The sequence below is a fragment of the Phocoena sinus genome, chromosome 1 (genome assembly GCF_008692025.1).
Source record: "Phocoena sinus isolate mPhoSin1 chromosome 1, mPhoSin1.pri, whole genome shotgun sequence".
In the NCBI taxonomy this organism is placed as follows: domain Eukaryota; kingdom Metazoa; phylum Chordata; class Mammalia; order Artiodactyla; family Phocoenidae; genus Phocoena; species Phocoena sinus.
The window spans coordinates 145,496,168-145,567,760 of record NC_045763.1 but is presented as its reverse complement, the minus strand read 5'-3'; the positions used below and the strand labels follow the sequence as shown (position 1 = coordinate 145,567,760).

Here is a 71,593-nt window from a genome sequence, read left to right as displayed (position 1 = left end):
GCTTATTTCAGGTGAGCAGAAACAATATTCCACTTTTAATATTCACTGAAAAGACTGAAATACAAGCTAGCAAGTGAAAATGTCTTAAGGATTTAGGCACATCAGGATATTTGGGGAGATGGACATAGAGTGAAGAAAAGTAAACATACATCAGGTTGATGGACTAAAACACAATAAAATCAATCCTTTATGTTTTGTTTGTAACACTTCTACCCAATCATTTTAGAGTAATATATTCAAAATCTTAGGTTTGTTTCCATTACATTTTCCTTCCCACTAAAGTTATCATCCAGCTTACAATAATGGCCCCCAAACCAGTGTACCAGCTATGTTTTTTAAAGTCTTATTTCATTCATTTAATTTTAAATTCTATTTTCAGGAAAAGGATTGACTAGAACAGGCACAAGTCAGCTTTCTGGGGTGGCGGAAATGTTCTGCCTTTATTGTGGAAATGATTATATGACTGTGTTTGTCAAAATTCACAGGTTTTATACCTAAAATGATGAATTTTACTACATGTAAATTACCTCAGTACACACCTGACTTAAAAAAAAAAAAAAAAAAAAAAAGCCTGAACTCTTAACTACCCAGCTAAAAATAAAACAAAATTTAAAACACAATTTACAATTTAGGTACAAGACCAATTTTATTTTTATAAGTGAAGGAGGTCTAGTGATTTTTTGTATTTATTTATAATGCTAATAATCCAATGTTATATAATTCAATAAATATATCAATATTTTAAAATAGGATATTAAAATGTTATATTTTTTAAAAATAAGGATTTGGATTGCAAAACATTTATTATAACCATAATGTTGTTAAAGCAATGCTATTTTTTTAAAAATCTCAGAAAATAACAATCTAAGTCTGTTAAAAATTTCAAAGATTTAAACTTCCAGAATACTACCATAAATCCTGCTTACATAGTATGCTGAAAACTCCTCATTTAATACTTAAGGACAAAAAATTACCAGCTAGCTTCATTACTTGATAGATTCAACTGCATTCTAAAACATAATTGTAGCTCAGCTTCCAAAAAAGGCAAAGAAAAAGAAATGATTGTTTTCAACAAAACTGGGTTTAAAAAGAACACTATTAAGAACACAGGAAAGGGTAATTAAGTGATGTCTCTTCTTTATTAAGGCTTCAAGAGAAGCAAATACACCCAAGAAACTATTTACAAAGGACCCAGCCTCAAAATTGTTTGAGACCAAAGTCATTTCCCTGCCACTGGAATTTGGCTTGTAAAAATAGTACCAAATTACACATCAAACTTCTCAGATTTTTATGATTCCTACTTTAATACCCTCTGTATTTATTCTCCCAGACATACCAAAGGCCACCAAGTCAATTTAAATTAGGAGAGGTAATGTAATTCCAAGCCCTGGAAAACCTAGAAGAAATATACTGTTTAACAAGAAGAGTTCTCTTGCCTTGATTAAAGTAATACATCTGTGGCAGATGTCAATTGTCAATCAAAAAATACATACCTGATTTTTTTCTAATATGGGAGAGGAATGTGTTTTTATTTGTGGCTTTGATAAAAAATACCCTTTTAAGTGTGTTGTGCTTGGTAAATTAACTTTTGGAAGAATGAACTATCCCTTAAGTGATAATATGTGACAATTCTCTGTAACAACTGCCCTCTCTCAAAGCAGCTCATCTTCCAAAATCTATCTTAAAATTTTCAGTTTTAAAAGCTTGTCAGGCTTGACTGTATCTCTTGAATGTCAATAAAAATCTGATTTTGTCCATGTGTTTTTTTGAATGTTTCCTAATGTTTTTATCTTTAATAATATGTAACAATGAAAAACAGCCTAAATATCTATGAGACAGAAAGTATGCAAAGCATTACTTTGTTAGGAATGACTATCTGGATATTAAAGGACAATTAACTTGCTAAAAACAAATGCTCTGAAACTGTTCAGGAAAAAATGCTGAAGGACGGGCATAATGATATCCACGATAACTGTATAAGGTGTCCTAGGATGCAGGAGAACAGTGCCAATTAGGCAAAAATTACTCTAAGAATTTTTATTCTTTCTAAAATGGTAACCAAGTAAATAAATTTAATAAACAGTATTTATTAAAAGTGCATAGATCATGGAAGTACTTTTAAATAAGCAATCTCTGGGATGTGGGTTCACAAGACTCAACCAAGTGAAATCCCTGCAGTGAGTTCCTTCTTTTGGGGGGAGGGGTAGAGAGGTTAGAGTTCTAAAATGACAGTGACAATGATGGCAGGAGTCAAGAGTAAACGATAAGAAAGGTTGGTGCTAAGGAGGGAGCTGAGAGAAGGGAAGCTCATGGGCCCGCTGGGCTGTACCATCAGGGCTTGGTGTCTTCAAAGATGTCAAGGAAGAGGATGAAGAAGGAGTCAGGTAAGACTTGCTAGTGTGGTGGGAATTAGTTCAGAGTTGCATGCATAGAAAATCAGAATGCTTGGAGTATAATCAGGAGGCTGGGAAGTTATTGTAAGGAAGAAAATGGCTGTGTTGTGTGTGCTATTGGGAATGGGAAAAGGATTCTGAGTTGGTTACTGATATTCAAACACCTGCACTAATTAGGTGTTCATCTGGTATGAGTGGGGTGAACTTTGATAGACATTCCAGGTGAGAGGGGAAAAGATCCAGGGTTAAAGCTACTTTGCGAAACCTAGAGTGGGAGGGAGACATTGTGAAATAACATTAAAAGCATGAGCTTTGGAAATCAAATGGATCTGAATGATAATTTATTTATTAACCAGATATTTGGTCAAATATTATTCTGGGCGTTTCTGTGAGGTGGGTTTTCAATGAGATTAACGCTTAAATTGGTAGACGACTAAAGTAGATTGCCCTGTATAACGTAGGTGGCCCTCAGTCAGGCCTGAAGAGACAAAAAGGCTGACTCTCCTCGAGTAAGAGGGAATTCTTCCTGCCTCACGGCCTTCAAACTGGAACATTGGCTTTTTCCCGCCTTTTGGACCCAGAATGGAATGATACCTTTGGCACTCCTGGGTCTCCAGATTGCAATTCACCCTGCAGATTTTGGGACTTGCCAACCTCCATAAGCAAATGAGCCAATTCCTTATATCCTTATAATAAATCTCTCTATATATGTATATATTATATATACACACACATATATCCACATCCTATTGGTTCTGTTTCTTTGGAGAACCCTAACACAACCTGGGTTCAAATCATGGCTGTTTCTTAATAACTATGTGACCTTAAGCAAGCCCTTTAACCTCCCTGAGCCTATAAAATGGAAATAATTAAAAATCCATTTAGCACAGGATTGTAGCAAGGATTAACTGAAATAATTTCACAAAGCATTGAGCACAGTATCTGACACATAGTGATCAATAAATAGAACTTGTTGTCGACATTATTTTTATTATTATTATAGAAGGCTCTCTTTTGAGGAAAAAATGCAGGTAAAACAGGAACTAAAGATGTATTTTTGGTGAGGGTGGTAGGAACATGTGTAGGAATTGTCAAAGCTTTACCTAGTCAACAGCAAAGAGTCCCTTGTTCTTTCCTTCTAGTGTTCTCCCCTATTTTCACGAAAGCTACTTCTGTTTCATCTCTCTCATGTTAACTCTTTGTATGGGAAAATTCAGCTGAACCACTTTCTAAAACCCTAATTAAAATCTTGTTAAAAGGGCTTCCCTGGTGACGCAGTGGTTGAGAGTCCGCCTGCCGATGCAGGGGACGCGGGTTCGTGCCCCGGTCCGGGAAGATCCCACATGCCGCGGAGCGGCTGGGCCCGTGAGCCATGGCCGCTGAGCCTGTGCGTCCGGAGCCTGTGCTCCGCAACAGGAGAGGCCACACAGTGAGAGGCCCGCGTACAGCAAAAAAAAAAAAAAAATCTTGTTAAAAAATCTTCCATATATACATCATTTTTTCTTGACTTAAACACAGTGGACGTAAAAATGTGGCCCTTCTGATTTAGGATGTCGCAGTGGTACTGAGTTTTTACAGAAAATACTAGTAATCACTGTAATGCATGATGTATTTTCAAAACTAAATCTCTCATAGCAATTTATTTTGCTGTCAGCCTTTCATAAAATTAAGTGTGGCATCAATTCCAGTTCACTAAGAGTTTTGGCTAGTAACGCTTTACTGTAAAAATCCCCTCCTTTTGACAATTTTAAGGAAAAGAATAGTATCTTCATTTTATATTCTTAAATCTTTTCTCAGGATAAGCATGAAATATCATTGTGCAGAAACTGATTCCATTTCAAATGTAAACATTTCATTTAGCAACCAGTCTTAACTATCCACAGATGCAGTGGAGGTTCTGAAATTCCCATTTTTTAAAAGAGTAAAGACTGGCCAATTCCTCTGTGAAAAGAACCTGACTAATGCCAGCGTGTGGATTAGTTCTGGCCTGGAGAGCAGACAAAGTTCTATCATCTTGCATCTAAAACTACAGCACACTACTGAGATCCCAAAATAACTTAAGAGTCTGGTCGTTGGTTTTATTTGCCTTGGCTCCTTCCTCATGGGTGGTGGTGGTGGGACTGGGGGAGAGGTTAAGGTGGGCCTGGAAAAGAAGGGAACTATATCCCCTACAGCAGCAATATAGGTCCACTGCCCAGTCCTCTCAACTATAAAAAAAACTCTCCCTTCCCCAAATGGGCAATCTGGTTTGGAAAACTCACATTTACTCAATGAAACAAAACTACAAAAACTGTAGCTCTTACTACATGCTAGCCCTATTCTAGATGCTAGAGATACAAAGATAGATACTAGTTCATAGCCCCAAGAGTTTAGTCTAGTGGGAGAAACATGTAAGTGAACAATCACAGCACAGTGAACAACCGAATAACAGATGTGACTCAAAGAAAGCAGGGACAACCTGGGGAAAGGGAAGACTTCACAGAAACGCTAACAGGCTGTCTTCAGGATGCAGGTGGTCCATTCCAAGGTTAGTATTTTTAAAGCAAGAACTAATTTCTGAATGTGAAAACTGTACGTTCAGGTTCTTATAATCTATTATATACACACACAACAATAACCCACACCAAGGGAAATTAGCTCAGTTTGAGAACATGATTCATCATCATTCACACCTGCTCAATTTAAGTCCCTCCCCAAATACGCATTACACTGAGGAACATGTGGTAGCAACTCCCCAAAAGTAGGACAGAGAGACTTTTGTTGCTATAGAACAATATAAAACACTACACATACCTCTGGATGTATTCAGTTGTTGGATTGTAAACTGTTAGTCCTTTTTAAACTGTTAAGATGGATACCGAATAAGGAATAATGCCCTAAATTCTTGCAGTTTCCATATTTATATCTGAAAATTCTCCAACTTACCAAGGCCAATGTGGTATTTCTGGAAAAAAAAATGAAAACTACACATTTGATTTATGGATTTCTGTCATTCATTCATGTCATAATGCTAAAAGCTACCTTTATTCCACAACTTTCCACCATTTCTTTCTAAGAAAAGGGCATATGAAAAGGTTTTTTTTTTAAGGTTATAGCCTTCAAAAACTTGCATTACAAATTTGAATGATCCAACAATTAGAAAATGTTCCCCTACTACCATCTGACATTCCCAGTTTATCATTCTATTTAATATTCTTTTGTAACATCTAACACCCTTCACCTAATAAGGTCAAAGGTTCCTTGAACACTTTTATAAGCTGCCTACACAGACAATCCCTGTGAAACTTGAGGATGCCACACCAACAGAATGCAGGTCACTGTGATACGTCAGACCGCTCTGCAAAGTCAAAATTGTAGTTCACTTTACGCTGACAGCTTCTTTCCATAACTCCCTCCCCGCCTCCGGCCTCCCCCCGCCCCAAAGAACGGGAAAGTGTCGATTTTATAAGACGTCTGGCCCTGCTTCCTTTAAAACGAAGCTTTTATCTGATTCCTGGAAGGTCACCTCGGTACTTCCAGGGCTCAGGATGCAGCGCCTGTTTTGGGCGCTGTCTCCTCAACCGGTGACCTTCAGGCCTCTGTGCTTAGCCCGAACCCCTGGACATCCTTCACACCACCGAAGGCACCATCCCTACCACTGCCACTGATTCAGACACGGCGGCTCAGTGGGGGCCCGGCCGCCCCCCCCAAACCACTGTTGGCGACGCCGGCCAAGCCCGGGGCCCCGCTCAGAAAGGCTGAGCGACCGCCCCACCGAGGTCACCTAGGACCGACGCCCCGATGGGCTCTGTCCACACCGCCTGCCCGAGCCCTCACCGAGCCCCGCTCCTGTTCTGACTTCAGTCCACACCGCACCCCATCCACCAGGGAACTTTCCAGAACCCTAGCCCTCTCTGGGAAGTCCCGAGTCGCATTTAGGAGGGAACCCCAATTCGTTTATTGAACGCCTACGCTGAGCTCAGGGCTGGGCTGGCACGCGGAGGAGACCCTTCGCCCTAGCCTAAGGAAGCGCCGGCGTTCCAGCGGCTCGGGCCGGGAGCCGTCCTCCAGGAGGACCAACAGCGGGGCAGCAAGAGACCGGGAGAACCGCGCCCCCAGCCCCCATGTCCCCTCTGCCCGCCTTTACCTCGCCGGACCCCACCAGGGCCGCCGGAGCTAAAATTAGAAACGAGCGCGACGCGCGCTCACGTGCACTCTGCGCAGCCGGGCCAGGGCCGCTGGCCGGGTGAGTCATGGCTCCGCCCCCACCCGCCGAGGACGCGCTGACGTCAGCCGCTTCCCCGAAAGGTGACGTAAGCGCGCCTCGGGAAGGCCGCTAGGCCGGCCGTAGAACTTTCACTGAGTTTCGATGCCTTAAAGGGACCAGTCCTCAGATCGTGAAAAACGTGGGGAGATGACCCCAATCACCCATCCGTAGAGTCGGAGCCCGTTTTATATCCCTTTGTACTGAGAAAAGTTGATTGTTGAGATAGGGATGAAAGAACGAGAGCAACTGAGCCTCATTGGAGGCTCCCAGAAGCCCCAGAACCTCCTCCTGGAAGCCCTCCTTGATTAACCAGAATCTGATCTTGACCCAAAAGTCAGGAAGTTTTCCGTGGCCCTTGACTTCCTACCCCTTCACTTATAGCCCCTGCCCATAGGCTTACACCTCTACTGATGAGAAAGGCTGTGGTTTGAATGTTTATTGAGGTAATTCACCAACTTGGGCCAGCTTGGCCCTTTTGTCACTGTTTTTGACTCTATCCAAACTCTCTCATTAGTTGTGTGACCTGAAACAAGAAACTCTAGATGTGAAATTTGTGAACTGGTATCCAATCCTCCTTTTATGCCTATGTTGCCTGTGGAAGATCCCAGAGGTAGGAACCCTATCCAGTGCTTCATCATTCAGCACTATCGCATCCTCACAGGGCGCTAACAATTCACTGAGGTTTACTATGTGGCAGATATGTTCGTTATCCTCCCTCCCCTATCTCCTCTCTGAGGTGGATGTTATTGTTCCCATTTTACGGATGAGGAAGGAAATCAAGGCACAGCAGGGTTAAGTATGCTTCCCTAGGTTACACAGCTAAAGACTAGCAAACTGAAAGTCACTTCCAAGTCAGCTGTACTCCAAGTCAATGTTTCTGGTGATAAAGGTGAGCTGTGAAATGTATGTTTTGTTCTGGGTGTATTGAGTCCCATAGAACAGCTTTCACCCATTAGTGCAATCCCAGTGCTTCTGAACAAGTAACTCACAAGTAACCCCTGCCTGAAGATGCCCAGAGCAGGAGGGCTGGGCCTCAAGGCCTGGCAGACAGTCAGGTGAGTGAGAAGGCGCTCCCTCTCAAGTGCCTGTCCTGTACTTGCAGGACCCTGAGAGCAAGTGCCTCCTTCTTGAGGTTTCGCCCTAGGCACCTCACTCACCACACCCTAGTCCCAGCCCTGCCACACCTACCCTTGACTCTTTTTTCTCTCTTGAAACTAGAGAGGACATCCTGCTTACTGCTCCCTGGCCTGGCACACTAGTGGCCAGTTCTACCCAAGTGCAGAAGAAACACCTTGTTTCTCCACCATCATAATCCCCTCTCTATAAAGCAACAGAAAATTTCCTATTGGAACAGTATAGTCATGCCAAGAACAAATGAGATGACAACAGCTTCTTAAAGTTTTGAGCAAAATAATGCTGCCTGTGTACTGGAAATGAAGCCACTGTTACTTTCTGACAGTAATTATTGGTCCTTGGCTGAGTGTCACAAGCCCATCCTCAGGCCACACCTGCCAGATCTACCAGGAGTACCTTCCTCCCCCCAGCTCACCCCTCAGTGACATTTAGAAGTGACCCCTCTCCCCGCATCCCAGGGCTCCAGCCACCACCAAGCTCTCTTCTCTTTGTGTCCCCTGTGCCTTTCCCCTTGATCATGCTGTTGAAGTCACTGCCCACTGCTCTTCCTGTTCTCCAGGTTTCCTGGAGCCTGTGACCAAACACCTTGTGTGTGTTCCCATCGCAGCCTTGGCAGGAGATGGAAAAAACCACAGGCAGCCTCAGCTGTGGGCAGTGGCTTCTCCCTCTGTATTGGGTCTGGACGCACAGATAAGGAAGCTTAGAGCAGTATGGGACCTTCAGGCCAACCAGGCCAGCCCTTGTTTTACAACTAGGGGACTAAGGTCCAGGTGAGGTGATGTGCCTGCGGTCACATGACCTGTTATGTAGAGTCCTAATCACTTGACTTCCAGCTCGCTGCTCTTCTCATGGATCACACCTCTGTTATGAGCCTCAGGTGGAATAGTGAGCATATATGTGTGTGAGAAACTGTAATACATCATATACATGATGGGAGGGAAGACAAATAGTGACTTGAAATAAATAGAGATAAAATTGTAGGGCAGAATTGGAGAATACAATTTCTGAGGACCTCTGACTACTTCCTCTTCTCCTTTCCTCTCCTTCCCATCCAGCCTCAAGATAGGTGAGGGGTTTATTCCTCCTCAAACCTAGGAACGCTTCCCAATGGAACGACATGATGAGTTGGACTGCCATTTTTAAACCTTCCATAATCAAGATCTTGTGTGTCATTTCAGGTTTTGATTTTTTATCTCCCAGCCTTTACTTCCCGTCATTTTCCTATCCCCAAAGCCCCATTAAATGTTGTTAAGAGCCGTAAATGTAATTGGCCACTAATGTGGAAGGATTGTGATCTCCAGCAAACAGCCCTAGCAAAGAAAGGAGCAGGAATCCTGGGTCTGTTCCCAACCGTGCAAGTGACTCACTGGATGACACAAAGTAAAGCGCTTCTTTTGTGGGGGGAGAAACAAGGAACAACACACACATCTTCTTGCCTGACGGAGGTGGAGGGGGTGTGGTAGGGAGCCATTGGGCAGGCTCCCAGGGTAGTGGAAGTTCAGGGGTCCCTGGGTAGACCCAAGTCCATAGTGACTGCTTAGCAATGGCTGCGGGGTTAGTCCTGAGCTCTGTCCCACTTGAGCACCAGCCTCCAGTGGAGCCACTAAGATGGCTGGGCCAGATTATGGCACTTACCCTTCGTGATATCATCCTCATTGGTTAGGAATGCACCCTGGTTATTCCTAACTCCACTTTAATAACGTGTTACAGATCTGCCCTCCAAGAATTTATCTGAAAATTTCTTTAATCTATTTTTATTTCAGCCTGTACAGCCTTTTCAGGCAACAAGTAGGTTTACCATCTATGTAAAAGCACCAAAACACAGAAAGTGCTATATAAGGGTTTTTATCGTAATAATAATTTTATAATTATAATGTTATATGTAATAAATATATTATAATTTGATGATGCTAATTCAGATCGTCTCACAGGCTTATTTTTATTCACTTACTATGTTTGTCTTTGTTTTTACCTCCACACTCACACACACAAACACGCCCCATCAAACATCTTTATTAATGGAGTGGGGTGCTGTGATGGGTGTGACTCTGCATACAAACTCACATAATGACATTCAATGTCCTCTAAAGACTTACTATCTAGGACCAACATATAGTAGGTGCTCAGTAAATACTTGTGGGTGGTTGGATGGCTGGAATTAAAAAAAGAAAAGAAAACCCATATGGTAACTGGTGAGACATATTAGGAATGACTGTATTGGGGGCCCTAGGGCAAACACGAGAGTATGACTGGCATGGAGGGAAAAGGGAATGTGTGATTTTTTTGGCAGATGTGCATGTGTGAGCTCTCCTTAGATTGCCCTAGAGCTTGTCCTGGAGGAATAGTTGGTTCCCAGGCTGCCGAAATGATGCATAGACAAGGGATGCCAAAGTGGCACCCCCTGACAGGCGCTGTGTGGGTGGCAGTAGTGAGGAAGCAGGTATGAGGTCCAGAAGAGAAAGACCAGGCCCTGCGGCTATCCCTATTTTTAATATGAACCACTGTAGAATGAAGTTTTAACCACAGGTGATCCAGCAGGTGAATGGACAAATAAACTGTGGTACATCCAGACAATGGAATATTATTCAGTACCAAAAATAAATAAATAGAGACAAGGAGACAAAAGACAAAAGACATGGAGGAACATTAAATGCATATCACTAAGTCAAAGGAGCCAACCTGAAAAGGCTACGTACTGTATGATTCCAACTACAAGACATTCTGGAAAAGACAAAGCTTTGAAGACAGTAAAAATGTGAGTGCTTGCAAAGGGTTAGAGAGGAGGGAGGCATGAATGGGGGAGCACGGGGGATTTTTAGGGCAGTGAAACTACTCCGTATGATATCCAATGAGGGAAATGTGTCTTTGTACATTTGTCCAAACCCACAGCATGTACAATCCCAAGAGTGAACTGTAATGTAAACTATGGATTTGGGGGATCGTGATGTGTCAGTGTAGGTTTGTCAGTTGTAACAAATGTACCACTCTGGTACATCTAGCTGGGGAGAGTGTGGGTAAGGGCGGATAAGGGGCATATGGGAACTCTCTGTACTTCTGCCCAATTTTTCTATAAATCTATAACTGCTCTATAAAATAAAGTCTTTTTTTTTTTTTTTAAATCCAGTTGAGGTGATAACACACTTCTGTAAGTAGAGTTCAGTCCACACTGGAGTCACAGAGACTTGGGCTGGAATCTGAGCCCCACCGTGACCAGCTCTGTAACTGTGGGAAAGTTTCTTAATCCCTCTGACCTCAGTTTCTCTAACTCCACAGGATTGTACTGCCTTCCACAGAGCATTTTGAAAATTAAATGAAAAACTATACGTAAAGTGTCTAAGCCAGTACTTGGGATATACAAGTAAATATAGACAACCCCTCCCCAATTCCTCCCTTGATGGTTATGATTATTAAACATTCTGATGGTTACTAATTTCAAAGTCAGGCCAGTGGAGGAAAGCTGTCTTGAGTGAAAGTGACCTTCTGCTAGGAAGGGGATCTGTGTGTGGGAGTGGGCATGTGTGTTCTCACATGCTCAGTCACAGATGCTGGCCACAGAATGCCAGACGTGGCCTTGAGCCCAGGGATACAGCATTAAGCCCCTCACTCAGCTTTCTCCCGTGAAAAGGTCAGGATGATGGAAGGCTGTCATATTTAGATGATGGCTCGTAGGGAAGCCTCGATGGGTTAGTCACCTATGATATGACATCATATTGCCACTCAATATAGAAGCAGCTGTTGGTTGCTTTGGGGAGCAGCGGGTAGGGTCAGCTTTTCTTGACCAACCATGCCTCAAGGATAAATTGGATGGGACCAGACAGGGAGACATGACAAGAGGAGAAATCCTCCCCTAAATAGGGTGTTCCACAGCTTCCTAAGGATTTTCGGCACCCATCTCAAAATGTGAGTCTTGACTTTTCTTTGTTTTGGGTGACTAAGCAGGGGAAATGCCATGGGAAAAAGGTATTTGGTCAGGAAGCCTCTAGCTGGAGGGATACCCAATACGGCCAGGGTCAGCCCCACCCTGGAGAGGAGTGGGAAAGTGAGTTCCGCGCACCATCAGATGGTATCTATATGCCACCCAAAGAAGTGGTCCGAGGGTAGGGGATTAAAAGGCCTGGAATTAGGGTGCTGCAGAATCTCTAGGTTGGATTAGGCATTTTACCCTCCCAGGTTACATAACTACACTGGGGCCAAATCAGCAGCCCACTGAGGCAGTGATGTTGTCTCAGCCTTTGAAATGAGCCTGGATGAAGCCATGGTTTGACAGTACCACTGATCAGTGCTGTAGTTAATCTGGGGTACTGATCAGTTATACCATAATGGAAAGCCACTGGATGTGGTTAACCCCTTCCTTCCAGTGAATTCTCCTCCTTGATGTCTCTGCCTCTTGTGCAGCCTTGTGCTTTGGGAATAGAATGCTTTGTATCAGCAGCGTAGATGTCTAGGTTCACTGCGGAGAGCGGACTCTTCCTGTGTGTCTAAACTGGAATAAGTACAGAGTGAGGAAATAATGAGGCTGGAGAGAAAAAGCCCTGGACCAGAGGTCAGTAGACCCTGTTTGGCAGCTGCTTCTGTCACATTCTGAGCCTGTGACCTTGAGCAAGTCACTGCCTCTCTGTAGATTTTGGTTACTCTTCTTGTCTGTAAAGATATGTACTCTGGGGGGTCCTTTAACCCTAGCTGGCATTCTCCAGTCCTCTAGGTGTGGATTCCCTGCTCTGTTGTTGGTGGAGTAGAAAGGGCCCCACTGTCTGAGTGTGTAGCTCTGCCACTCGCTGTGCGACCTTGCACAAGGACACCCCTTCTCTGAACCTCAGTTTCCCCACTTATAAAATAGGGGTATTTATGAGACATGGGTGAGATAATGAACCTGGAAGCCTCCTCGGGAGGCACCATGTAAATGTATTTAAATGATTTCCTGAGTTCCCAGGGGTAAGGCAGGCCGAGAAGGGGTCGGTTGGGGTTACTGGCAGGTTGGACTGTGACTGTGACTGGGAACAGGGGCAGGTGGTGGTGTGGTTATCCAGGCCCTGAAACCTCCAACCCTGTCCTACTCGGTTCCTCTTCACTTCCCAGCAGCTCGGGGATGGGGAAACAATTGAGAGGTCGTAAGTGATGCTGAGGACAGCCCAAGAGAGTGGCTGCAAACTCTTCTCTAAGGGGTCGTGCTGATGGGGTGGGCACAGCGCCAAAGCAAAGAGGCCGAGGGGACCCGGGCCAGGGTCTGGAATCCGCGTACGAATGAGCCCCCTCCCATTTCCTATGGATGCCCCAGCGTAATAGTCCTGCGCCGCGCACCTCCTGGGTTGCCCGGCATTACCTCCTATGGGTGTGAAAACAGCTCCAAGGGGAACCCTGGAAATAACATCACGGCTGTATATTCACCAGAGTGACCTGTCTCAACTCATCCCTGCGGGAAAATCACAGCTCTTCTAGAGAAACTCTCCAAATTCCTGTTTATTCTTCACGTAAACGGATTAACCTAGGGTTGGCGATTTTACTTCGACTCTCTCTTTCATGTTGCAGCGAAGATGAAATCGACGACTCCTTTGAAGCCGTTCTTTGAGCCATATTCATAATTTCTCTTCTCTCCCACCAAAAGGGCGTTTCTCTCTTTTTGAAATTTTTGTTTTTGAAGCCTCAGGCGCTGAGAGGCTGGGAGGAGGCGCGGCTGCCATAGGAGCAGCGTGCTGTCCCCCTGCTGACTCATCTGACATTAACATAATTATGTTTCAGGAGTCAAAGTGATTTTCAAACTATGAGTAATGCACGGTATTAGAGAGAATGTTTACAAGGCAGCGGGCATTTCAGCACACTGAGGGAACCAGCTGCTACTAACAGCTGAAAGGAGTGAAAGAATAAGAAAATGCTCTCAGGAAAAGAACCTTTCTTTCTGGGTTCCTCTTCCTTGGAAAGGATTCAGATTTCTTGAAAGGCAGGTGAACTCAGAGCTCCCTGAGAAAGGATCCAGATCTGGCATTTTTTAATCTGAATACCTGGATGTCTGATCATTTTATATGAAAGCAAACTTTTGCATAGTCTTAGTTTTTATATACCCAACTCTAGGGAAAGATGGATTTAAAGATTTCAGCAAATTATTTCTTAAAGCCGATTTATTGCCAGTATTAATCATCATAATAATAATCGTCTAAAGTTGTGTGAAGAAATGGGCTACTTCTTCCAAGACAGGAATGGGGATACAAATCATTTCCTGAATTTTAAAGATGGGGAGCAAAAGCCCATGGTGGGTGGTGAATACCTTCTTAAAGCTCCGTTGTCTAATTAGTAAGAGAAAAGTTTGAGAGCCATTGAGTACCGTTAGCCAACTATTTAGACCTCAGGAGAGAAAAGCTGAGCTCCATTCCTGTTCCAAAGCTGTGTCTGTCCTTTGCCTCTGTTTCCTGGTCTCATAATGGGAATACTAATAACACTTGTTTTGCCTACCAGAGAGGATGAGCCTTGAGCTCTGGGAGGGTAGGAGAACAGTATCTGCCCACCACTGTACCCCCAGTGTCTAACCTGGAGCTTGTGCATAGTAAGTGCTCAGTAAGTATCTGCAGAATTAATAAATGAGACAAAAGCTTTGGATATCAGAACTCTGTTCTTCTGTTTATTTGGTCTTCTTGGCTTTATCTTCTTGCCTTTAGTTCCTTCTGCCCAGGGCTGGGGGGCTCAGCAAGTGGGGCCACGCTTAGAGACTCATCTACTGAGGCACCAGCACTAATAAGGAAAAATAACTGCTCACATCCTTGGGACTAACTGCTAAAATCAGATGGAAGTAGAATGCTCAAGTCAGAAACCCCTTTAGAAAAGGCTCACTCAAAAACATGGCAGTAAATTTAATTTGTTTATATGTTGGAGGTACATCAGGAGAACTGTCAGGCTTAATTTCACCTGCTGAACCTTGAACTGAAATCATCACTGCAGGTATAATAACAATAAAGTCAACCTAGTTTGAGACATTGTGATGGCAGGTGAAAGATAAGTAGATGGACTGGATAAACCCTTGAAAAATAAAAGTTCCACTCAGATACATGCTTAAAGGTACAAAAGAAAAGGAGAAATCAGGAAAGGTTAATTTTTTTAAAATGGGAAAAACACTCACTTGATTTTACATGCGAGAACAGATTTCCAAATTCTGATAAGGACTTCAAGGATAGCTCTGTTCTCTTGTTCTTTCTGTTCCTGCTTCAGCTTCTAGGGCTTTTGTCTCCTTTTCCCTCTTCCCTCCATCCCTAAGTTAACTCCTTCCTTCTGTTCTGGTTCCCATGTTGCTTCCCCCCCGCCAGGCATTCCTTCTCATCTCATAAACTGTCTTACGGTTTCTAACCAACTGTCATTCTCAGCGTGAATGGTCAATACTGTAAGGGTTTTTGTTTTTGTTTTTTTTTAATGTAAAAAGAACATGTCTTAGACTAATTATAAGCTCACTTATAAATAAATTGTTTGCAAATAAATTGTTAATTATTTTTAAGCTACCAAGCTTGATCACACACAGAAATATTTCTGTTCACTTAGGAATGAATGTCTTTGATGAAGCAGTAAAAATTAATTTTATCAAATCTCATCCCTTGACTACACTACCTTTGAATGTTCTACATTTGCATCATGGAAAAAAAGGGGGTGGCCCCCAGGGAGAGACACACACTAAGAATCCTAACCTGCCCTCAACTGAGAAGCCCAGATGTGTTTTTGGTGGACTATCTGGATTGACTGATTTCTCCTCTCCCCACCCATTGAAATAATATTGTTAGGCTTACTTCAAGCAGTAAATATAAACCAATACATTCATGTCTAATCAATCCAAAATGGTTGTAAAAGAGAGTCAGGATATGTGGTCCTATACCTAACATATGAAGATGATGCCAGGAAAGAAAACATGTGGGCTCCCAGTGGCTGTCATTTGGTGCTTCTGCCCTAGACACGCTCTCCAGTTGGGGTAAATCTAGGCTGGGAGCGCTTCTAAGGTTCTGAACTTCCATTGCTCTTTCTATCAGAGCTGCAAGTCCAGGACAGTCTTGATTTCACATGCTCTACTCCACTGTTCCTGTACACTAATGCTTGCCAGGCTAGGAACCCTAATTTGGGTTTGGATGACACAGTCACTGTTCATTAAGGCATCTCAAGTAAAAAGGCTCTTCACTTTTGATCTTGATTTATTTTATAAATATTTGTAAATAATTTAATATTCATGTAATAGTGTTATTAAGTTAGTAGCAGGTTGCTGAACATTTGAGATCCAAATGTTTAACGTATATTCTAAAATAAACTTCAGCTGTTTAGACCCCTCATAGAATAAACTCATTCTAATTTTTCCCCATATTCCCCCTTTATATCCTTTCCCCTTCCTTCCCTCTATTTTTCTCTCTCTCCCTCTATTTTTCCTTCCCTCCCTTCCTTCTTTTCTCTTTCTTGTGTTTTGTTTGTTCCTTTTCGTAGATATCTTTCTTAAAAAATATATCTAGAAGAAGATAAGAAAAACTAACTAAGGCACCTAGGACTGGATAGGGACTTTTCATCATATGCATTTTTTGACTGTTTCAGTTTCTAATCATGTACACGTATACTTTTTCCCAATTAAAAAAAAATGGTCAACCAAAACAGTGTTTTATACTCTTTCTCTTTTCATTTTTTAAAATGTTTTTTTCCCTCAATCCTGATACCAGCCTATTTCTTCTTCCCAGAACAGCCTCCAAAGGGAAATGGGGAAGAAGAGAAGGGTGGAGGTTGACAGGAGCTAAATGCCTGTGTGTCCACAGCACAGATATTAAGGGAATGGGTTAGCTTAACAGGATCAAGGAAGTTTGGGCCTTTTTTCTTTTTTTTTAAACTCAAGATGTTTAAAATATGTTTAAACATATTTCCACATCATTAAGTGTTTTACAACATCATTTTAAATAGTTGTACAGGACTGCTGAGTTAATTTATTATCTTTGTACTATAATTTATTTAATTAGTACTCTATATTAAACATTTGGGTAATATCAGGTTTGTCAATATTACAAATGGTGCTGTAATAAATTAAATTTATTAAATAAATAAATATTCTTGTAGCTAAATCTTTGTGCATAACCATTCTTATTCACTTTAAATATCTCTTTTCAAAGGAGAATATATTTCTCAAAGGAAAATAAATCAAAGAGTATACAAATTCTAGGCCCTTTGATATATATATATTGCTCTTGATATAATTTTAATTTTAATCTTAATTTCTGTAAACATGAAATTTCCACCTGTTTGTTAGGTTTTATTTCCTATTTATAAACTTTCTGTTAAGAGCCTTCACCCACATATTTGTTGGTATCTTAATATTTGCAATGATTAGAATGTTTTATGCATGTATCAAATATATGGACAAAACCCTCCTTTTCTAATATTTAAAAAAAATAATCATCATCCTCTGGCTTGATATTTGTATTTTTTTTTTTTTGATATTTGTATTTTAATGTTGGCTATATTTATATACGTTTTGACACACAAAGGTTTTTAGTTTTAAAGTAATCAAATCTATCAATATTTTCTTTTCTGAAGAATGACCCTTTCCACATAGAACTTTGAAAATTGTATCCTATTTCCTTTTTCTAAAAAAGTTTTAAAGGTAAAGTTTACGTATATTACATATTTACAGTGAGATGCACAAATCTTAAGTGGATCGTTCAGTGAGTCTTGACAAATGACAGAGGCATAAACCTACCAAGATTTAGAAATTCAAAGGGTACAGGGTTTTTTTGAGCTGATGGGTGCATATATTGATGAATATATATTAATCATTAATATTAATATATTAACATAATATTAATCATGGATTGTATACTTTAAGTGGGTGAATAGTATGGCATGCGAATTATATCTAAATAAAGCCATTAAACTATATATAGAGAGAGAAATTAGCATCATGCCAGAAAGTTCCCCAGTGTCCTTTCCCAATAAATCCTCACTCCCACTCTACACCAGAGGCAACCACAGTGTTTAGTTTCTTCATTGTCAATTAGTTTTGCCTGTTTTAGAAGTTTATATAAATGGAATCATACAGCATGAACTCTTTGGTGTAAAATTTCTTTCACTCAATATAATATTTAAAAAATTCATCTGTGTTGGTGTGTTTCAAGTTTCTTTTGGTTGTCAAGAGTAATACTTCATTATGTGCCTATATTACAGTTTGTTTATCAATCCTCTATTTATGGACATCTGGACAATTTCCAGTTTGGGGCCATTATGAGCATTCTTGTACATGTACTTTTATGGACGTATGCTTTCTGTTCCTTCGCGCAAATACCTAGAGGTGGAATTGCTGAGTCATAGTGTGGACATATGCTTTCATTTCTTTGGGGGAAATACCTAGGAGTGGAATTGCTGAGTCATAGAATACACATATACTTAGTTTTATAAGAAACTGACTGACTTTTTTCCAAAGTGGTTGTATCATTTTTTACTCCCACCAACAATGCAAGAGAGCTTAAGTTGCCCTGTATTCTCACCAACTTTTTCTTTTTTTTAATAAATTTATTTATTTATTTATTTTTGCCTGCATTGGGTCTTCGTTGCTGCGCACGGGCTTTCTCTAGTTGTGGTGAGTTGCTCCGCGGCATGTGGGATCTTCCCGGAGCAGGGCTCAAACCTGTGTCTCCTGCATTGGCAGGTGCATTCTTAACCACTGCGCCACCAGGGAAGTCCCTGTGTTCTCTTCAACTTTTGATGTTGTCAACCTTTTTTATTTTAGTCTGTCTGTTGGGTGTGCAGTGGTAGCTTATTACAGTTTTAATTTACATTTCCTTGATGACTAAAATTACTGAACATTTTTTCATGTGCTTCTAGTCTTTTTAATAGTTTTGTATTTATATCTAATTACACCTATTAATCCATCTAAAGTTATTTTTATTATAGTTTGAGGTAAATCTCTAAATTTATTTTTTCTAAATAACCAATTAACCCAGGATAGTTTATTAAGTAATAATTTTTTTCCCTACTGATTTGTGATGCTTTCTTTATCATAGACTAAGTTCTTGTGTATAATATTGTTTCAGAATATCTATTCTGTGCAATTGATTTGAACATTTATACATTTGTCAGTTCCACACAGTTTTATTGATACTTGCTTCTTAAAATTGTTTAATACCTGGCAGGGCCACTGTCCCATCATTCCTTTTCATGTTCAACATTTTCTTTGCTGTTTATACCTAATTATTCTTTCAGTAAACATTAGAATGATAATGTCAAATTCTAAAAGAATCTTATTGAGATTTTTGTTGAAAGTATATTGAGATACAAACTAATTTGAAAAATACTGACATTGTTGCCACAGAACAATATTCAAATTTTCTTCTGTATTTGTCAGTAACATTTTGTAGTTTTTGTTATATGGATCCTTCACATTCTCATTAAAGCTATTCCAAGGCATTTAATAGAGGTTTTCAGTGTCATTACTGTTAATTTTTACTATTGTAGTTTGATTTTTTTCCATTATACTTTCTAACTAGATAGTATTTCTATACAGAAAAGCTACTGACTTTTGTTTCTCCTTTGTATATTTAGCAGTTTTCTGCCAGTATGTATCCTATTTAATTGGTCAGAACTTCCAGTTAAAAATCAAATAAAATTGGCAATAAACTGTATCCCTGCTTTATTCCTGATTTTAATAATACTGCCTTAGTATTTCATTCTCACAGGTGGTTTTGACTTTGAAATAAATATTTTGTTACTGTTAAGGAGGAGTTCTTAAATTTATGATCATTTTTTAATAAGGACTAGCTCATTGGATCTCATTTGGATTGAGGGAGAATCTCATTTGGATTTTCTTTTTAAACTGGTGGATGTGATATATTATACTATTGGATGTTTTCAAATATTAAGATGTAAAACCTTTTCATTCTAGGTTAAATCCTTTTGGGGTTATTTTTTTGATACTCTGTTATCTGTTTGGATTTCTTCTCTATGTTCATAATTTAGATAGGTTTATTATTTTCTTTTTTTGAGCTGTCTTTTTCAGGTTTTGACATCAGGGTTATCTCTGTGAAGTAAATTAGATGGACTTTCAAAGTTTTTCAATGTTTTGAAGTAATTATTGAAGCATAGTAATTATCTATTCATTAAGAGTTGAAAGATTTTCCCTATAGAGTTTTCTAGGCCTAGGCATATTTTCTCTGGAGGGATTTCTTTCGCTCTTTTCTTCCCTTAGTTTCTTCAGCTGTGATTACTGTATTTAAGTTTAATACTTCTAATTTTTGTAATGTGTGTATTTCCAGAAGATCATTTCATCTATGTTTTCAAACTTACAACTTAACAATTTTGCTAAGTGTTCTCTTATTTTAAACTATATCCTCCTCAGCTGATGTTGAATCCCTTTTTTATATTTCTAATTTTATTATTCACAGGTTTTTTTCTTTCTTTACTTTCTCTAAAATTTGTCTATTTTATTGTTTTTTTAAATAAGCTCTTGAATTAATTTTATAAACTTTCCTATATTCTAATTCATTTAGTTTTGTTTTTGCCTTTATTTTTTTTCTTTCTCTTGATTTTTAAGGGATTTTATTGTTGTTATAAATCCTTGGGTTGAAGACTTTCATTTTTCCTTTCCTTGAAAATAATGAAAACATGAAGACTGTAATTTCCCCTTTCAGTATACTTTAATAACATTTCATAACTTTTAATATGGGGTGTTCTTATGTTAGTTACCTTCTAACTGCCATGTTCTTATACTTTAATTGTTATTTTGTTTTAATTTCTATTTATTAATAGTGTTATTGCCCTGTGATGAAAGAATTAAGCTTGTGTAATTACTGCGTCTTAAATTATCTCCTATTTATGGTTATATGCATTGCAAATACCTTCTCCTGTTCTATAGTTCCTTTCCATTTTGTTTACATGTCTTTTTTCTTGTGCATAAGCTTTTGTCTTAATGTAATTAAATATATACCCCTTATTTGGTTGTTTGTATATTATACAAGAAATCTTTCCCTACTTGGTAATGATAAATGCACTTTCCTATATTTTCTTCTCAAAGTTGCAAGCTTGCTTTCACATATAGGTCTTTAGTCTTTATGGTTGGGTGAGTAGGAGTCTGATTTCTCTTTCTTCCCACATGGATAACCAGTTGTCTCAGTCCTACTAATTCCCCCCGTTGCATTGTGATGCTACCTTCGTTATACAGAGAGTTTCTTCATGTGTATAGGTTATTTCTGGGATCTTGTTCTGTTCCATTCATCTATATATCTGTCCCCTAGGTCAATACCAGCATGGTCTTTAAAAATACATAAATATCTAATAAGACAAGTCTCCCTACCCTCTTCTTCTTCAAAATTATCTTGACTCTTCTTGTCCTTTTCACATGAATTTCAGAATTATTAAGAATCACACACAAATAAACACACATTTTGAGGATTTTTAAAATTAAAATTGCAGTAAGCCCATAGATCTATATGGAGAAAATTGACATTTTCATGTTACTGAATACTCTAAACAATGGACATGATATTCCTCTAAATTTATTTTGGTCTTTCTTTATATAGTTCAATAATACTTTTTATAGTTTTCTTCATAGAGGTCTTATACTCATTTCAATAAATTTAATGCTAGGTGCCACATAATTTCTACTACGGTGAATAGAATTCTTTTTTTTCCTATTATATTTTCGAATTTGTGACTACTACTAGGAGTGCTATTGATTTTTGTGTGTTTTTTTTTTATGTAGCATCCTAGCTGAATGCTTTTTAATGCTAAGAGTTTCTCTGTGAATTTTCTTGAATTCTTTATGTAGACAGTCACACTTGCTGCAAACAAGAATAGTTTTCTTTCTCTTTCCAGTCCCTGTCTCTCTCCTTTCTTCGCTATTTCAAAGAAGATCAGTCAAGACCCTCAGCACTATGCTGAATACAGACTTATAACTGGCATCCTTATGTTATTCCTGACTTTAATGGAAATGCCTCTAAAATATAACCAGTATTTGTTTGTAGAATTTTGGTATGTGGCCTTTGTCAGGTAAAGAAAGTTGCCTTCTATACCTAGTTTGCAAAGATTTTTCTTTAACCATTAATAAATTCTGCATTCCATGGAATGTCTTTTCTGCATTTATCAAAACGACACTAAAATTTTTTTTAAAAAAGGAGAAACTTTTTTCTCTTTTAGTCTTTAGTAGGTTTTCTAATTTCGAATTATACTTTCAATTTGAGATTAAGTCCTATTTGGTCATGATGTTTTCCTTAAGATTTTGTATTTACATTAAAAGTGAGATTAAATTATAATTTTCTTTACTTGTCTGACTTCAGTATCTCAAAAAATAAGTTAGATAATCCTCTTCCTTTTTTCCCTCATTCTGTGGAACAGTTTATTTCTTTGTTTCTCAACAGTGTTTATCTATTTTTTGAAGAGCTGGTAAAATCATTTGGGCCTTGTGCCTTTGGAAGAAGGAAACCTTTTGATTAACAGTTTAATCTCTTTAATGGTTAAGGCTTTATTCTGATTTCATCTGAATAAATTACCAAAATTTTATTTTTTCTTAAAAATTATCCATTTCTTCCACATTTCCATATTTATTGCCAAGAAGTTTTTAATAGCATCCTTTTATGTATATTTACATCTCCATTGAATCTATTTCTAACCACTTTTTATTCCAATTTTCTGTTTGTGGGGTTTTGTTGCTGTTGTTGTTTCTGTTTTCTTGATAAATTTTGCTCAGGGTTTGTCTATTTCTGTAAGTTGTTTCAAAAAATCAACTTTGGGTTTTATTCAACTTCCCTAAACACTGTATCTTTAATTTTTTTCTCATATTTATTATTTTCTTATTTCTAGTTTATATTTTTCTACTGTTGCTAGTTTCTTAAGTTAATCGCTTTATTTATTTATTGAATATATTTTTAAGGTATTTAGTACCCATTGTTCTCTTGACCACAACAAAGCCTTCAGCACTTTTTAGTGACCTGTTGAACCCTGCTTCTTATCAGGTTATTTTTGTTTCAGAGTTGTACTTTCACTCTTTTTAAATTTTTTTTTAAGCTTTTCTTTTTTTTTTTACAATCAATAGTTAGCTATATTTGCTAAAATATAATTTAGTGGTTCTTTTAGTGATAGTCTATGACTGGTAAATTCTTGGTTTTGGCATGTCTGAAATGTCTTTATTTGTCAGGGTATTGAATTCTGGACTGACAGTTACTTTCCCTCTGCACTTTGAACATATTATCCTCACTGTCTTCTAGAATCTATTGTTGTCACGAGAAGGCTGCCATCAAACTAATTTTCATTCCTTTGTAGGGAATCCATCTTTTATCTCTGTTAACTTTGGATTATCTTTCTCCTTAATGTTCCGCAATTTTGCTACCATCTGTTTAGGTATGGATTTATTCTTATTTCCATGCTTGGTACCCAAATGTACTTTTGATCTGAAGTCTTCAATTCTGAAGACGTCTCAGCAATGACCTCTTTAAATATTGCTTGACTGTCCTTCCCACCTTTCTCTTCCTTCAGAATTCCCCTTAGATAACGGTCAGTCGGTGTCTCTAAATCAATCCTCCACATCTCTGAATACTTTCTCTTCTCTGCCTGGACTCTGGGCATGTTCCTAGCACCCCTTTCCACCTTACTACTGTGCTCTTCAACTTTATTCACCCCAGAAATTTTCTCATCCAGGGCATCTTAAATTTCAGTGATTGTATTATTCATTTCTGAGATTTCTAGTTGACTCTTTAAAAAAAATAATAGGGACTTCCCTGGTGGTCCAGTGGCTAAGACTCCATGCTCCCAATGCAGGGGACCCAGGTTCGATCCCTGGTCAGGGAACTAGATCTCACATGGCACAACTAAAAGATCCTGCATGCCGCAACTAAAGAGCCTGTGTGTTGCAATGAAGATGCTGTGTGCTGCAACTAAGACCCGACACAGCCAAATAAATAAATATTTTTAAAAATAATAAACCTGGTATTGTTTTCACCTAGTTTGTTTTATAATTTCTAATATTTTTTATCCCTCTCTCTTGACACCTTAGATGTACTTATTCTAAAGTCTTTGTTAGGCTGATCTATAAAATTAGTTTCAACGTGGAGTAAAATCTTGTCCTGATTATCAACTTTGCTGGCCGTCTTTCTAAGCATTAGATTTCTCCATGTATTTTGGAATTTGGTTTGCCGGCTCATTTCAGATGGAAATCATGCTTGTTTTGTTGCTGTTTTCTTTCTCTCTCTTCCTCACTCATACTTCCCTTTTCTTCCACTAGTGTATTATAGTTGTCCCACCTAGCTCTCCAGCTCCCCAACGCCAAACCAGAGTTTCTGGTGGCATTTCAGGGTTGCTGCCACATGGTGATGATAGGGACACAGCAGATACAATCACTGACTCACTCCCAATCAGCCTCCTATACCCCTAGGCCTGCAACTTCTAGCAATTAAAGTCCAGGCAACTCTCTGCAACCTCAGCCTCTCTTCCCAAGCCTGGGAAACTCAATTCCATGTACCTCCCCATCATAAAATCATAAGCTCCATTAGGAGAGGGACTGTATGTATTTTGATTACCACTGTATACCCATTGTGTAAGATAATGCCAACATACAGTAAGCTGAATGAATGAATGGCGACTAATATGTCGCAAACATGATTAAACCTTTGGAGTTGAATCTGGAGCTTTGTGTACTCCCACTCCCGCTGGAGCATGGTCATCTAATTCAGAGGATAACTTGTATCTATACAAGAGAAGGACCACTGGTGTAAGAGTTAAAAGATCTTGGTTTCAGTTTAGCTCTGCTCCTTGCCAAGCTAAATTACCCAATCATCTTAAACCCAGAGTTCTGCTTCTATAAAATAAACATCCATGGTTGGATGGCAACGCTCTATCCAGATGGTGTCTTGCTATACCAGCCTAGATTCCAGAGTGAGAATAACAGAGCAAATCCCCAGCCTACGGATATGTAGTGTGAATGAGAAACAAAGTCATTGTTTTTAAGGCATTGAGATTTTTAGAGTTGTTTGTTACCTAAGTAACCTTGGTTATCCTGATGATACAATTACTTACCTGTATCCCTCCCCTCCACAGTTTTTGAGCTCTGTTGAGGGGAGGATCCCCTTTTTTGCACTACTATTTCCCAATTTCCAGTTTAGTATGTAAATATGATAATTGTATTTTATTTTCACTACTAAGGACAAACACATTAAAAGCCAGTAATTATCCCACATTTGCAGTCTTCCAATTTTCTGAGAAAACTGTGACATTTGTCTAGAATCCTCAAAACTATAATACTATTTTTAGAAGTGTCATGGTGCTCTTTCTGAAGATGGGAAGACAAAACTTTTGACCTGAACATAATTTAATTTTTGCATGATGACATGCAACATTATCATAAGCCTCAGTGACTCAGTGATGGCAGCAGGGGTCGACACAATGTGTTGGGTCTACTGGCCCCAACAGGAAATGCCCTCTGACTGTGATACTCTTTGAGTTCTTGGTCGTGGGTTTCCGTGGGGCTTCTGCTCTTCCTCATGCTGCTGGTGGCGTGCGGCCTCCAGTGGAAAGCCCAACCACCTTCCTAGTTTGCTTCCCACTGTTGCCTCAAGGTGGAAAACATGAAAACCAAGAACGCAGAAAGACAATGACTACAAAATTCAGTTTTGAGTAGATATCTACAAAAAGTTCAGCAGTGCCCTGAAAAACAGTGCATAAAGGCCACGGCATCTCTTCTGGGTATCGTGGAGGTTTGTTTTGTTGCTGTTGTTATTGTTGCTGTTTTTTGATTCATTACTTTTAAAAGGCAAAAAATACTGTGATTCCACAGATGTTTGTCCTGCTATAAATATTAAACTTTATGGTATAATTATTAATGACTTAAGGGAAATAAACAGCGTAAACAAAATATGACCTATGCTATGAAAATACAAACCATAAGAATTAAAGCGTAAAACAATTAGTATCCCGAGGAATACTTAATACATGGATGTGAACTATCTTACACATATATACAATGAAAGCTTGGCAGTGTTTTAATATTTGAAGTTGCTAGATGCATGGCCTCTAGATAAGGAATATATTGTGGTTACATATTCCTAAGGCAATACAGTTTTATTATTTTCAAGAACACAGACACTAGAATTCAGCTAATAGAATGTTATATAGAGTCATCTTTTAATGCAGCAATTTAAAAAAAGCACAGTGGTTTCTGAGTAAAAGAGAGCTTCTAAAACGTGTGTGAGGAGCCAGAAGACAATGTTTTCCTAGGCCGGTGAAACATCTCTCTTCCCCCCACCTAGAGGGCTTCCCGATTTAGCAAATAAAAATACATGATGCCCAAGTAAATGAGAATTTGAGATAAAGATGAAGAATTTTTAGTATAAGTATATCCCACATATTGCATGGGACATACTTATACTAAAATTTATTTGTTGTTTGTCTGAAATAAAATTAACCTGGGCATCTTGTACTTTATCTGGCAGTCCTTACCCACCTCACCTCACTTTTTTAACCCTCATTTTGCACCATCTCTGGGATTCTGTACTAGTGAGCTTGCAATAATGTGTTTTCAATTACACATTGTGAGGTTTATTAAGAGACAAAGATCACCAACCAATGGATCTCAAACCCACTGCACCCTTGTAAAGCAGTGCAACCTCTAGAAATTCTCCAAGAGGAGGGCTCTGTGGGCTGGCCCCATAACGCCCTACTTTAGTTACAGTCAGCGCTGGAGAAAAAACACACTGGTCATGAGATTCACCATGGGCCATGTCACGAGAGAGTCAAAACTAAATGCCTGGGGCTTCCCTAGTGGCGCAGTGGTTGAGAATCTGCCTGCCAATGCAGGGGACACGGGTGTGAGCCCCGGTCCGGGAACATCCCACATGCCGCGAAGCAACTAAGCCCGTGCGCCACAACTACTGAGCCTGTGCTCTAGAGCCCACGAGCCACAACTACTGAGCCCGTGTACCACACCTACGGAAGCCCACGCGCCTAGAGCCCGTGCTCCGCAACAAGAGAAGCCACCGCAATGAGAAGCCCGTGCACCGCAGCGAAGAGTAGCCCCCGCTCACCGCAACTAGAGAAAGCCCGCACACAGCAACAAAGACCCAACACAGCCAAAAATAAAATAAATTAAAAATTAAAGAAAAAAATCTTTATAAACAAAACAAAACTAAACTAAATGCTGAAAGAAAGCTTGGGAGAAAAGATCTGTCTCCTGAGCTGAGGACGCTGGAAGCATCCTTCTGAAACATGCCCACATTTTTTTAGCAGTCAGAACCCCTGACAGCTCTCCCTGCACAGAGATTGAGCAGCAGTTTTTTTTAACCCAAAAAAAGAGACTGAGTGATTTCAGGGAGGTATTCAGGCGCTGCCACAAGACCCGACTGAGGAGGGACGAGAGACACCAACTTTACCAATCTCATGATATAAATACACTGATTTATTTACTTCTCATTCCTGCATGCTGTGGTATGGACCCACTTTGCAAACCAGGAAACAGAGGCTCAGAGAAGTCAAGCCCCTTGCTCAGAGTCACATAGCTCCTAGCAGAGCTTGGATTCAAATTCGGGTCTCTGGGGCCACAGAAGGCCAAGCCCTATTTCCATGCCACCAGTCTTCCTCTCTGGGAGGAGGGATGGCTAAAGAATGCCAGGCTTGTAGAATGTTCTAGAAGAGATCATAGGATGTCATGGAGCAGGTTTATTTCTAACCAACTCCTGAGAGAAGAGGAAAGGTCGTGAAGTATAACAAAATGAAAACAGGCTTCAAACCTAGACGCACCTGGGTTCAAATACTGCCTCTACCACCTTTTAGCTGTGTGATTTTGTTATCTAGTTTCTCTTCATCAGTTAGGATCCCAGCAGGAAAATGACGGCAGAGACAAGGGGTTTAACTGAGGAGAGTTTAATAGAGGGAATTTTAACTGAGGCTTTGACAGCATTAAGGCAACCAACAGGGGAGGATGAAATACAGAGAGACAGTTATAGCAGGAAGCCATTACCACCCCAGGCCTGAAGGGAAAGAGGAGGGAATATTTTATTGGATCCTGTTGAAAGCTGGAACCATAAAACAGGGCCCACCTAAAAGGAGCTGTGGCTCTGGAGGACGCAGCCACTGTCGGAACCATACCCTGGAACAGAGGTCCTAACTTTGGCCTCTCCTTCCCTGTCCAGGAGCCCAGGTTATCTGTCTGTAGAGGTCAGCCTCCCAGGGCCCGGAGCAGGGCGGACATGGATGGAAGGGGTGGGGCTGGGGCACTGTAATCAGAGGGCAACAGCGCTCAAGCTGAGCATCAGTTTGCTTTTTTAAAAATGGAAATCACAGTACCGAGCACGTGGCATGGTTGTGAAGATGAGAAATAAATCGACGGACACACTCAGAAAGTATTTACCAAGCACCTACTGTGTACCAGGCTCTCTCCCACAGGTACAGTGTTGACTGAAACAGACAGGATCTCTGCCCTCATGGAGATTATACTTAAAAGAAAGCCAGGGCTACTCTGGTGGCGCAGTGGTTGAGAGTCCGCCTGCCGATGCAGGGGACACGGGTTCGTGCCCCGGTCCGGGAAGATCCCACATGCCGCGGAGCGGCTGGGCCCGTGAGTCATGGCCGCTGAGCCTGCGCGTCCGGAGCCTGTGCTCCGCAGCAGGAGAGGCCACAACAGTGAGAGGCCCGCGTACCGGAAAAAAAAAACAAAAAAACAGACGTTACATAAGTATTTAAAAGGGGGAGGAGATAAAACACCACGAGAGGGTATTCATAAATAGTAGCTACAATTATTTTTTAAAGTCTCCCAAAGAACCCATCTCACATAGCACTTCTCAATTTCTCATAACAATATTTATTAACAACCTTTACCATCAGGCATTGTTTTCCCCCCTGTACTACAAAGTTCTGACCATACTGAAAAGAGAAAACAGCTGTTACTACCTGTATTAGTTGGGGTTCTCAAGAGAAACAGAACCAACAGGAGATAGATAGATAGATGATAGATAGACAGATAAATAGATAACAGATAGATAGATAAATCGATAGATTTATTATAAGGAATTGGCTCACACAATTATGGAGGCTTGCCAGTCCTCAGATCAGCAGTCAGCAAGCTGGAGACCCAGGAGAGCTGGTGGTATAGTTCCAGTCTGAAGGCCAGCAGGCTTGAAACCCAGGAAGAGCTGATGTGTCAGTTCAAGTCTTAGCTCAAAGGCCTTCAACTGATTGGATACGGCCCACCCACATTAATAGGGCAATTAGTCTATTAATTAAAACGTTAAACTAATCCAAAAACATCCAGAATAATGTTTGACAAAATATCTGGGCACCCTGTGGCCCAGTCAAGTTGACAAACAAAATTAAACATCACATTGCCCTAGGGTCAAAAATTAAGTTGCCCCTCTCTGTCTCCTTCCTGCCTAAATCTGACTCCTCTCTTTCACCTGGAGTTTCTCCAGGTGTGGCTCCCAGGCCACCTGCATCAAACTCTTGTGAGAGCCTGTTAATTGTGCAGATTGCAGGGCCCCAGCCAGGCCTCCTACATGAGAGTGCCTGGGAGGGAGACTGAGGAATCTGCCCATTTTTAATCCTTCTGACCACCTAATGGTGCCCCCTCTCCAACCTGCTGGAAACCAACAGGAGGAGCTGAAGAGAACTCCACAAGGGAAGGTGTGTTCTGAGGTCCAGGGAGGCCTCCAAAGGCACAGGGGAGATGGGCCTCCGCAGTGAGGCAGAACCACAAGCATAGTGGGGAAAGAGGGAGGCTTATTAATGAAACCAGGGGTTGAAGAAGGACTTTTTCTGTTTGTGGTGGCTTTGGGGCTGCTAAGTACAGAAGGACCCAAAGGCCCTGCTGGATCCACCTGCCTATCCACCACCCCAAACTCGTCTTTGCTCCCTCCCTTGCTCACTATACTTGTCACACTGAACTTCCTGTAGTTCCTCAAACAGAAGAGCTCTTTCCTGCCTCAGGACCTTGGCTCACGCTGTTCCTTCTGCCTCTTATACCTCTTTGTGTGGCTGGCTCCTTCTCATCCTTCAGGCTTCAGCTTACCAAGAGCCCTCTTTAAAGGGCCCTCCTGGGCTTCCCTGGTGGTGCAGTGGGCTTCCCTGGTGGCTCAGTGGTTGAGAGTCCGCCTGCCGATACAGGGGACATGGGTTCGTGCCCCGGTCCGGGAGGATACCACATGCCACAGAGCGGCTGGGCCCATGAGTCATGGCCGCTGAGCCTGCGTGTCCAGAGCCTGTGGTCCACAACGGGAGAGGCCACAACAGTGAGAGGCCCACGTACTGCAAAAAAAAAAAAAAAAAGGGCCCTCCTCACACCACCCATCCAACATAGATCCTCCCTCTCAGCCTCTCTTTTACCACCTGTTTGTTTCCCCCAGAGAATTTATAAAGATGTGTGATTTTTCAATTTACTTGTTTGTGAAGCAGGAGCAAATTTCATACTCTTATGCATAAAATGTAATCAATTATATTTTGTAATTATTAATCTGTCACAGGAATCATAATCTAGTCTTCTTGGGATGAACTCGGCCAGATTAATGATTATGGAATCATTTCAGGTTATCCATTCAGTCAAATTCAGCATTCTGCCCTTGGGTCCCTTTCTCAAAATAATGGTTTTGCTAAGGTGTAGGGTCCCCTTAGCCTTTGATCATTGGCATTTGTCCCCCTGACTTCCTCCTAAATGACCCAGGTATTGTTGTGGCTTCCCATGCCCTCTGCATCTTCCTTTTCCCCAAACTTGTTGGGTTCTCCAGCCTCTCTCGACTCTCCTGGGTCCCGCCTGTGGGCAGCGGGGGTCTTGGCTACTCTTTGTGCACCATGCCATGAGGCTGTTCTGGGTCCATCTACCTGGATGTGTCACTCAGCCATGCCTCTTTACCCTCACACACAGGCTTCTCTGGGAAGTTACTTGTGGTAGGAGATACAAGTCTCCTCTGTTCTGAGGTTACTCAAACTTTCATGGGGCTTCTATGATCTTCTGAGCCCGGAGCCACACTGGAGATGGAGGGAGACCCACACAGGCAGCTCCCCCCATTTCTCCCTGTCCTGATTCTCCCTTCTCTCCCAAGCTGGTAGAGCTTTATCTGGGGTGGGAGGGAGGTCAGTGGGAAGGAACACTATTCTTGGGACATGGTACAGAGTCGATGGTGCAGAGTTGATGGTGCGGAGGTTAGATCCAGGAGGGCATCCGCAGCCCTGAGCACGGTGCCTGGCACATAGTAAGCCTTCAGTGAGTATTTGGTGAGTGAAAGAACACATGAACAAATGACTGTATCAGTATGTTTTCTATCTTGGATGGTACTCCTGCCCAGAATAACCTTGGAGGAAGTGCCAAAGAACTTAGTTTGGTGAGAGATTCAAATGTCCCCTGCGGAATAGTTTGTGCCCTCTCCTCTTGAGTGAGGGCATTGCTCTCTGCAAGCCAGGGGTGAATCGGAGTACAAGAAAATAAACATATGAAGTGCTGCACTGTCAACATGCTCCAATCACCTCGGAATTTTATGAGAAAGCAAAAAGTAACCAACAGTTATCGGCGATAAGCCTTAAAAAGTGATTTTTTGTTCATGTCAGTGCTACAGACTTAGAAACCCCAAAGACAGTTGATGAAGAGCTAATTCCCAGTTTCGCCCAAGTCACTGCAGTGCCCTGGAGAAAGCATTATGATTACTTTCGAGGAGGGCCCTTCCCTGGGTAGAGGAGCCCTCTGGGTGCAGCGAGCATCAGTGGGCATTTTCCGTCTCTGACAAATGAACACTTACACTGACTCTGACACGGGCTTCGCTTTTTTCTCTGAAGGTGGGGTGGGTGAGTCAGGGGAAGGAGAGATGAAGAGCGTTACGTTTAGAAAAGGTATGACCATTTGGAAGTTAAAATCAGTGGAGGCTAATAATTGAGCAAAGTGATGTATTTAAACGATTGTGTTTGATAGGCTCCTATAATAATATAAAGCTCAAATCACACGTAACTGGTATTCTCACACGTAACTGGTGTTCAATAAATTTATGACATGAGTACATTAATAAATAAAGAATAGTCATAACTATGAGCTTAAAAAAGACTCTTGAAAGCTGGCCTGGGTACTAAAATATTCCTTTATTATATTGTTTCTATAGAAAAATATGTTTTGCATTCCAAACAACTGACTTCAACTGGCCTTTTACAGAAGTTAGGGTTTCTTCCATAAGGGTGGGTTACATGACACAAACCAGTCTCTAGCCTGGCCTCTTGTGACCAACCCACATGTTTAGTAGCCTACAGGCTCAGCTCAGGGAAGTAGGCTGAGGGACAGAGTATTGCTAACAGGGTAATACCCCAGAATGTGAACTCACAACGGAGAGCAAAAAATGGTAAATAAAATCCAGCCTCGCTGTTTTAAAATCAATTGCAACTTCAGTTAAAATGGAGCATTAACCATTCGTTCATTCACACACTCATTAAAAAAAAAAGACACATGAAAGTGAGCCCCACTCAGGGACTCCAACCCAACCCAGACAGCCAATCTTCAACTGTCTGCATATATGTGAGTTGGACTAGAACTTCCCTTCCTTGTCTTATCTAGTTCTACCAACCCTGAAAACTTGCAAGAGATAATAACTGATTGTTGTTAGAAACCAAAAAAAAAAAAAAAAAAAAACCCAAAACCATGGGTATCTCCATGTATCTCTCTCTCCACAAGCCCCTTGAAAATAACACCAAAGAGATAAAAAAAGAAAAATTGTATTAACTTATAAGAACAGAAAGGACAGGAGGATAGATAACAACAGACGAGAGATATCAGCAGAATTGTAGAAGATGGAAAGCAGGCATGGGTTGGGGCACATGTAATTAATTTAGCAAAGCAGAAGGAGCCCAACTGAGGTGCCTGTTGCCCGGGGATGGAGCTCTCTCTACAGACCCCTGTGGGGCTCAGGATCTGGGGGCACCAGTAACTGCAGGAGGTGAGGGGTGAGGCTGAAACCAGGGAGACTACTTGTAAATCTGAATCAAGGGGTGGGACAGGGAGGGTGGGAGGGAGACGCAAGAGGGAGGAGATATGGGGATATATGTATATGTATAGCCGATTCACTTTGTTATAAAGCAGAAACTAACACACAATTGTAAAGCAATTATACTCTGATAAAGATGTTTAAAAAAAAATCTAAATCAAGAGAGTGACCCCCTAAGTAGCTTACCCTACCCTCTGCAGCCAGATGACTACATTCCCACCCTGAGACGCTTCTCTTGAAGGAAAACTGAAACTGGAGAGGCTCAGGACATGAAGATTCCAGGCAGGGTGTGGACTTGGATGAAAATGAGGGGCTTAAATGAGATTCTGCACATTCTGAACTCTGGGACGCTCGGCACACTTCCTACCCTGCTCACAGACAGCCCCCAACCAGGCAGGTTTCCATCAGTCCCCATCAAAGGGAAGTTAGAGAAAAGATAGGGTTTATAACATTGAGGTCTTCCAATGAAGAATCCCATCGCATCACCCTGGGGCATTACCACCAGATCATGAGGCTCACCCACACACAAAGAGCCCCCATCCTCTTTTTAACGTCTCAGTCTCAGCTGTTAGATTGGGCCAGCAGTGATTATCTTGGGAGTGGGATGAAAGGGATAGTTACTCTCTTTTTAAATTTAATTGTAATTCTTATCAAAGTAATACATGTACAAAGTTTTAAAAGTCCAGGAACACTACAAGGCTCCAAAATGTAAAACGCAGCAGTCTTCCAGACCAGGTAGCTCCACCCCTGATTTCCACTCCTTGAAGGCAATTGTTTTCCATTCTTTTAGCCATTTCTTCTCTGTATTTATAAATAATACGCTTATTCTGCTAACTTCCTGATTTTTCCATTTTTGGACGTTATCTATCGATTCCAACTCTGGACATTTTGGATTTAGTTCTCTTCTTCCACCATCTGCATAATCTCTTCTTCAAATGCTCAATACAATGCCACATTTTAGTAGTCTTCATAGGTGGTCAAAGCTTCCTTTTCAAAAATATGCAGACATAGTTATATTTTTAAAAAGAAAATGATTGTCCCAATTTGAAGCCAACTAAAACATAGCATCATTTTGAGCAAAAGAGAAAATCCAGGCGACTGGTTCTGCTAAGCATGTTCTACTTTTAATGGCAGAGAGGTGGTGATTTTGACCTGGCAGAGAAGGAAATATAATCCTAGCCTGACCCTGGGCATCACGGTACAGACGGTCCCGACTTTCGTTGGTTCCACTTAACAACGTTTCAACTTTATGATGATTTGAAAGTGATACGCATTCCATAGAAACCGTACTTCAAATTTTGAATTGTGATCTTTTCTCAGGTTAGTGATACTCAGTATGATACTCTCTCCAGATGCTGGGCCCTGGCAGTGAGCCGCAGCACCTCCTCAACCACATGACCACAAGGGTAAACAACTGATACATTTACAGCCATTCTGTTTTTCACTTTCAGTACAGTGTTCAATAAATTACATGAGATATTCAATACTTTATTATAAAATGAGCTTTGTGTTAGATGATTTTGCCCAACTGTAGGCTAATGTAAGTATTCTGAGCACATTTCAGGGAGGTGAGGCTAAGCTATGATGTTTGGTATGTTAGGTGTATTAAATGCATTTTTGACTTAACGATATTCTCAACTTATGATGGGTTTATTGAGATGTAACCCCATCGTAAGTTGAGGAAGATCTGTAACCCCAATTTACATAGTCATAATAATGCAAACCCTGTCTATTAGCTTTTCACTCTCGAAATCAAACTACCCACAAAGCAAGGATGACAATGATGGTGACAGAGCTGATTGTAGATGCTTTCCTTCCTGATTTAAAGGTACAGGCACAAAAGGCAGATAATGGGAAGTAGAAGGGAGAGATGAAAAGAAGGGAACTGTGCTAATATCCTCAGCTCACATAGTGGGGAGTTAAAAGGTACTGCATAGATGGAAAAGAAACAGGATATATCATGTAAGTGTACAGAGGGAACCAGTAGAACTAAATTATAAATCAGAAAGCTGGGGGCAGGGAAGTAGGAAGCTAACATCCTCATATTTTATGGAGATGAGTCAATAGACAATGTCTTAAACTGACCAAGAAATTGGGGTTTTTTTTAATCTAAATAATTTTTTAAAATAATTTTTAAAACAGGCAGGTGAAAGTAGTGGTCTCTGAAAAATGGCATGAGTGTGGGGTGAACAACGTTGGTTTTCTTAGACTCCCAAACTATTGGAAAATTGTTAATCTTGTGCACACATTTTTTTTTTTTTTTTTTTTTTGCAGTACGCGGGCCTCTCACTGTTGTGGTCTCTCCCGTTGCGGAGCACAGGCTGCAGACGCGCAGGCCCAGCGGCCATGGTTCATGGGCCCAGCCGCTCCGCGGCATGTGGGATCTTCCCGGACCAGGGCACGAACTCGTGTCCCCTGCATCGGCAGGCAGACTCTCTACCACTGCGCCACCAGGGAAGCCCTGTAAAAATTTTTAATGTGCTATTTTACATTCTTTCTTTTTTTTTGTCCTAAGTCTTCGAAACCCAGTTGTATTTTACACTTCCAGCACATCTCTCTTTGGATTAGCCACGTTCAAGTGCTCGATGGCCATAGGCGGCAGGTAGCTATCGTATTGGACAGCGATGTTCTTGACAAAACTGCTCAGACTCTTCTCTCAACTTCCATTCTCTAAAGCAGAGAAAACTCTCCCTGCCCTGATCCCGTCTCGGGGTGTATGGGATACACTGGAGCTAATGAGTGTACATGTGCTTTGTAGGCCCCTCACAGGCTCCCCGCTTAGGAGAAAGAAGAGAGTGTGGCCAGCTCCTGTGAGCAGAATTTACCTACCAACCTATCACCTGCTCATCTGGACTTGGCATGTACTGAACTGAATGAAAATGTGGCAGGGGCCCACAGATATCTTGATGTTAAAGACCAGTTATTGCACAACAAAAATTGGGGTAATGGAGATAAAGTTACCAACTGTTGTTTTTCCATCCACTACCACAATCATTCCATTTATTTTAAAACTGAAAGGATATTTTAACACTATCCCAAAGACCCAGGGATGGTAAGATGAAAAAAACAAGCTTCTTGCCCCCAAGGAACTCATAGAACAGTGAGGGAACACATACAAAAATGTATAAGGACCAGATAGGTGTGTATCCCCTAGGATTCTTGTTTGCAAGTGTCAGAAAACCCATTTCCAAATGGCTTAAGCAAAAAGGGGTGATTTACTAGCTCAGATAACTGAAAAGTGGTTGCAGGCCCCCCCTGCGGCAGAGCCTCTCATGTCTTGGCTCTGCCCTTTATTTCCTGCTCCATGTGACTCCCCCAGCAACCTCTGGCTCACAGCCCACCCCCCACTCCCACCCCCCCCATTCACACATTCGAGTCCAGCAGGAAAGGGAGTGAGTCTCCAGCAGCCCCAGCCAAATGCTCCCAGCAGCTCCTTGGCTTCGACTGGATACCAAGCCCTTTCCTGGACCAATCACCCTGGGCCCTGGCATGGTTTGCGAACTGATCCCTCAAAGCACATGGACCAGGAGTGTGAGGGGAATGGCTTTCCCAGTGGAAAACTGGGAAACCAGTACCTAAATTGGGGTGGATAGATGTTGAATGGCCAAGATACAATATCGACTAAGAATTATGGGAACACAGAAAAGGTGTGACCAGGGCTGGCTCCACGAGCATGTGATCTGCAGTCCCACTCTTTAAAGGTCCCACGCTTGTTTAATGTGCTGCTGTCAACAGCTTGAAATTCTTAATCATTTTTGAACAAAGGGATCCATGTTTTCATTTACATTACAAATGACATAGCTAATCCTGGTTGTGACTAAAATTACATAGATGAGAAAGTGACTTTGGAACTGAATTTTGAAAGATAAAATAAAATTGCAATTTTCCAGGCGGAGAGGGCTGGGTTGTGGGGAAGAGGAGGAAATTCCAGGCAGAAGGATCAGCACAGGCAACAATGTAGCAATGTGAAAGGCTCAGTGAGAAACTGAAAGTATTAGCGCCTCAAGCGGCTGAGGCTTGTAGTGCTGGTGGGGAGCGGCTCCCGCTGAGCTGGAAAGAGGGGCAGAGAAGGACCCGGTGTGTCAAGCCAGGAGGCTGGCACTCAGTAAATACTCCTTAAATGAATTAATAAATACAAGTGAATTACAACATTAGAAAAGAGTATTTATTTTTTAAAACCTGTATTATTCCAACTGAGCATTACAAAATAACTGCCCGATTTTCCACCTTATTTTTCTGCTCCAGACTAAGGCTAACCTTTCACTGTGTAATATTAGCGTCTACTGATCCTTATCATCAGCATGTTAGCAAGGTTAGCATTCCACCTCTGTGACTTCACCATCCAAATATTTATGAATCAGAAACATGTTTCTAAGAACGTGTTTTCCAGTTGTTTACTTTATAGCAATAATAGTGTGCTTTAATTACAAAGATGACGTTTTAAAACCTAAATAGAACAAGCCTCAATTGTGTGGGAGTACATTGCTTTGGTGATAAAGGAGAAACACAGTGACTCAGGTGGAACATTGTTTCATTTTCATTTTGTGTTTCCTTTTAGTTCTACATGTCAGTACATGAAGTGGAGCCAGTGCAGAAGTGTGCTGTGGGGAATGTGAAAATTAAAACTAAAGCTTTATATGTAAAAATGAAAGTACATGGTCCCCATTCTCCCAGGCTCTCCCCTTTCAAGGCCAGAATGAAAGGGAAAAGAAGATGTTGGCTTCCCTCTACACATGGACGATGAACTGGTAAAGGTCAATATTTTTTCCCTAATTCTTTAAAAGGGTGCGAAAGCAACAACACTGGTCCTTCTGAATTGAGAATCTTTTTGGGTTTCCACACCAGCCTTACTTTAATTTAATTTAAATTAAATGTAAGAGGATAAATTAATGTTCGGGTATCTGCTAAGTGCCCAGTGTGGAGCCTTTGTTGGCCTTGCTCATTTCTGTCTTCCTAGCACCTTGAACAATGCCTGGCATGTAGCAGGCACTCAATAAATATTTGATGAATAAGTGAATGACTTTATTCCCCACAGTGATCCAACGTGGCTATGGCAACTTTTCAGATCAGGAAACAGAGGCCAAGACTATGTGCTGGAAATTGAGGGAAAGAGATAGTCTATCCAGGCAGGTGTGTCCCAGGCTGACGAAGGTAACGTGGGGCTTCCTCCATGATTAACTTTTATGCAACCAGGTACACGCCTCTTCTGTAGAACCCTTGGTCAACAGGGAATGACAACAGGAGAAAAGGGGCTTTTAAAGTGTAACATCCCCATCGTGATCATCATCTTCATCATCATCGATTGCAGACACAGAGCTTAAGATCAGAGAATTGAAGAGCTGTGAAAAACGTTCACATTTATAATAACACCACACACACACACACATATATACATACACATATATGAGGTAAAGTGAGGCACAGCCCCTCAAATGGGAGAAGCTTGACTTTAGAAAAGGAATCTTGAACTTTGCAATGAAAAGATCAAGGGGACAAACAGCTCCTTTACTTTCAGCACACATAAGAGCATTACGTTTCACGGATAATTTTTACTTGGAATAAACAACATATGAGAGTGGGGTACCAACATCTCCTCAGTTCATGTGGTTTTGATCGCCTCCCCTGACCAGTGCTGCAGCCTCCTGACGCCTCCTCCCACATCCTCCTCTCCCATCCAGTCCCCCCTTCAACCCTGCACCAGCAATTTTCCTAAACAACATCTGCTGTGTCCATCCGTTGCCAAAAGACCCTGTGGCCCACCTCTCCCCTGTGTCCTGGGACACAATTCAAACTGATTATCACAACCTTCAAGGCCTATCACAGTCTGATCCTCGCCCACTTGCTCCCCAATCCCCTTCCCCTCCATACATATACCTGCTCAACAGCTGCTTCACCATTCTCCAGACCTGCTACGGGTTTTCACAATTCTCTATTTTCACTCATTGCATGCACATTCACATTGCATGCACATTTACATGCACAAGCATGTGTCTGGAACAGTGCAAGGAGCTGGGGATGAATGTAGAGATGAGCAGGGCACAGTCCTTGACTTTCTGGCACCCATTGCCTCTGCATGTGCTTCTCTCTATGCCTGGAATGCCTGCCCTCCTCCCCTGCCCAGAAAATGCTCAGCTTCCACATCCAGCTCAAAAGTCACTTTGTCTATCAGCCTTTGCCAGCTCTCCTGGGTAGAGCTTTCCTGCACCACTTTAGCCCTTATTACATCAGCCTACCTGTTATCAAAAGTCTATCTCTCTATGAGCTAGTCTATTTCCCTGTGAGCATCTTCCAGGCAGGGAAGCATCACTGTGTATCTGCAACTCCCAACATACCACTCAGCACATACCAGCACAGAGTAGGTGTCCATTAAATGCTTGCTGAAATATATATATATATATATATATATATATAGCGACTGCAATGTGCTGGATACTGTTTCATGCATCTTAGTTTGCCACCCAAACAAGATTTTAAACTCCTCAAGGGCAAAGGATGCTCTTATGTTGCCCTTGTAACCCCAAGATGTCTAAACGTACTGCTGAGCACAGGATCTGGCAACAGGACAGAATTTGAAGGATTGACTGGTAGGTATAAACTCACCGGAGTGACTCACTCCACCCTCAGCCACTCCAGTTTCAAGTACAAGTTCATCATCAGATGATTTCAGTTCATCATATTTTGGGAAACAGAATAAAAGTCCAAAAAGCCCAACTCGGTTTATTCAGTCAATAGCAGGGCTTATGTTTGTGGTTAAAGCAAAGCATGGAATAATTGCAAATTTGGCAGACAGGATAGTATCACGAGGGTACAGGGATCTGGAATTTGTCACTTGGGAGTCTTCCGAGACTTTAGGAGTATGGTAAGGTGCATACTAGAAGGTTCCATGCATTCAACAAGACTTTGGTAAAGGGAAGGGGGAGTGCCCCTTTTCAAGAAGAAGGCAAAGCTAAAGGAAAGTAAGCATGTGTAAAGCTCTCTAAGATTTGGGGGATAGTAGAGCTTAACGGAAGTTTTGAAGGAAATCAGACCTGTGTTTGAATCAAGTGCCTAAGAGCAATTTTCTTAACCTTTCTGAACTTTGGTTTCCTCATCAGTAAAACTGAAATGATAATACCTACCTCACTGGGTTATTACAAGGATGAAATAAGATACTGGGTATTTTTAAAAGTGCTTACCATTGTGCCTGGCATGTAGCATGTGCTCAGTAAATAGTAATTACTAAATATGACCTAGCCTTGCATTGATTTTTTTGTTTGTTTTAAAATCAGTCATTAAGTCGGCCTGACAGATGGCGCTTTCCATTGGTCTCTAGACATTTCTGATGTATCAGGGTTCTTTATGATGTGTCAGCTTCAAGGGTAAGGCATGGGGAAGGACAAAAGTGCAGATCTAAGGTTCTTTCCGCCATCCCTGGCTCCCACCCCTCTGCCACTCACCCTTTCAGCTCCAGGGATGTTGTACGTGGTCAGCCATGAGCACAGGACACCCCTGAAACGTGGTCCATCCCTCTCACAAGCACCTGTTCTTTACCTTGGCCCCATCTTAGCAAATGGAGCATCTTCTGGAGCAAAGGGCAAACAGGGGGCTCAGAAGTCTGCTGCTAAGCTTCCTTTCGGTGTAAGAATTTATTTTGTTTATTTTTTTTTTTTTAAGATTTATTTATTTTGGCTGTGCCGGGTCTTAGCTGTGGTACGCGGGATCTTTGTTGCGGCATGAGGGACCTTTTAGTTGCAGCATTTGGGCTTCTTATTTGCGGCATGCATGCGGGATCTAGTTCCCCCACCAGGGATCGAACCCGGGCCCCCTGCACTGGGAGCATGCAGTCTTACCCACTGGACCACCAGGGAAGTCCCTTGGTATAAGAATTTATGATTCTGCATACTAAGTGAAGTAATTCAGAAAGAGAAAGACAAATACCACATGATATCACTTATATGTGGAATCTAAAATATGACACAAATGAACATATCTACGAGACAGAAAGAGACTCACAGAGGGAACAGACTTGTGGTTGCAAAGGAGGAGTGGGGAATGGGGGAAGGAAGGACTGGGAGTTTGGGATTAGCAGATGCAAACTATTATGTATAGGATGGATAAACAACAAGGTCCTACTGTATACCGCAGGGAACTATATTCAAAATCCCATGATAAACCATAATGGAAAAGAACATGAAAAAGAATATACATACATGTATAACTAAATCACTTTGCTGTACAGCAGAAATTAACACAACATTGTAAATCAACTAAACTTCAATAAAATAAAAAGAAATTATGATTCTGGCGAACTGTAAGAGAGCCACTTTTCCTCTGTGAGCTCAACTTCCCCACCTATCCAGTGAGCACACTGAACTGTGTCAGAACTCCCCAAGTTTTCCTGTGAGCATTTGTTGAGAGACAGTAGGTGTCGTGGCCAAACACCCTGACTTGGGAGCCAGACTGCTTGAGCTCAAGTCCTGCTCTGCCACTCACTAGCTGTGTAACTTCTGGCAATCATTTACCCTCTCTGTGCCTCAGTTTCCTCGTCTACAAAATGGAGATGTCCACAGTAATTACCTAATAGGATTGTTATGACGATTACAGGTATTAACTCTACGTAAAGGGCTTAGCTTACAGTCTGGAACGCTGTGAGTGCTACACAATGGCGTTTGCTCACATTATTTTACACTTAAAGGCAGAAGAGAGGGAACTAATCCCCCCAGGGTCCTAGGAGTATAAGTTTTGGTAGCCCATCCCAAGCCCAAAATGTATTTGATGTCTTCTTCCTTTCCTTAAAAATTCTTGTCTGACATATTTAAATTCAACATATCCATATCTGTTTAATATAAAACAATATTCGAAGCACGTATTAATTAAGACAAACACTCCAGCAAGACGTCCTGTATTTATCTCCTGGCTCTGGTGCACAACAGCGTACCCGTATACGTGCTTATGCCCATTTTGATGGAAGTAGATGATCTCCAGGGTCCTCTTGCCTCTGGCTTTTTGTAGTTCGGAGAATCAGTACCACCAGACTCCAGGAACCTGCTCCAGTGGCCACCAACCTGGCATCATCCACGCCACCGAGTGGGCACAGAGATGCCAGAGCCGAGCTGCTACCTGAACCACAGTGAACAATTGCCTGGAGGGCACAGGCAGAAGCGTTGCTCCAGCTGTTCTGCCTCTGTACTACTCACCCCTGCCACAGACTAGATTGTCTGTTCTAAGGTGGACAAACAGAAAATGAAGGGGGATGGGAAAATAGAGAGAGGAAGGATTAAAGGAGATGCTTCATGGGAAAATTGCCTGCAGGGGTTTTTTGTTTGGATGTTAGGAAACAAGGAAAATGCACTGGTAGTCATGATCATTCGAGATCCTTCCATCTTCCACTGTGACCCGTGCAGCACTTGAAGATAGATATCAAGACCCTTTCTCTAACTCCATGTAAACAACCTGGGCAATGATGGAATTTGATGCCTCTCCCCAAAATAAAGATTTAAATTTGCACAGCACTCTAGCACCACTCTGCTAAAAGTAGGGGAATGACTAAGTAAATCATATCACGACCATAGCCCATTAAAAATTACGGTAATAAAAGTCAAGACAGTGGTGACCTCTGGTTGGTAGAGAGAGGCAGGTGTGATCAGAAACGGTCGCATGTGGGCTTCTAAGTACTTGAGGTGGTGGTCTACTCATTCACTTGAATGGTAGGTTCCTGAAGTTTGTTTTACTAGTATCCATTTTTTTTTTTTTTTTTGCGGTACGCGGGGCCCCACTATCGCGGCCTCCCCCATCGCGGAGCACAGGCTCCGGACGCGCAGGCCCAGGGGCCACGGCTCACGGGCCCAGCCGCTCCGCGGCCCAGCCGCTCCGCGGCACGTGGGATCTTCCCGGACCGGGGCACGAACCCGTGTCCCCTGCATCGGCAGGCGGACTCCCAACCACTGCGCCACCAGGGAAGCCCTTCCCGGTCCGGGAAGATCCCACGTGCCGCGGAGCGGCTGGGCCCGTGAGCCGTGGCCGCTGAGCCTGCGCGTCCGGAGCCTGTGCTCCGCAACAGGAGAGGCCACAACAGTGAGAGGCCCGTGTACTGCAAAAAAAAAAAAAAAAAAGAATATATATGTTCTATAATCATCTGTATGTATGCTACATTTCACAATAAAATGAACATTTTTTAGAAGAAAAAATTATGATAATAAGGACCACATATAATTCAGAAATAAGCAAAAGAGCAAATTTCAAAGCTGCTTGCAATGTCGATCACAACTCTGTTTTTAAAAATCATATGCATAAAAAAAAGATCAGAGGGAAACACACCAGATTTCTAACAGTGTTGAGATTACAGGTAATCTTTTTCTGTTGTCCATTTCCCAAATTTTCATAATGATAAAAAAAAACATTATACTGAATCCCCCAAAGGAATCTTTAAAAGTATGAGTCTTTTAATTATTTTCAAATGACTCTCACACCTGTTATCTCATTGCTTCTTACAACAATGCTTTGGGGGGAGTCAGTATTAAATAGTCGATATTAAATATGAAATAAAGTTTATGGACTGGAACACAGATGAAGGGTTTATGACTTGCACCAAGTCACTCCGTTGCCTGGAGGGGAAACTTCGAGTGGCTCCCAGGTCTCCTGAGCCCTGCTCATCCCTTGGCTGTGGGGAATTGGATGTCCCAGGGCTCTAGGATCTCCACTCTTAAATGGGAAAAGCTGCTACCTGGGCTTTTGTCCTATAGTCCAAAGTGGGTTTCTATGGCATAGAAGATGGACTACACACCAGAAGGTCCCCAAAGATGCATTCTCTGCCTGGGGTGCTCCTCTCACAGCCCCTCCTGCCTAGCAAGCCACCAAGTCCATGGGTAAAATTCCCTAGAGATGTTCAGAGAGAAGAAGGGGAAGAAGAAGAAGGAGGAGGGGGTGGGGGGAAAGGAAGGTTGTCAGGACCACAGGCTGTGTTTGAGAGTAAAGTTGGACAACTTTTCTTGACTCTAGTTTTTGGAGGGGAAGAGAGATGATTGAAATGAGTCTGTTCCTCGTGCTCTCCAATGCCTTCCTCCTGACGCCTTCTCTCCCTCCAGCTCTCTTAGGAGGGGTTGCCAGGGACTTGTAGGATGGCTTCTGCAGAAGGTCTCCATTCAAGACCCTTAGAGCTCAGCCCAGGGCTCCTCACTTCAGAAAAGATGGGGCCTTAGAGAGGGGAAGATCCTTTGCTCAGGAATACCAAAGGTAGAACCAGACCAGAACCCAGCTTCCCTCACCCCTCCCAGCCCACCCTGCACTCCCAGATCCTAGCCTGGGGCACTTAGCACTGGTCCGTCCTGCACTGAGGAGAGCCCCAGATGTGTGCCAGAGTTGTGTGGAAGGAAAATGGGGATTGCTTTCATTGTTTTCTTTGTGGAGTCCTATCCCCACTCCCGTGAAGATGGTCATTCCTGAACGAAGCTCAGCTTCATCCACAACTCTTTGCCACTGACTAGGGGGACAGAATGGGCTCTGGGAGAGATTTCAGGGGTATCCCCAGCATGCCTCCTTTGATTCATAATTCATGATACCACTACTGAGGACTGGCTGTGTGCCTTACCCTCAGTGAATCCTTATGTGTTAGATGCTCTTACAAGGGCCATTATTCAGCTGAGGAAACTTAGGCACAGAGAGTGAAATGACTTATCCAAGATGACACAGCCACTATGTGCTGAATCCAGAATCAAAGCACCACCTTCCACATTTCAGAGCTTCCCCATGTTTCCTGAGGAAGCAGACTCTTAAATTAGTAATCCCCCCCATTCAAATTCACTTTATAGAAAGTGTGGGCTTTGGAAAGCAGAAGAAAGAAGAAAAAAAGTCTACCCCACACCTTTTCTGGGGTGAAGTGGGTTGAGCCAGGAGGATAGAGCTGCTAGTACCCTGACTGATTTTAAGTTGTGTTTCACTTGCCTCTCTAGAGATCTGTGAGCAAATACAATCTTGAGGTTTGATGAAGAATAATGGGGGTGGGGGAAGGAGTGGGAATGGACTGTTCCCTGGACTAAGAAACTGCTAAAACCTTTAAATATCTCTTGAACTTTTTTTTTTCTCTTTTGGCTCCCTGCAATGTTTTGATGTTGAGATTCGGTTGCCACAGTGGGCTGTTTTTAGCTGCCTAGTTCCATCCCCTCCCGTTTTAACTTTTTTCCCTTCCTTTTGCACATGCCCCAACATGAAGTTTCCAATTCTTATCTCACTCAGCAAAACATACTGGGGCTGGTCTGAATGTAGATTCCCCAGGCAGTTCTCCAGCGTAAAACCTCAGCAATATTCAAGTCTCTGCTTAACCCTCTTTCACTGAGGATTAACCCCTGAAATAACCCTACCCAGGGCTTGCTTCTCAGGGAGGGGAGAGGCATTGTTTTCCTTTGTGTAGAGAAGCAGTTTGGTCTGGGACGCTTTTCTTGCCCCTCCTCTAGATGATACCGAGTGTGCAGGCTGGACAACGGTGGGTCCAAAGTCAGGATAAAATGAGGACGCACAGAACTCATACTGATCACACCTCGGGGGCACACACCTTGGGGCTCGCTTCCCCTGCTCTTTCCCAGTCTCTCTTCGATTAGGCAGATTTCACGGCTCTCCTGGGGGCTGGAGGCAGGGAGGCAGGCAGCGGCCGTTTTTGTTTTCCTTGGATAGGAGTCTCATTCACAAGGGGGTGGACTGACTTCTCTGTCAAGATTCTTATCGCTTTTGGAGTTTCAGTGGGAGAGCGAGGCTCAGACTTCTGCGAACAGCTGACAGCATTTCTATCCAGGTGTGACTTGGGGATTCAAAACCAAGAATTATTAGAATGAAGCAGATTGAATAAGAGGAACGGGAGGCACCACGGTAATACCAGCGGTTGGGAATTTCTCTGTCTCAATTACCCTTCTCGTGCATTGTTTTGTGGAGGCTGGTCTAGCTGTTTGTTTACCTACACCCGAAGCCGAATTTCCCCTTAACGACAGGACCAAAACCTCCACAAATCTGGCTTGGGTGTATTAAAGGAATCCTAGTTTAAAATGTAAACTGGTTAAAGATTCCTGTAGGCATTTCACAAAGGAAAAAAAGCGGGGGGGGGGGGGGGGAGCGGGGGTAGCTTTCAAGTGTTCTCCCCCATTTCCTTGTTTCGCTTTATAATGGTGCAATGTATTCGAGGGCAGCGGACAAGTAGATAGGAAAGATATGTAGATAACCTCAAATGACTTTCATGTAAATTTACAAACGCCTTTCCTTTTGCTCTCGCGGTGTTCTAGGGGTTGTGCCGACACGCCCCGGGGTCTACCTGCCAGCCCGGGGTTTACCTGCAGGTGCGTGGTTAGGAGGGCGGAGTGTAGGAGCGTGGGGTGAGGCCAGGAGGCCCGTTACCAGGGTGAAAAGTAAAGCAAAAACAACGGCCCCACTCTGGCCGTGTGACTTCGCTGGAAACCCGGTGAGGTCCCGGGCAACATCCCGGGATCCTGCGTGGAACCTCTGGGCTCCCGGACGGGCCGGGGGCGGGGGGACTTCCAAGGCGGCTCTCCGCGTTGTCCTGGGCCCCGAAGCTTGGGGGGGTGTCCCGGTGAGGCTCGGATTCGGGGGAGAGGAACCTGGGTGCGGGGGATTCAGTTTTACCTGTAACTCTGAGGGTATCTATGCCAGGCTGCTGGGCAATCGGAGAGGCTGGGGAGAGGGACAGATTCCCCGAGGGTGCGGGACTGTGTGTGTAAGGCAGAGAGAGACAGAGACAGAGACAGACAGCCCCCCTGCTTCACGACTGTTAACACCCGAGGGCTGCAGGTGGGGCGGGGCTGCGGGAGATATCTGGGCTCTGAGAGCCTTCTAGTTCCTACCCCAAATTACCAAACTATGGCCTTGGGCCGTCTCCCTCCCTAAAGACAGCTGGAAGCAGGTGCCCCTACACCCCACGGGCGCGCACGGGTCTCCCTCCCTGGCGGTAACGAAACATGGCTGGCCACACTCGCGTTCATCTATATTAGTCTGTGAGCAGTTGACAAGGTCTCTGGTTCTGCCGGTCTCGAAGCCTAGACAGCTGAGGTCGAGGAATCAGAACTGGGAAATCGATTTTAAGGTTCAAATCCAGTTCCGCTGAAGGCTCGGCTAGAATCTGGGCCACAAGACCCCGCCCTTCCCGCCACCGGCTTTAGGGCGAAAAGGATTTCTGCTGCGGGGCCTTATTTCCGCTGCAGTTAGTGCGTCCCCAGTCCAGTCCGTCCGGTCCCAACCCAATCCTCTCTGGGCGCAGAAAAACACAGGAAAGCCGAAGATGGATTTTCCCTCAACATTGCCAGAGAGCGAGGCGACCCCCGCCCCGTCCCGCCCGCGGACACTAAAGCACCTTCTCTTTACTCCTCTCCCTGGCCTCTAGGCTTCAGCCTTACTCTTAGCCCCTCTCTGAGTTGCCTCTGATTTTCCCAGGTCTCTAATCTTTTCACGGGCTTGTTCGTTTCGCTGTCAATTCCAAACGCTTTGGGGTTGTTACAAAAAATCCTAACCCCATAGGGTCCTACCACTAGGCCTGGCCTCGGAGTCGGGTTCCCAACCTGCCGAGAGACGGTTCCGCGTGTGCGCCCCTGTGGGGTGTGCCGGGGCTGCGGGCGTGGGCGCACAGAGCCCGCGGAGCTCTCCGCGCTTGAGTTAAATCACAGACTTCTCACGGTCCCCGCCACAGAGGTCACCCCCGGCGGGTAACGGTGTGGGTTCACCGTAGGGGTGCCTTTGAGCACTTCTCCCACACTGGGGAATAATCCTTCCGTTCCTATCCCGTCCCCTACTTGAGAAGGAGGCTTTTGACTGCGAAGGGAGTATTTTCACGAAGCGCCAGAAAATGACCACGCATTTTAGAGAAAGGTCGCTGCTCGCTTCCAGCCTCACCTAGTCTGGGCAGCGGCCAGAACCCGCCTCTCCAAACTCCCCCCTCCGCAACTTAGCGGAGGGAGAGATGCCAGCGCGGTGGAGTCATGCCGCTGGCTTGGGCACCATTGGCTCATGCCTGGAACACGCAGCGGCGAGTACGCACATCTGGCGGCCAGCCCGGGCGGCTCCGGTCCTGATATGGAGAGAGAGGGCGGGCGGGTGCGTGTGTCCCGGCGTGCGAGGCCCGGAGAACGCTCGCCGGCCGGCTCCTCCCCGAGCTTGCATCACCGGTCCCTCTTTTCCCCTCCTCCTCTTTGGCCCCTCCTCTCCGCCCCCCACCCCACCCCGGCTTTCGCCCAGCCTAGTTCGGCTGGTTCTCGGGGGAAGCTATTAATAGCATTACGTCAGCCTGGGACTGGTAACCCGGAGAAGGGCGCGCCGCCAGCCCGAGGGCTATAAAAGGGGTGATGCAACGCGCTCCCAGCCACAGGCGCACGCAGCGAGGCGCACACTGCACAGCGCTCTCCCCGCGCCGCCGCTCCAGCGGACCCGCCAGCCCGCGCGCCGGCTGTGCGCCCTCTGTGCTCGCCCGCCGGCCCCACAAACAGCCCGACCCCACCCCGACCCCGCCCGCCCTCCGGACCCTGGGCGCCCCGAGTGGAGCCAGGAGGTGAGCGTTGGAAGCCGAGTGAGCGCGGCAAGGGTGGCTCGCTTTCATTCTCTTTGCGCCCCTCTGGTAACCAGTCGGCGGCCCCTGCGCCCACCCCCGACACTTGCCCCCCGCCTCTGGCTTCGAACTTCTCCCAGCCACCACTGCTTCTCGGCGCTTTAGAAACTTTATCGCAAAGAACTTTCTCTTTTGCCCTGGGGCGCGAAATGCTCCTGGCAACCGAGAGATCGGGCTCCCGCTCCTCCACTGGCGTCGGACCACAGCTCCTCTCCGCCCTTGCGTTTACCTAACCCCTGGGAGCGGTCGACGGGTGGTGGGTGCTCAGGGTGTCCGAGCCTATCGGGCTCGCCGACCGGCTCCATCCCTTGCTCAGTGCGCGGGCACTGCCACTCGCGAGCCCAGCCTTCCCGAGAGGCGCGGAGGCCGGTGCTCGCGGAAGGGCTGCCCCAGGGGCGGAACGGAATGAATGGGGAAGGAGCGGGCGAGCCGGGGTCGCGCGCGCGGCCGCTGGGGGTCGCCCTGCCCGCCCCGGAGCGCCGGGAGGCAGGACAGCGCCGGTAGCCCGGAGCGAAAGTTAGTTGGGTAAGTTTACAGAGGTGGCGCGCGCTCATGTGGCTGCCCTAGGGCAGAAGGCAGAGAGGCTCCCGGCACAGATGCCCAGTGTCTGGGCCGGAGACTTCCTGTCCCAAGTTTCTCACACGCTTTTCTCTAGTACCTGTGACTCAAGCTCTGGCTCTTCCTCTGGCGTTTCGCGGATTTCTCTGCTTTCCATCGGGGAGACCCACCGTGGGGGGAAGCGACAGTGCGAAGCCAGTTCAGGTAATTGAGAGACTGGCTCTGTGGTCTAGGGGGCAGGACCCTGAGAGCTTACACTGCACTTGATGTCCTGGGCCTCACCAATATCCCCAGCTGGGAAATGTGGGCATATAGACACTCCTGGCCCCTCTGCCTGTTTGCGGGCACGAGGTGGTGGTTAGACTGGACAACCATTACGGTCCTGTCTGGACGAAGGTTTTCAGATTCTGGGAGGGTGTAACTGAAAGACAAGGGACCGATGAGGGGACTTGAGTGACTTGAATGAGGGGGCTTGGACGTCACTGGCCGGCCTCCGAGGCAGTGGGGGAAAAGGGACTTCTTTGTGGGGCATCTCTTCCCTTCCCCACGTTCTTTCCACTGGAATGGTTCTCCTTCTCTGCTCCCCCCCACCCTCTTTTCATCTGATCGAATCACTTCCTTTCCTTCTATTTTCTTTTCCCTAATTTCATTTCCAAATCGCACATGCTTTCTTACAAATAAAGGAGCTGCTAATCCCTTGATGGAGGCAGAAAAAAAAAAATTGGGTGCTAGAAAATCTGGGTGCTCTCTTAATGCACTTGTTTCAGTGTGGGTGACGGTCACATGTTTGGGGCCTCTGTCTCTTAACTTTAAATGAAGGAGAAATTGGTATAACTGTCCCCCTGTTTTGCATGTAGCATTTGTTGTAGAATAATGCTACTGCTTTGAGGATATCCTGGATGAAGACTGGGGTGGGGGTGGGTTTTAGTGTTATTATTGTCTGGGTGGTTTCAGAGGTAACACCGCAGGCAGCACCCGAGGCACAGTGTGACTAATATACAGTACCCAGCACCTGTGGCAGTTATTGGAGCCTCCAGATCCTTCCTATCTTAACCCCACCATTCTCTCTCCCCCTCTTGGTCTTTTCTCCCCATTGTCCCCTTTCTTCTATACTCCCTCCCTGTCTTAGTCCTATCAAAGCCTCCTCTGTGGTGGGTACAGGTTCCTAGGACTATTGACCCTTCATCTACCTGGCCAATGGCTCTGTTCTCCATTTGCCTCTATGGTTGATCCTCGCGGTGTTGAATCTCTGTTAGTGATGAAGCAAAATGAGCAGGATGGTCAACAGCTTGGCCTGGGCTGGGCCACTCGCCAGCTTTATGGCCTTGGGCAAGTCACTTTACCTTCCTGGACCCCATTTTACTCAATTACAAAATGAAGATCTGACCTGGACGACTCTAATATTGGGTGTTCTATCCCGTTGGATAGAGCTCATGATTTCTTCCCTTTTCAAATGGGCTGGGCATGGGACAGGGTCAGTGGTTCCAAGTGTTACTCGGCCTGGGGAGGAGGAAGTACACAGCCAGGACACGACAGGAACCGGAAACGGTTTCATGTGTGAGACCTGGTCATTTCTCAAGTACTTAAGACCAGTGGGGACAAGCTGGGGCCAGCAAATAGTGGGGTGGAATTGATCTGGTGCACCAAGAGCCCAGAGGTCAAGGTGCAAAAGAAGCTGTCTGTGACTGACCTGAATTTCTTGAGGGTTCCGGTTAATTCATCATTAGTGGGGCTCAACTTCATTGACAGCAACATTATGAGTCCCCCCTGAAATGGGGAAAGTGGAATCACAGTAATAATGGCTACCTAGGATGTGTGTAAATCCACCTTCACATATCTCATATGATCTTCCTGACAGCCCTGGGAGGGAACTGGGGCAGGCGGTATTGGTCTCATTTTACACATGAGGTGACTGAGGTCCAGAAAGCATGCCAGCGGGTGCTCAGCGTGTGAGTGGTAGTGAAAGGCCTGCAAGCGTCATCTCTGTCCTGATGTCTAGCCTTACACCTACAACTGCAGTGTCTATATACCCACTTCCAGTGGGCTAGGAGAAAGACCAAGACAGGAAGTTAGTGAAAGAACTGGCTACCTACTATAAGATGTTTTATGAGCAGTGCTTAGTGGAAAGAGATGAAAATTAAAAGTGAAAACTCAAGGTAGTAGCAGCTACTAGGAAATAAAACCTGGGAGCTGAATTTCCAGTTAAAGAAATAGATGAGTAAAGTTTCACTTTCTTGAAAATGATGAAACTACCGATTATATGACACGATTTCTGATTAGAGATAATGAGAAGCAAAATGCAGGTTCTTTGTAATAAGTCTAGACAATTTTAAGGTCAGTACAGAAAGTCAGCTCAGAAAATCCTCTAAAATTTTTTCTTCAAAGGGGGATGTTCAAGGGTCTCAACTTTCTTAAAAACTGAAGGTTTAACTTCATTTTTCTTGTAGGGGCACAGCCTGAGTCTAGGCTGATCATATTTTAAGAGAATGAGGCAACAAATAACTGGAAAGTATCTCAAGAAACTGAACTTTAGCTGAGTGCAGGAAAAACCCAAATCGTTACAGTTACAACTGCTTTACTTTCTGAAAGGCTTTTAAACATTTTTACAACCTGTTTCCATCCTCAAGTAAGCCCACCCAATGCTTTTCATAAAAACATTCCATACCACTGGCATTCTTCAGTTTCTTTCATCAGGACTGCTGACTTTACACTAAGAAGGGGGAAAAAAAACCCACACAGCAGACCCCAAGCCCTGAAAGCTCATTAATAAACTTGGGAGGTGAAATGGAACTACGCTCAACTGTGGTGGAATTCAAACTGCCTGTGCAGAAGGGAGCCATGCCGTCCTTCAGACAAAGGCCAGCCCAGTGGTAGCTCTGAAATCCATCCCTGAACTACTGCGTTTTTAATAACGTTGGAAAGGGAGGGAAAACACAATTGCATGGGAGAATCTTAAGCCTCTGGCTTTGGAGAGCTGGTTTCTCAGAGTTTATCGGAAAAGTCTCCTCCCTGCATCCTAAGATTACAGGATTCAACTGATAGAAGAATATCAGTTCTGACTCATGACATAGGGCTTTGGGAAGAGAATCACATACGTTTCCTGGGTTTCTCTGAAGAGTCAACAATGGTGGTGTTCATTGGCCCGGAATTCTTGCCACCATCAGTGTATCTTGGATCTTAAGGGGGATGTAGAATTCAGGGTGTTGTATTCAGAAGTGTCTAAGATCAAAGACAGTGACCAACCACCCACCCACCTGGACCCCACAGAGCATCTGTTGGAGAGCCAGCCCTGGGCTGGACAGATCTCTGGGAGGCCCAATAATAACATATTTCCTAGTTGCATTATATTTTTCAGGGCATATTCAGGTATTATTTCTTCAATGCCTTGCACAACTCTGGGAAAATAGGGTGATTGTTTTTAGACTTCTTTTACAGACGAGAGAGAAGGCTCCGGGAGGTAAGATGATGACGCATAAGGAAGTGAGCCTCAAATCTTGATGTTCTGACCCCAGACTGGGAATTCCTGAATGCAGGCAGCAATCTGAGTGTGCACCCAGGCAGAGAAAGCTCAGGAATTCCGTACAGAATTCACATTTTCCCCATGGCTCTTTGCTTAGTCTCCCTTCCATCACTTCAGTTCCAGGACCCTCACCCATCCCCATGCCTACTCCCAACCCTCAGGAAAAGTTTGCTCTGGCTTTTTGTTTGCTTTTACAATTTAGAATAATATTCTATGTTCTGTAAATTAAGGGCATGAGTTCTGGAGTCAAACCTAATTCCAAATCCTGACGCTGCCTCATACTTATATGACTTTGGGCAAATTATTTAGCTTGTCTAAATTTTAGTTACTTCATCCATAAAATGGGACTAGGACCTAACTGGGTTCTCATGAAGATTAAGTGAGATAAGGCACATAAGGTTTCTGGAATGAAGGAGGCACTTGTGAAATGTTAGCGACTTGCCAAAGGGCTTCTTTTCTGTCTGGATTTAGCTAATGACCTCAGGTCCCCAGATTGAGACGGATGCTCCAAGGGGACCACCTGCCCTGAGAATCCCCACATTCATCGCCCCTGGAGAACTGAAAGCAGGGATGAGGGGGGATGGCCACTGCTGGAGGGAGTATACAGCAGGAAGAGATTTATGGAGGGCTATTCCAAACTGGGACCATGGAACCATTACTATTTCTGCCCTTTCTTGCTTGCTTTTTTTTTTGTCCCTTTGTCTTCCCTGGGCTGTAGAAGGATAGGGGGTAGATGGGACCTCAGAGGCCATTTGATTTAACCGCCCCTTCCTCATTTCATGTATTCAGTCCGATAGTCTCCAGCAGTCAGCAGGCATTGGGAGAAGCCGGTGCCAGGGGCTGGGTCAGGCTCTGGAAAGAGCAACAGTGGAGACTCCATCCCGGTGCTGTAGGAGTTCCCAGACATTTGTCACATAAAGGCTGAGACTCAGAGAGCTCGGGTCACACCACTCCTTAGTGCCAGAGCCAGTCCCAGGCCCCCTCTGAGCCCAGCCCAAGCCCTTCCAAACATCACAGGGCTGAACAACACTCCCCAAAAGAGGTCCAAATTCTGAGCTCCTCACTTTTCTTTACTCTGAGGTCTTTTGCTTCACCAACCTTTACCTTAAGAAAGGGCTACTCTAGTCCCTTGTGACCTGAATTCCCACACCCCAGCCAAACTGGGGCGAAGAAATGCACCTGCTACAGTTACTGTCCTCATTCTCAAAGACTTGGATCCAACTTCCCAAGGGGGAAGCTTCAGAGATATATTCAAAGGTCCCCCACTCCTTGCTTTTACTTCCACTCACTGATAGATTTAACTTGATTTCAGATACCTTCCAAGTTTTTCTTTCTTTTTTTTGAAAAGGAGACTGCAAATGGGGTTACATAATAGTCTCACTGATTTTTTTTTTTAACGCTCTTCCTCTTTCAGGACTGTTTGAGGCTACATTTGCATATATGTACACCAGCCAATACTAATAGCTCTTGTGAATTCAGAATAGCCTGAAATGCCACCCCTTATAAACTTCAACTAGGCATTTTATCCACATCGCTGAGCTGTGTATTTTAAGAACCTGTTTTACGCAAGATGAGGATGGTGTGAAATGAAAACAAAGCAGAAGGCCGAGGGCTAATGGGACCTTCTTCTGGGGGTGGGGCTCAGGTATTGGAGGTCGCAGGTGCGGGGGGGTCCTTGATCCCATGCCCCCAAATCCCTGAAGTAGTTTGGGTTTTGATGTGTCTTTCAGCAAAATGATGCTTCAACACCCAGGCCAGGTCTCTGCCTCGGAAGTCAGTGCCTCTGCCATCGTCCCCTGCCTGTCCCCTCCTGGGTCACTGGTGTTTGAGGATTTTGCTAACCTGACACCCTTTGTCAAGGAAGAGCTGAGGTTCGCCATCCAGAGCAAGCACCTCTGCCACCGGATGTCCTCGGCGCTGGAGTCAGTCACCGTCAGCAGCAGACCCCTCGAGATGTCAGTCACCAAAGCCGAGGTAGGTTCTCCCAAGGGTGCCCTTTCTTTCTGCACTTACTTATTGCACACCTACCATGCGCCAGGCATGCTCTAGGCAGGGGGCTTCGGCCATGAATAAAACAAAATCACTGCCCTCACAGGGAGCTTACCTTCCACTGGGAGGAGACAGACAACACACAAGATAAGTAAATCCATAAAAGACAGACAGGCAAAGGATAAAAATAAAGCAGCAAAGGGGGACAGGGGAGTGGGGCAGGAGTGGGGTTGCTGTTTTAAACCAGGAGTTCAGGGGAGGCTTCACTGATAGAATGGCCTTTGAGCAGAGACTCGAAGGAGGAGCGGATAAGGGCCATATGGGTATCTGGCAAAAGATCAAGAATAAGGGCACTGAGAGAGGGGCGTGCTGAGGGCACAGGACCAGTAGCAAGGAGGGCCAAGTGGCTGGGGTCACGTGTGGGGTGGGGAGTGAGGCAGGCACTGAGCTCACGGGTGGAGGCCAGATCACGTTGGGTGTTGTAGGCTATTGTAAAGACACGCCGTGCACTCAGAGTGAGGTGGCGAGCCCCTGGGAGGGTTTCTGAGCAGAGGAGCGACATGGTCTAACCTGATATTCCTAAATGATTACCCTGGCTGTCGAGTCGAGAATGGGCAGTACGAGCGAGGGCAGAAGCAGGGTACCGACACTAGAGGGTCTGCATCGGGATGAGGGCCGTGAGGTGCCGAGAAGTTGTCAGCTTCTGGATCTGTCTTGATGGTACAGCTGATTTCCCGGAGTCATACATCGGGTATGACTCCGAACAGGAGTCAATGGTGACTCCAGAATTTCTGGCCTGGCCAGCAGTAAAGATGGAGAGCCTATTTGCTGCTGAGGTTGGGACTGCAGGACATTGGGTGGGACAAGAGCAGGCGTCCATCCTGTTCAATGCCCCAGTGGAGGTGTGAAGGAGGCAGTTGGATACGTGGGTCTGGAGCTGAGAGGAGAGTCGGGGCCAGAGATACAGAGTTGGAAGCCATCAGCGTATGGATGGTATTGAAAGCCATGAGTCTGTCTGTATGAGATCACCTTCTGTGTCCAGTTGTTCTGAAGACGCAGAGAGTGTGGTGATTGTTTTCATCACTACGAGAACCCAGGTGGCCAGGCTGTGGAGCAAGGACCAGTCGGCCATGCTCACAGCCTCGGTACAGGTTCTGCTCCAAGTTCACTTCTGTCTCTGACGCTTGTGCTGTTCTCCGCTCGGCAGCCTTTTATAAGACACCTGGAGTAACAGTCATGGTGAGAAGTTTGGGAGGTGCTTGCTGGCAATGCTGTGGTGGTTCGAGAACTTCAGAGCTGAGGTCTCAGCTGTTTTGTCGGCCTCCCCCTCATGGATGAAAGATGGGAGTGTTTCACGCTCACTTAACTGGCATGGTCACTGCCTTTAGGCAAGAGGTAGTGGACCTGGCCAGAAAAGAACTGAGTTTTAAAGGAAGTTGGTTAGGAACCTTTATGATTCTATGAATGGGGGGTGGGTAAATAATGACTCCTGTATAGAACTGATCTGAGGGTTAAATGAGATGGCATTTGTTAAGGGTCTAGCAGAGGGCCTGGCTGAGTGTTAGCATTCAGTGAATGGTAGGCAGGACTACTATATGATGCTATATCCTTAAGGCAGCATTAGGGGCATTGGCTGTACCCCCAGTTAACCTCAGGGCAAGTCACTGGTGCCCAGTCCAATACTGGAAAGTGCAGGGTGGGAACATGGGACACTCAAGGAAAAAATTAAAAATTTTTTTTCTAATTAAATCTTGAAATTACAGGATGCAGTGGAAGTAGTGGGGTGCCATGGAAGGAAGGAAAACATTTTGGAGGGATATTTGGAGGGTTCTCCAGAGCAAGAAGCAGGCAGCCAGCTTCACGGAAGCAGTCTTAAAGTCATCCAACTCATGTACTGTGATTTTTTTGTTCATCAAGTGACCTTCTGATCTTAGGTCAGTTTAACAAGTAGATTTTTCTACTGGGAAGAGAGTGCACCAAATGACCTAGCTGAATGTTCTGGTCTCCTTGGTGGCTGTAATTCTCAACTTAAGGCACTGAGCCTGTGAAACCCACAGGCATCCTGTGTATCTGGGCAGCGTAAGCCTCCTCCCCAGATCCCAGGCACCTCTGGGAATGCAGCATGGTGGAATGAGGCAGCTGTGGCCAAGAGAGGACACAGGGCCGGGAGCCACAGGCCTGGGTTTTACATCCAGTGTTGTAGCCTACTGGTCTGCTGACCACGAGCTGGTGATTCCTGGGCCTCCCTTGGCACATTACTTTTGGCCACTCTGTGCCTCATTTGCACATCAATAAAGTGAGGGGATGGATCTAAATGGCCTTTAGAAAGGCTTTTCCATGTCTGACAGTTTGTGACTCTGAGATTTGCTCTACTTTCAAGTACTTCCTTTTATGAGAATACTTTGAATCCTCCCCCCCTGTCCAAAAGTATCTGTAGAGTTAGTTGCAAAGGAAATTCTAGACTTGCTGAATTCTTAATGAAGACATTGATGATGAGGTTAATGATGATAATAACTAAAGCTTCCATAGCACCTAAACCCTGTGCAGAGGGCTTTACATAGATTAACTAATTTGACCCTCCTCACAACCCTACTGAGTAGGTAAGATTATTGATCCCATTTTACAAATGAGGAAACTGAGGCTCAAAAGAGCATAGTAACTTGCACAAGGTCTCACAGCTAATAGGCAGTGAAGCTGAGATTCAAAGGTATAGTCTAAACCCAATGTCCGCCTTTGTGGTTCTAGGATCCAAGACATAAAAGGTAGAAATGCCTCTCATCGTATTTCCCCCTTGGGCTTTGTTTCCCTATGTTGTAAAGCCTCCATCTCAGCCCAACCTTAAGTCAGTGCCATCTAATCCAAAGTCAGAGGTGAGGTGATCGTGGCGTCCCAGGATCTCTTTGATTTGCGGTGAGGCTCCCATGGCCTTTCCTGCTGTCTGGAGCAGTGACAAGTGACATGACAAAGTTCTGACATTAGTGGCCTAAAGCATCACCCACTCTGCTCACTGTGAGTGCTTCACTCCCGCTGGACTCTGGTCTCTGAGCCAAGTCCAGCAGCCAGACTTTGCTGGCTCCCCATCAGTCCTTAGGCAAAGTCAGGATCAGAGTGAACTTCACAGAGGACCAGATGGTAAAGCAGGACAGGGTTTTGTTCTCTGAGGATCGCAGGGCTGGCTCAGGGTGGGGCACAGAGGAAGAGATCAATATCAACTTGTTGGATGAATCAATGGATGGTTCTAGTTCTCCACCCACAGGTGGCACCAAGCCATGGGCTGATAACGCCACTTTGGTTGGGGAATAGGCTTGGGTTCCTCTTCTCCAGGAGCTGCACGGGCTTCTCCCGAATTTAGGAAGGAGGTGCTATGATGATGTTCCAGGTGAAGATAGAGATGAATCGAAGAAGAGGCAGGGGGAATGGGTGGCAAGGTGATATTCCTGAGGTCATTCCTGGTTCTAGGGGAAAGGACATATTTACTGGACAAAATCTGTTTCTTGCTCTAGTTGATAACCAATAGTTATCACTTTGAATATCAAACTCCTATTTTAAAATCCAAATGTTTTTTAAAAGTAAAATAAATTTAATTTACTAATATTGCCAATATAATTTTAACTGTTCTTTGATTTTTCATTATTCATTCTTGAGTGCGTGTGTGTGTGTGTGTGTGTGTGTGTAGAGGTTGCATGCAAAAGTCTAGGGCTTTACTTCTCCCAAATTCTTTAGGGCTGCCCCGGTTTGTCAGTTTTAGCTGGAAATAAAAGGCAGTGTATTTGAGGTGGATTGAATTTCTAGCCTCCCATTAAGCTTGTGCCTCTTGAATTTTACAGGTAGCCCCTGAAGAAGATGAAAGGAAAAAGAGGCGACGGGAAAGAAATAAGATTGCAGCTGCCAAGTGCCGAAACAAGAAGAAGGAGAAGACAGAGTGCCTGCAGAAGGTGAGTGCCTGTGTGCCTTGCTCCTTCCTCTTGCTCACGCCTGTCCCCCGCCAACCTCACGTCACGTGAGGAAGGGGAGTTTGAAAGCCCCCGCCCAGAAGTGCTTTCCCAGGAAGGGCATTGTAGCTGGTAGCAGAAATGCCAGTTGCAGAACGACGAAGTAGCAAAGCTGTTAGCACAATGAATGTGACTTTGGGTGTGTAAGAAGCAGGTGTGTGAATTAAAAACCACAAGATCGTCTGGTGCCCATATTCCCCCTCGGCCGGTCCATACACGTCCAGAAGCCTCCGGGTACGGGATACGTCAGTCCAGTGAAAGAGGCTCAGTCGCCCATCTTCCTCAGGAAAGAAAGCTGCCACCTCTCATCTGGCTCACTGTGAAAAGCCTTTAATTAATCTCTTCAAACAAGCTATTTCCTTAATCTACAGGCAGAGGTTACACTTTCTCTCTCGTTCTTAACTCTGCAGCCCTTCTCTTTGGTGCATCCAATAGTCTGTGCTCCCAGCTGCATTCAGCCGGCTCCCCTTCCAGAAGGGAGAAGCGCCAGTGGCAACGGCATCTGCGGGCAGCTGGAGCAGGCCGTGATGCAGTCTTCCCAGTGGCTGTGTCCCCTCTCCCAAGTGTAGACAGGCCAGGGCAGAGTCTTCACCCAGGTTCCACAGGTCCCCAAGGGTTCTGTCAATTGCTTCAGGGGGTCAGTGAAAATTAAGACATTTTGTTTATTGCTATGTGCATTCTTTCTGGGGAGATGAGCTTCTCAGTGAAATCAGTGACTCACAGAAGACTAAGTGCCATGAGTCTGGATTGCCTTCCAGTCCCCAAGGCCCTTTCAGGTCCAGAAGACCTGCCCATGGGCTGTTGTACTTATGTAAAGGAGATCTCTTTGCCATTGCTTCTATTGCTGTTTCGTTACTATTAGGGTCACAACCTGCCTCAACCTTGAGTGGAAACTCAAGGCCTCTCTGAAGGAGCCTCCAAGTTCAAAGGCTTCTCCAGGCTCTGGATTCTCCCAAACCTAATGCTGCTGTCCCGGCTTTGTGGGGCACTGTAGCAGGGAGCCAGCGGCCACCTCCAGCTTGATGAGTCCCGACGTGTCCCAGCGGTTACCCCTTGCCACCCAGGGGCCACCAGCAGGCCACCCCGTTCCTCACTGGCCCGTGGCTTCCCTTCCTAATCCCTCTGCTGCTTGTCCCCCAGGAGTCAGAGAAGCTGGAGAGTGTGAATGCCGAACTGAAGGCCCAAATTGAGGAGCTCAAGAATGAGAAGCAGCATTTGATATACATGCTCAACCTGCACCGGCCCACATGCATTGTCCGGGCTCAGAACGGGAGGACTCCAGAAGATGAGAGAAACCTTTTTATCCAACAGATAAAAGAGGGAACATTGCAGAGCTAAGCAGCCGTGGTATGGGGCAACTGCGGAGTCCTCATCGAATCCTCCTTTTACATCCGAAACCCTGAAGCCATTGGAGATCTGACTTCCTGTGCACCTCTTGAATCCCAGCAGCAAAGAACCATCAAGGTGGGAGGGCCCTCGGTGACTTTCCACTCTACCCCAGAGTGGACTTTGGACCAGGGCAACAAGGGCATCTTTTTCCTTAACTCCAGAATTTAGGTCTTAACATATTGGCCTTCCTTGGATTCTCCAGATGGCCCCTGGTTAGGGTCCTGCCTGCCTTTCATCTGGATTCTGCAAAAACCAGGCCTCCCACCATTAGGATTCATGCAGAAGCATCATCTGTACCTTGGGTGGGTGGGGTGGGGCCACCTCCTCTGCTGCCGCTGCCACTGTCACTTGTAGGGGACGTGGGGTGAGAATGGCATTTTGTGAAGCTGTGCGATGGCTAGGGTTGTGCTTTCTAGCAAATATGCTGTTCTGTACAGGAATTACCGTGTGCAAGGCGTTCGTTTCAAAACTAGGCGTTGTGCTCTTCTGACGTTTGCGCCACACACCACCACTGTGACTTTCTCATGACTTTCCTCAGATCTGGTTTCTGAGAATTTGCGGCGGGGTGGGTGGTGTGTCTATCATATCAGCACGTGCAGTGTCTTGCAAAGTATTCAGGTGGCCAGAAGAGGTTGTCAGCCCCGGGAGAACAGAATTGTGCCAGCCTGGACTGAGTGCAGTTTTGTGCCAACAGAAAAGGCCTCTTCCCCTTGGCACCCAAGCATTAACGCACGTCCTCTGTTGCAAACTCAGTTATAATGTCACAGGAAGAAAGCAGAAACAGAATCCAGCTTCTGAAGGGTTAGGATTCTCTGCTCAGTGACTTAGGTCAGGAATTTTTTCTAGGCCGGAAGAGCCAAAGAATATTCCATTTTCCTTTTCTTGTGGTTGAAAACCACAATCAGTGGAGATGCATTTGAAGCCAGGTGATGCCTAGGCTTTAGCATTATTAGATGTTAATGGCATTGTTTCTGTCATGCAGATGTTTGTAGAAATCGGGCCCAGAGCATTTATAGCTGTGAGACAGTCACTCACACTGGCCACGAGGACTCTGGCTACTGTCTGTTTAAATTCTGACGTTTCTGTGAAATCCTCAGAGTGTTTAATCCTACTCAGTAGTATCATTACAATTTTCTGTAAAAGAAGATATTACTTATTTATCCTAGTATTCCTAACCTGTCAATAGAATAAATATTGGAACCAAGACATGGTGAACTTAAGTGTTGTGCTGGTTTGTGTTCTTTTAAATTGGTTGTTTGTTGAGATCTAACCATTCCCCTCCCCTCTCCTTTGGAGATGGTGGTGTAGGGGGTGGTCTCGGCTTTAAATATTCTGCAGGTGTTGTTCTTTGTTCTCTGGGGTGCCAGTAGGTGGGATTTTTGACTTTCAATCCTGTTCCTCAGTCTGTGGTTTCTGATGCCCAATTTCTCATTGACAAACCCTAGGACACAACAGCAAGCATACCCTTTAGATTGTTTGGTATTAAGATAGAATTTTGGGGGCTTCCCTGGTGGCGCAGTGGTTAAGAATCCGCCTGCCAACGCAGGGGACACGGGTTCGAGCCCTGGTCCGGGAAGATCCCACATGCCATGGAGCAACTAAGCCCGTGCGCCACAACTACTGAGCCCGCGTGCCACAACTACTGAAGCCTGTGTGCCTAGAGCCTGTGCTCCGCAACAAGAGAAGCCACTGCAATGAGAAGCCTGTGCACCACAATGAAGAGTAGCCCCCACTCGCCGCAACTAGAGAAAGCCTGTGCAGAGCAACAAAGACCCAACTCAGCCAAAAATAAAATAAAATAAATTTATTTTAAAAAGATAGATTTTTTTTTTTTTGCGGTACGCGGGCCTCTCACTGCTGTGGCCTCTCCCGTTGTGGAGCCCAGGCTCCGGATGTGCAGGCTCAGCGGCATGTGGGATCTTCCCGGACCAGGGCATGAACCCGCATCCCCTGCATCAACAGGCAGACGCTCAACCACTGCGCCACCAGGGAAGCCCAAAAGATAGAATGTTGATATAAAATCTGAATACCTCAACTACAAGTTTCTCTGAATACACAAAAGCCTAAAAGGTACACCTGTTGCTCAACTTGAACCTTACAATCTGTCACAGAACTCCTCGTGTTCACTTGAATTACATCTCTTATAAGGTCCAAGTTTGTGTCTCATTGTTGCAAACAGGTATTTCAAATTTGGAAAAGAATGGCAGTGAGGATGGGGAGGAAGAGAGAGTATAACTTCAGACAGGATAGGTGTGATAATTCAAAGAAAACAGTCCACCTAATTTTCTGGAATCTCCAGAGCATATGATTCCTTAGGTCTGGAACAGAACCAGGGTCCCTTGCTCTTTCCCTGTGCACATATGTAACACTCACAGGCTGGGAATAAAAACCGGCTACTCCGCCACCAATGCCATTTTTCAGAGACATCCTCGCTTCCTTGAACGTTCATGCGCATGAAGCATGCCTGCTCCTTTGAACTCATGTATAGTTCCTTTAAACTATCACCTGTGACACAGGCATCCTAATTTTGCTGCTTTAACTACATAGCAGGGGCAGTTCCTAAACTGTACAGAGCATCTGGGGGAAGTACCATTTACCACTTCTTTCAGGAGATAATCTATCTTCCTTGTCTTGGTGGAGGGGGATGAATTTCCTTGCATTTACCTTCTGGATGAGCCACCAATCAGCCGTTAGGAAACTTAAGACAGTTTTAAAGCTGCCATGGACAACAACGAATTAGAGAGGAAGGAAGGGGGAAGTGGCGATGGCAAGAAACATTGATCTGAGAAACGCATGTAAATCATCAGTGGAACTGTAAGTTCTCTTAACAAGTGCATTAAAAATAGTTTTCTGTAACCAAGTTTATGTTTCCATACTTTAAAAAGAAAGGATTAATAAGTATTTACCATCAATTTGCTTAGTTCATCTACTTTCACGTTCGACAGAGAGGGAAACTGGGGCTCTGAAAGAATAAACTTGGATGGGAATCTCTGCCGGAGTCACACACCTGGTTTGACAAGGTCTTTTCCTTGGGCCACCACCTGCTGGGGTTGTGATGTCACAGCGGCAGGGCATGGACAGCCCACCCTCCCTCCTGTCTCCTGCCCTCATCCTGTCGTCCCCTGGCCTTTCCCTGAGATCTGGCCTGACACCTACTTCAGAATAAAGAGCTGTAAAGGGTTCTGGTCCAGGACAGGGGTTCTGGAGTTGAAACTTGCACTTTCTGCCAGGAGCTAAAATGCTATTTTCCATCTTTATCTGAATTTCTCCCACGGGCTTTAAAGAAACCCTGAAACCCAAACCCATACCAAGCTTTTCCTCTTTTCTGCATCCCATACTCTTTGGTTGTGTTCAAGCAGTTTCTCCGTAAAGTGTTTTCATGGATTTGCCTGAGAAAAAAACCTCAGAGGAGGCCAGGTTTGTCCAATGAGGATCCTTCTGAGTTCTCATGGTGGCTCTAACCCCAGAAGCTTCTCTATTTGTCTTACCAAAAACTGCTGTCAGGAAGGAATTCACACTGAAGTTTAAAGGGCCAGTTGAAACTAATGCCAATAATAGCTGACATTTATTGAGTGAGACAATATGCTCAATACTTTACATGCATTATCTCATTTAATCCTCACCAGCAACTGTTATTATCCCCAATTTATAGGTGAAGGGGAGAGCTAGGTAGAATGTCCAAGGTCACACAGGTGACCTCTCTAAAGCTGGAAGCTATGTTTTTTAACTATAAAGGTTCTGAGCAGGACTGTGTGTGTGTGTGTGTGTGTGTGTGTGTGATTGTGATAAAATTCACCACTGTAATCTTAGAGTGCACAGTTCAGTGGCATTCAGTGCATTCACATTACCGTGTAACCATCACCACTAGTTCCAGAATTTTTCATCACCACAGAAGGAAACCCTGTACTCCCCATTCTCTGCTCCCTCCAGCCCTAGGCAACCACTAATCTAATATCTGTCTCTATGCATTTGCCTCTTCTGGCTATTTCCTATAAATAGAATCCTACAATATGTGGCTTCTTTCACTGAGTATAATGTTTTCAAAGCTCACCCATGTTGTGACATATATCAGTACTTCATTCCTTTTCATGGCCGAACAATATTCCACTGTATGGAGAGACCACGTTTTGCTTGTCCAGTCATCTGTTGAGGGACAGGTGTGTGTATTTTAACAGAAAGATGGCCTTTATCCTCAAGGAATGAATCTCTATGGTGGGATTTCAAGCATAACATCAAACTGGAGATAAGAGAGTTGGCAGCAAGGGCCTTTCTCAGAACTTTCAAGTCACAATTTAGAAATCACTTGTTCTGTGACTAGCTCTGTGGGAGTGGCAATGAGGCGGGATGTCTAAGGGTACATGCTCCCCACAGGTGTCAAGGCTTCCAAACCACGTCTGCCTGGTAGGGAGGTTACTACAGGACGGCATCTGGCAGGCTCTTGGAATCAAAGCTTACATCTCAGGCTACTCACCCCCCATGTCACTGGGGGAAGACATGTCATAAGAATAATTAGGTTTCCACACACAGGCTGTTCGCACAAGCATAAAGGGAGGGAGGATCTGAGTGATCCCCTGGATAATTTAATCCCCACGTCAGCCCAACTGCTGTCTTGGGTTCTCTCCATAACATACATACACACATAAAATTAATTACGCAACTTCTAATAATGCACCAAATAGGTCTTCTTAAAGGTAGTTAAATCAGTCCAGTTCAAAAACATTTGGCTGGGCCAAGCTTTCTTTGAGAGGCTAAGTACTGTAGTGGTTCAGAACAAAGGCTTTAGAATCAGGTAGACCTACATTCAAATAGTGCCTCTGCTACCATTAGCTCTGGGTATTTAAACAGGAGATACAAGCTCAATTTCTTCACCTATAAACTGGGAACAGTAGTTAACAGTACCAAACTCAGTGCATTCTTACCACCATATGTGAAGAATGCAGCATGGTGCCTAGGAGAAGCAATTTTTAATGTGATTATTAAAAATCACCGTCGTCAACGTTTACTGAGATTTTATGAAAGGACAGACTAAGGATCGCAACTGCCAACTCTACGTTATTGGATACAATTAAACCATGAGCTTAAATGGTTCAAATTTATCCCATCATCTTACATTCCTATAGATTTCATCCAGTAGCTGAATTTGGGGGAGGAAAAGAAAAAGGACCCACACAAAACTTGCCCAGTTGAAGACATTTTTATTTCGGTACGCACCTGAGTCCCTGGCAGGATGGGCCTGTCCCCCGCGGGAGGACATGTCCTCCCCCTCCTTTGGGAGAGGATGGGGGCCCTGCCCTGAGGGGGCAGCTGGGGGATGAGGCAAAGGGCTATGTGACAGTGATAGGTCACAATGAGGAAAGGGCTATGCGACAGGGATAGGTCACAATGAGGAAAGGGCTATGCCACAGGGATAGGTCACAATGAGGAAAGGGCTATGCAACAGGGATAGGTCACAATGAGGAAAGGGCTATGCCACAGGGGTAGGTCACAAAGGGCACCAGAGGATAAACAGGCTGTGCCAGGGGCTTAGGCTGAGAAAGTGGTTACTTCTCTCACTGGGACTGAAGTTCACCACAGCCTCTTGGGGAGATAAAAACCCAGAAGCAGAAGTGAGGTGAGGCAGAGGGGGAGCCTGCCATACCTCTCTACACACTTGAAGAGATTCAGCCTGGGGTCCAGGCGCCCTACAGCGTCCCCGCTGTGATCATCCGTGCCCCTACCCACGCCCCTGCCTCTGGGAGACCCTGAGGCAAAGGTGGGGCCCTGTGGGGCGGGCTTGGAAGACCTGCCAAAGGGCCGCCTGTGTGTGACTTAGGAGCACCGCAGCTCACTCTTCTGCCAGTGAGGCCGAGGGAGGGAAGAGCCAGAGGCCCACCCTAACCGCGCTGCCTGTCGTGATCAAAGGCAGCCATGAGTGGGGACTCTCTGCTCCCGTATCACACGGCCCAGAGCAGCACCGGGGTGGGCCTGTTCAACACCACCACGGGGAAGCTGCAGCAACAACTGCACAAGGGCGAATACGACATGTTCAAGGACGCCCCGGTATTCGAGAGCGACTTCATCCAGATCACAAAGAGGGGAGACCTGCTTGACGTGCACAACTGTGTCTGCATGGTGACCGTGGGCATCACATCCAGCAGCCCCGTCCTCCCACTCCCAGACACCATGCTGCTGGCCCGATGGGCCACCGGCTGTGACGAGCACGCTGAGCACAGCCAGGCCGCCAAGGGCAAGAGCCACGAGGCTGCAAAGACCTTAGAGCTCACCAGGCTCCTTCCCCTGACGCTCGTGAGCATCTCCACTCACAATCGTGAGAAACAACAGCTGCGCGTGAAGTTTGCCACTGGCCGCTCCTGGTACCTGCAGCTGTGCGCCCCTCTGGACGCGCAGGAAGACCTCTTCACCTCTTGGGAAGAGCTGATTTACCTCCTGCGACCACCAGTGGAGGGTCTCAGCTGCACCTGCGCCGTTCCAGCCTGGGACATGATCTGCATGCCTGTGTTCGAGGAGCAGGACGACGGCAGGAGCCCGGCAGTGGAGGATTTCCAAGCAATGTGGGATCAGGACCAGGTGAGCATCTGCAGCCTCCACACGTGCTCTGAGGTGGCCGGGGCCACGTCCGCAGCTTTTGCCGGTGGGGAGGAGATCCAACTGGACTCCCACAAGCCCGATACCATGCCCGATGTGGCCACTGCAAAAGCAAAACCTACAGTGCTTGACAAAGCGTCAGCATCGCGGGCAACGACAAAGGTGGAGACAGCAGGGGTGGCAGGAGGCACCGCAGCGGGTGCTTTGAGCGTGGCAGTGATCAAGTCTCCTGCCCCTGAAGAGCAGAGCACGGCCACAGCAGCCACAGCCAGCAACGGTCCGGGAGGAAGCAAAACCAGCATAGCCACTGGGGGCACCGCCAGAACATCCCTGAGGAGCAGGAAAACGGTGCTGCGAACAATTCAGGGTATGCTGGCAGGTGCCGCGAACTATTCAGGGTATGCTTCCAGCACATCCACCAGCCTCTCCCCAGAGGCCGGCATGACTGTGGTCGGAGCAGAACCCACCAGCAAGACTGTTGAAGGAAGAGCCGACGAGGAGGACGAGGGGACCCTCATCTCAACCTTGCCACAGGAAGGCAAAGTGAGTGAACAGGATGGCAGCTCACAGAGGGTGTCCCAGGCCCGCAAGGGAAGAAGGGAGAGAAGAGAGCACTGGGGAGAGGACAGAGCTCTTACGAGCCTCTCGCTCTGCAGTTCAGTGGAAAGCCACCACAAGGCAGCGGGGAACAAGACCATCCAGAAAGCAGCTGGCCCGTGCTCAGGCGGCCGCAGAGCCACTAGAGATGACTAAAAGGACAAAGGCCACGGCAGCCCGGGGGGCAGCGAGCAGGGCACTGCTCACAAAGGCATCGGCCGTGCTCCCATCACCAACGAGTCCAGGACCTCGCACAAATCGGGCAGGAGCTTATCTACAGAGAGTTCAGGTCCCTCCACCGAGAGACTCAGCAGGATCAGCTCTTTCTTCAGGAACGTCAGAGCCAGTCTCACTGCAAAGACAGTGGCCTCCTCACGCGATAAATATGTGAGCATCCTGGCGAAGCCAGTGGAAGGGACCCGAATGGAGGCCATCGTAGAGACAGCAGAGAGTGGGCAGGGGCTGGAGATCACTGGAGGTGTGACATCTGACACCATGGAGCCAGTGACCGCTGAAGCCCATCAATAGGACCTAGAGCTGGGAGCTGCAAAGGGGACCAGGGCTCAGGGAAATACCCCTGGAGAGCCCATTTCAGCTTCCTCACTGCAATTTAAATAAAACAACAAACAATCTGAGAATGCATGCAGTGTTTTCTCTGAATTTCTAGGTCCCGAAGCCCAGCCGTAGCCTCACAGTGGATTCTGTGATGTCAGCTGTGCCACAGTCTGAGACTGAGTGTCCAGTCAAGGGCAGCCCCACCTCACACACATGCTCCGCGCCAACAGCAGTGCTGCATCTGGCCTCCACTCCTTTCTGGCTTTGCCCCCCAGGGCCATGGCTCAAAGTCAGACTATGGTCTGGGAAGCTGTCCTTCACTATCGCCCTATGCTTTTTATAAACTCTTATTCCCCCTGAAGGTCTGTAAACAAAGCAAGAACAGGACTCATGTCCCCTCGGGCTATTCAGTGGACAGAAATAAGTATTAGCTAGCAATCAGAACCGCAAGCACTCTCATCTAGACTTAGCCGTTCCCTGCCCAGGTATTAGCTCGCAATCAGAACAGCAAGTATTAGCTAGTGTGCCGTCGTAAGCATACCACTCGATGACATTTCACAAGATAAGCAACCCCGCGGAACTAGCACCTGGCGAAGAATCAGAACATCACTGCAACTCTGGAAGTGCCCCCCTGCAGTCACTCAAGGGTAACCACCACCCTAGCTTCCAACACCACAGATGAATGTTGTTTGCTTTTCAACTTTACATACTGGAATCACGTAGTATGTACTCTTTGACTCTGGTTTCTGTCCCTTAACATTATATTTATGAGGTTTGTGCATGACTTCCCTGGCGATCGTCCATTTATTTTCACTGCTATACAGTATTCCAGTCTGTGACGACACTACAACTTATTCTGTTATTGATTTAAGTTATTATCAGTTTTGGGCTATCAAAACTAGTGCTATTATGAACATTTACATACAGATCTGTTGGTAAAAATATACATAAACTTCTGTTCGGCATATACATGGAATGGAATTGAATATATGCATATGTTCAGCTTCCGATTATACTGCCAAGCTATTTTCCTTCCAAAATGACTGTGGAAATAATAATTCCCACCAGGAATGTATTAAAGTCCTGGTTGTTCCACATCCTTGCCAACATTTGATACTGTTTAGCTCTTTCCTTTTAGCCATTCAGGTGGGATATAGTGACTTTTCTCCCTTTTTCACGATAAAAATATACTTAAAAGTATATAGTTGGGCTTACCTGGTGGCGCAGCGGTTGAGAGTCCACCTGCCGATGCAAGGGACGCAGGTTCGTGCTCCGGTCCGGGAAGATCCCACATGCAGCGGAGCGGCTGGGCCCGTGAGCCATGGCCGCTGAGCCTTGCGTCCGGAGCCTGCAGGTCTGGAGCCTGTGCTCTGCAACGGGAGAGGCCACAACAGTGAGAGGCCCGTGTACGGCAAAAAATAAAAAAGGCGCTGAGAGCAGAGGGTGGTGGATGGAAGAGCCTCCAGTCGCCCCGGCTGGCACAGCAGTGAGTCACAGGACTCTCAGTGAGTCACACAGCTCTCCACACCTCAAGGCAAAGCTCTGAAAACTATTAGCAGGCCATTAGCTCTGATTCAAGCCCAGCTGGCATGGAGCAAGCTTTAGTCACCCAGCTGCAGAGCTCACACACTGGGTGCCCATCCCTTGGACCAGCAGCCTCACCTCCTGAACCCAACGCCCACAGCCGGGTCCAGTCTCAGACCTCCTGCCATTGCCCTGTTTGGGCGAGACTGTGGGGTGGAAGCTCCTAGCTGGTGGGGTCTTTGTCTCATATCCTGTGTACCTCCAGGAACAGGCTCACCAAAGGAAGGAAGATGGGGTCATTCACTGCTCATTAGGTGCCAGCAGCTCGAACACACCGATGTCATTTCAGCCCACCCAGCGGCTCTAGGAGGCAGGTCCTCCTCAGCCCTTTGCAAACGAGGAAGAAGTTGCAACTTCCTTAGACCACCACTTAGAACTTCCTTGGATATTTTTAGAGCTGTCATTTTGAAATTTACCTGCTTCTGATTCAGTGCTGCTTTGCTACCTTGCTGGTCCAGTGGAAATCCTCAAAGCAGGAGCAGCCCTATTTTAAAATAATACGGTTAGAGCAAGTGACTTTAATCCAGGTCTCTTTAGCTCAAGAGCACAGAGGAGAGTGTGAGGAAAGAGTGAGGCCACAAGGAATTCTTCACTGGGTAAATTTTCCCCAAACCTCACTAACTGGGAGAAATTGACCACTGGATTATGTGCCTTGAAGGAAAGCAAAAATGTTAAAAGCAGAGTGTGGAGCTTGTTTAGAAAGCAAGCTCTATCATTTGGTCACCTGCTGATGATAATAGCATTGGCTGAGACCTGACCATTTACAACAAAGGCACTTCTGTAGGTAATAAGTTCCAGGAGGGCCCGAACTGAGTATGTCTGTTTCAGCATTTAGCATGGTTTAGCATCTGAGAGGCCGGTACATTATTGGCATATAGTAGACTTAAAAATGAATATTTGTGGATTGTCTGAATGAGTGGATGTGTGTGATTCACATCCTATTTGCGGGTCCTATGCCCTACAATGGATTTTCAGTGTCAGGTTGTGAAAGTATTTATGACGGGGATTGGCATTGTTCCCTATCTAATGGATAAAGATTACACATGGAAGGACTTTACACTGACATCCTAAAAGCCTCATAGGAATTACTTAACAAAAAAATAAAATTGGATTCTGTATAATTTCTAATTTGTAAGCTGGCCAGAACACTGGTATTTCAGCCAGTCCTCTGGTAGTTCCGATGACGTCCCCATGATCACCCAGGCATAATCAGAATGGTTTTAGGATATGGGAGCCAAAATGTTCCTCAGTATTTACTGCTTTGCTAGTCCATTGAAGAAAATGGACTATTGAAAAAATAGCTTCAGACACAATATGGCATTTTATGATTTAGCATGAAATCTGGGAAATATAGAGGTTATCTGAAGCCTGCAATGGTAAAGTTCCCTCTGCTATTGAAGTTATTGTCTTTAAACAAAGATTCTACATCACTAATGCTATATATATATAATTTTATGATATTCAGGTTAATTTCCTATTCTCTCTAAGGAAGTAATTAGTTGGTTGGTATGAGAGATGGTGTGGCTTCCAAAGGTGAAAAGTATTATTTTGTTGTAATTTCTGGCTACCTAAGGATGGGAGAGGCCCAGGACACTGCAGGCATTATATTATGTGGAGCAGGTTAATTGTGGTTTATTTATGAACTTTTACATGTTTATTTTCTATGCAAGTTTGTGTGCTCCTTTTTGAGTTTTGGTAGATAAGTGTTCTGTAACTTTGGAATACTTGGAGTTACATATATATATATAACTTTATATATATTTTTAATGCAGTAGTTAAAGCCGTGGAGAGTGTACTAGTCTACCTAGGTTCAAATTCTGGCTTTACCCTATGACTTCCCTGTGGCTTCCTCTGCTCACCTATTAAAAAGGAGGATAATAAGACTGCTGTGGTGAGTTACATACTAAGTGCTATTTAAGCATTTGCTATAATGATCATGTATACTCGAAGGCAAGGAACTTGCCCCTTGATCGTCTCTGTATTCCTAGTGCTTAAGAATTCCTAGTGCTTTCCTAGTGCATTGTCTTAGGATAGAGATAGCTCAGTATAGTTCTTCTCACTATAAAGTACATAAAGTACTGTTACGTTGAAAGTCTTTGCTTGTGTACTAATAATCTATGACATATCTGCTGAGGACAAGGAAAGGAATAGTTTTAAAACTGCAATGGATAACAAAAGATTGTATGATGTAATGCCTTTATTATGTAATTATAAAACTAACAAATGATCATGGTAGAAAATCTGAAAAACTCCTAGACAAAATAGAGATCAACAAAATTTGCAGTAACCTTCAGAGTGTAGAGTTGTCCATCAATATTAGTGCTTTCACATTTTCCAGGACTTTAAGTAGACTCTGCTTCTTAAGAGTCTATTCATGATATTTTACTTTAATGATGTTTTCATCATGGGGACACACACACACAGAAATCTGTTAAAAAAAAAAAAAAGAAAGGCATGTAAAGCACTGATGTTTCAGATAGCCACATGAAATAAAGTGAGAAAGGTCAACAAGCTGAAAGAATGTGGAGTAGCATCTCCTTAATTGTTTACATAACTCTGATAATTA

General features: G+C 44.7%; 2 protein-coding genes and 1 long non-coding RNA gene across 6 annotated transcripts; 2 read left to right on the top strand and 1 right to left on the bottom strand.

The window, feature by feature from the left end:
• The first annotated feature begins 11,601 nt into the window (after positions 1-11,601).
• ATF3 (activating transcription factor 3) lies at positions 11,602-60,926 on the top strand. 4 transcript variants are annotated; one of them, XM_032651122.1, is made up of 4 exons: positions 11,602-11,673; positions 54,067-54,310; positions 58,153-58,260; positions 59,458-60,926. In XM_032651122.1, exons 2-4 carry the CDS (start codon positions 54,071-54,073, stop codon positions 59,653-59,655), a joined length of 546 nt encoding a protein of 181 aa, XP_032507013.1. In that variant the 5' UTR covers positions 11,602-11,673; positions 54,067-54,070; the 3' UTR covers positions 59,656-60,926. The 4 variants fall into 4 exon arrangements, with proteins under 4 accessions (XP_032507013.1, XP_032506992.1, XP_032507022.1 ...); XM_032651101.1 differs by lacking the exon at positions 11,602-11,673 and adding an exon at positions 48,017-48,783; XM_032651131.1 differs by lacking the exon at positions 11,602-11,673 and adding an exon at positions 48,024-48,201 and having other exon boundaries at positions 54,197-54,310.
• On the bottom strand, positions 52,025-62,687 carry LOC116763430. Its single transcript, XR_004352523.1, has 3 exons — positions 61,816-62,687; positions 53,735-53,741; positions 52,025-52,035 (listed from the first exon to the last, which is right to left on the bottom strand). It is a non-coding gene; the product is annotated as an uncharacterized LOC116763430 (long non-coding RNA).
• A 2,926-nt stretch (positions 62,688-65,613) lies between these two features.
• Positions 65,614-67,416, top strand: LOC116763413 (protein FAM71A-like). Its single transcript, XM_032651092.1, is given in 1 exon segment — positions 65,614-67,416. A coding segment is annotated over 1 exon segment (1,803 nt).
• The last annotated feature ends 4,177 nt before the right edge of the window (positions 67,417-71,593 follow it).

Coding starts and splice junctions, on each gene's coding strand:
- ATF3 (XM_032651101.1), top strand. CDS start 48,668: ATGGGGAAGGAGCGGGCGAGCCGGGGTCGCGCGCGCGGCCGCTGGGGG. Junction 48,784..54,066: donor CCGGAGCGAAAGTTAGTTGG/GTAAGTTTACAG, acceptor TGTGTCTTTCAG/CAAAATGATGCTTCAACACC. Junction 58,261..59,457: donor AGACAGAGTGCCTGCAGAAG/GTGAGTGCCTGT, acceptor CTTGTCCCCCAG/GAGTCAGAGAAGCTGGAGAG.